The following is a 71,352-nucleotide window of genomic DNA, read 5'->3' on the forward strand; positions in this document are numbered from 1 at the left end:
AAGTTGCCCTATCAAGAACACAACATTATGTATTTAAACATATTTACATGAACAAAGAAAATGCTGAGCATTTATCTAAGTTTAAAGTTACTGCCATACTATCCATTATAGTTCATATTTATAAGCATAATGAAAGACACAAAACACTCACTTTGGATTTAGCTATAGCCTCCATGTTGCTGGAGAGGTCATCAATCTCCATCTTGTACTCGCTCTTCTCCTTCTCAAGCTTCTGTTTGACACGCTGGAGGTTGTCAATCTGCTCTCCCAGCTCTGCAACACTGTCAGCCTGTTTCTTGCGGAGAGCTGCTGCGGTAGCTTCATGCTGCAGGGTTGACTCTTCAAGGTCACGGCGCAGCTTCTGGAACTCAGCCTCACGCTTCTTGTTCATCTCAATCTGAGCAGCTGTTGCTCCACCAGCTTCCTCAAGCCTCTCACTGATCTCCTCAAGTTCCCTGGAGAGGTCAGCCCTCTGCTTCTCCACCTTAGCCCGAGCAGCCCGCTCAGCCTCAATTTCTTCTTCCAGCTCCTCAATACGAGCCTAAGTTTGATGATAGTAATATCAAGAAGGCTTATTAAGTGGAACATACTGTAACAAGTGGTTTTTCAGTACAACATCAGAGTATAACATTCATGTCAAATACTAACCTGGAGTTCCTTGATCTTCTTCTGAAGTTGAGCACCAAGAGACTGTTCATCTTCAATCTTGCTGAGCAGCTGGCTGGTCTCAAACTCCTTCCTAGAAGAGGAACAAACAGTTATTGCTGTCATAGTTTTAGTTTTGACTCAGGATCATTGTGTTGCATTATGGCAGTAGTTCAATGTAAGGGTTAAAGATGAAAAACAAAACTCGCTTCTTGATTTTCTCCTCAGATTGCTGCTTGTCATTCTCCAGATCCATTATGGATTCCTGGGCCAGTTTCAGATCTCCCTCAAGCTTCCTCTTGGCTCTCTCAAGGTCCATACGGAGCTTCTTCTCTTGCTCCAGTGATCCCTCAAGCTTTTGAGATAATATTATAATGTTGACATAAAATAATATTTTGTATTTTTTATCATGGAATGTGAATTCTAACACACAAGCTAACAATACAAACATGTTATCAAAAGAAATGTTTTCTCACATCATCCACTTGCTGTTCCAGCTTTGTCTTGGCCTTGGTCAGAGTGTTGACTTTGTCTTCCTCTGCCTGGAGATCGTCCAGCGTTTGCTGGTGAGCCTCTTGGAGGGCTTTCTTCTCCTTGGTTAACTTGGCAATAGACTCATCTTGAGATGCCATCTCCTCTGTCAGGTTTTTCACCTGGAAGTGTCAGGCAAGGTGCATTATTTCCATCACTTTATACGTTTGAAAGGTAATTTCATATACTTTGTCATTTTTTATAAATGTAGGTTTAAATTTATTCCAACCTTGTTTTCAGTTGCATGTTTCTCCTTCTCCACTTTAGCCAAGGTGAGCTCCAAGTCATCAATATCTTTCTTCAGCTCAGAGCATTCATCCTCCAGCTTCCTCTTCTTGCCAGTCAGCTCAGCATTGATTTCCTCTTCATCTTCCAGTCTCTCAGTTGTCTCTTTGAGTTTGGCCTCGAGTTGGATCTTGCTCTTAATCAGACCTTCACACCTTTCCTCAGCATCTGAGAGATTCTCAACTTCCTACAGTACATTTTGAATAAAGTGTAAATCAATAAGTCAGTTATTCTCTGAATATATATATTTTCAGGATTACTACAAAAAAATAAATATACATTTTTAATATATTCATTAACATTTGTCAATCTAAATGCTTGGTAAGGCACATAGAACATGAGATGACCAGAAGATTATGTGGCGTCTTTAAATTTCACCTAGATATTTGAAAATGTTAGTGACAATGTTCAATTAGTATAGTGTGGATGTATCCTACTTACAGAAGCCACTTGCAGTTGCAGGTCATTCTTTTCCTGCAGCAGGGAAACCATCTTCTCCTCCAGCTCCTTCTTCTTGGCCAGGGCAGTGGCCAGGTCTGTTTTCATCTTCTCATAGTTCTCCTTCATGTTCATCAGCTCCTTCTCAGTCTCAGCGCTCTTTAGAAGAGGCTTGATCTTGAAGTACAGATTCATCCATGGCCAGTTTTTCACATTCATGAATGAACGGATATTGTACTGAATACTGAAGACAGCCTCTCTGGAAAATTGATATAAATAAAGTGTCATTTTTACTGCAACGTGACTTAACAAAAACAGCTGTATCTATTTCATTGGACAGAACAGTTCAGTGTACTGTATGACAATCATACCTCCTCTCCATCATCTTAACAAACTCAGTCCTCATGAGGAATCCTCTGCAGAGAGCCTGAGTCATGGTCACCAGATTAGCCAGTTTCTCATCTCTCATCTCCTCCAGTGTACCCAGCAGACCAGCTTTGAAGAACACCTGTGTGGTTGTTTGAAGGAACTCAGTCATCAGCACAAATTGATGCAAAAGGACATATGTACATGGCATATGTATTGAAATTGTTGATAGAAATTAACCTTAGTGTGCCCAAACTTGTACTGAGTGTGATCCACATCAATGGAGCCTAGCAGCTTCTCTGCAGCTTTCTTGTTGTCAATGAACTGTCCCTCAGGGATGACGCTGGCATTTAATACTTTGTATCTACAAGACAACATTATGTTGTTACTTACAATGAATCCACATCTTGGCCGGCTGTTTTAACTCAGCTGAAATCAACTTGACTTGCTTATATTAAAAATTGCATCACCTCTGCTTGAAGTCACCATAGAGGATTCTGCTGGGGAAGCCCTTTCTGCAGATTCTGATGCCTTCCAGCACACCATTACACCTCAGCTGATGGATGACCAAGAAGTTCTCCATAAGACCTGAAAGTTGCAAACTCATACTGTTTCAAATATTTCTTTTAATCACTATGTCACATTTAGTGTGCAAAGCTGGGCTATGTGCTTCTAACCTGGGGTCTTTGATTCATTAGGAATAAGGCAACGGACAAAATGAGGGTGAGTGCTCCTCAAGTTGGTCATCAGCTTGCCCAAGTTCTCCTGTGGATCAACAACACAAGATAAGCGGTCAACAATATTTCGAGATGAGGTTTTTAATTAGTATCAAAAAATATGAAACAATTCATACCCTGAAAAGAGCAGACACAGTCTGGAAGGAACCACCCTTCTTCTTTCCTTTTTTGCCGCCGCCACCACCAGCAGCCTCTGTTTACAAAAATATTAAATTTAATTAATGGCACTAAACTGGAAGTTTTCTTCTCTGTGGAAATGGTATTTTTTAATTAAGTCAAATGCATGAATATATTACCACAGAGTACTCATCAGCTTTATACTATGCCTGAACCAAGTGTAACAGACACACAGTTTCTAATTTCTTACCATCACCTCCACCGTGTTTTGCATACAGGAAGGCCAGAAGTTTGTTTGAGGCCTTCTGATAGAGCTGGACAACTGAGTCATTCAGGGGGTCCTTGTTCTTGTCCAACCAGCCAGTGATATTGTAGTCCACTGTACCAGCATAGTGAACCAGGGAGAAGTGAGCCTCAGGCTTGCCCTTTGCAGGTTTTGGCTTCTCAAAGGCCTTGGTCTTTCCAAGATGCTGATCATGCAGCTTGTTCTTGAAAGTTGTGTCAGAGGCCTTGGGGAACATGCACTCCTCTTCAAGGATGGAGAAGATGCCCATTGGCTGAGGAAAAAAAAAATTCACACCATGGAAGCAATCATTTGCACATGAATCAAGAAGTCACTTCAACCCGATTGACTACTTACCTTCTCAATAAGCTCAATGCAGGCAGCCAAGTCCATACCGAAGTCAATGAACTCCCAGACAATGCCCTCTTTCTTGTACTCCTCTTGCTCCAGGACAAACATGTGGTGGTTGAAGAACTGTTGCAGTTTCTCATTGGTGAAGTTGATGCAGAGTTGCTCCAAGCTGTTGAACTGCAATTACATGAATGTATTCAATTGCATGTCAAAATATTGTTGGTCTTTGAATTGCTCAGATACTTTCCAGCTACTCACATCAAAGATCTCAAATCCAGCGATATCCAACACTCCAATGAAGAACTGTCTTGGCTGCTTTGTGTCCAGCATCTCATTGATACGGATGACCATCCACAAGAACATTTTCTCATAGATAGACTTGCACAGAGCCATGACAGAATTGTGGACCTAGAAATAAACATTTTAGAGTGAGATTTTGTCAGAATCATATTTTCATGTCAAAATGCAAATATTGCCCTTTTATATATTATTTTCAAACAATACATTTTCTTTATCTTACCTGTGGGACAGTCTGACCTTTGGTCACCATCTCATTTCCGACCTTGACTCTAGGGTAACACAGAGCTTTCAGCATATCAGCTGAGTTCAGGCCCAGGAGGTAGGCGATTTTATCAGCCACTGATGGAAAAACAAACCTTTAGCTATCTGTGAACTGGGACATGTTTACAAATATGTTACATACTAACCCTTGGTAGATTTCCTAAAAGACATCTATCAGAATTACCCTCAGTGCCATCAGGTTCAGCCTGCTCCTCACGCTGCTTTTGCTTGAATTGCATGTTGCCATGGTGCATCACAGCACCAGTCAGCTTGTAGATGCCCATCTTCTCCTCAGCATTGAAGCCCAAGATGTCAATAGCAGTCTACATTGTACATGAAGCAAAGTTTGAAACATTTTCCACAGTTGTCTCAAGCATGCAAGATCTATTTAACTAAAATGTTGTTTTTTTGTTTGTTTTTTTACATCTGTTGCAATGAACTCCTCCACATCATCGATGCTTTTGACAGTGATTTCACCCTGACTGACCATTGGGTAGTCATAGGGGTTGGTGGTGATCAGAAGACCCTCTAGAGGAGCACAGTAACGATACCTATTATTGTTTAGTGTTGTCTTTGGTATTATTTCAATGTCATTTTCAAATTTGCATAGTAACATACCCAGGAGCTCAGGCTGGTGGCCAGTCATCAGCTGATAGAAGATGTGGTAGCTCCTCTCAGCAGACAACTGGAAGGTTACACGAGACTTCTCCAGCAGATCTAAGAAAAACGAATTTAAGGAGAGACTGTGAGATTACTCTATTACATTGTAATACTATTACTTTATCAAAGACCAGATTATAGCCCAGATGAGGCTTGAGTCATACCATGGTTGAAACTTACATGTTTCAATATCAGCTGAAGCCAGCTTTCCAGAAGAGCCAAAATGGATTCTGATGAATTTACCCTAGAGAGCCAGATCATTGATAACATCAGTTTTTGCAATTTAGTAAGAAAATACCTTGACATGTTTCCTGGATTACTTACAAAACGAGAGGAGTTGTCATTCCTCACAGTCTTGGCATTACCATAGGACTCCAGCAGAGGGTTGGCTGCAACAATTTGGTCCTCAAGGGAGCCCTGCAAGAGAGGATTTGAGTTACACAAGCTAAACATTCAAATTAACTATCCTCTGACGAACAGTTTTACCTTAAACAACCAATTTACCTGCATCTTGCCAGGTGTTGGCTCAGCCTTCTTGGCTCCAATAGCTGCAATTGTTGCAAAGTATTGGATGACACGCTTGGTGTTGACAGTCTTTCCTGCACCGGATTCTCCACTGGGGTATAAGAGACACATGTCAAGAATCTGCTTTATCGTCATTATATGATTTAGCATTACAGTTTCTGTTATACTTACGTAATCAGGATAGACTGGTTCTCACGATCTGAAATGCAAACAAACATTTCACATGAATTCCAGTTTTGTAATTCCTTCAATACACTCATGTTCAAGTTTAATTCCTACACAATTTAACACTGCTAACTTTGACCTTACCTGTGTGCATGAACTGATAGGCATTATCAGAGATGGAGAAGATGTGAGGTGGTGCCTCAATCCTCTTCTTGCCTCTGTATCCTCCCACAACTACAGCATCATACACTGGAAGCCACTTGTAGGGATTCACCACAACGCAAAACAGCCCAGAGTAGGTCTGTAATAGCACAAATAGAAAATAAACATAGTGTTAACATTTAGATATGCAGATATAAATGCACATCACATTAGTAAAGTGGAAACTCACGTAGATCATCCAGGATGCAAAACGCTCTTTGAGGTTATACAACACACAGGGCTCGTTGAGGTGGGTCATCATGGCCATGTCCTCAATTTTATCAAACTTTGGAGGGTTCCTGGGAAAGATTTCATCTTCTTTCACAGTGAGTGTCTGAAGAGATAGTAGTAGTAAAAATACAGTAAAAATGTGTAGAGTTAATCAGATGGATGTTCTTGTTAACAACTGTGTCAGTGTGAATTTAAAACCACTAAATGTTTTACTAAGTTATAGTTTTAAATAAATGTTAATGGAAAGAATGGCATCCTCCTTCAATGGAAATAGATGGGAAAATGTTGTTAAAAAAGTAAAATAATGAATTGCCTACCTTACCACAGTCTGTTTCAACTGTGGCTTTGCCACCCTCTCTCTTCACAAGTTTACCCTTGAGATACATCTCCTCCTTTTCAGTCACAAAGAAGGCGGTTTTGGCATCAAAAGGAGCGGTTTGTGCTTCAATCCTCTCCTTCTCTGGCTTCCGGAGGTAGATGGCCGCTGGGCCATAGCACTCCATCTCCGCGTCTGTGCTCATGGTGGCACTTTAGTGGAGACTGAAAAAATAGAGTTAAAATATCAGCATGATGTCGTAATGGTGTTGTATCCATCTGATGTTGGAGATTTTGACATCTTTTACCTCAGCTGGTTCCAAAAAATGATGAGTGGTAGAGTATCTGGTGGAGTCAAGATGCTATAAAAAAGATGATTAAACGTGAGTACAATAACTTTTTTCAGTTTGGTTTTCTCACTTTAAATCTTCCTGGCAGAATGTCAGTTTGAGAGCAGTCCAGCATGAAGGTGGCAAAACTTATTCAGATTTAACTGATAAGTGCTAGCTGAATTCAGTTGAATCATTAAAGTTCAATTCTCTCCCATCCCCTCAACTGCCCCCCACACCCAGAGAAATAGTACTGCTCTTAATGATCACTTAGTATAGAGTATGTGTTGAGACAGGATGTGTACTGCACATCAACACAAATGAATTAATTGTGCGATTTCTGGAAGAAAAAAAGAAAGAAACCACTTAAATGTTTTAAGAGTATTTCAAGTAAATTGTTTTGGAAAACAGTTGCCAACTCATTTCAGGTATTGCTCAAAATAAGTTTCACATGCCAAATGAACATCAGCCAGTTGCTACATTTGATACTAAAGAAGTTATTAAAGAAGCATGATACAAGAGTCCTGGCAGATCTTGAAGGCTTATGCCCATTATGGCATGTTTGATTTGAATTTGGCTCACCAAAGAAAATATAATATATAATATATAAAAATATAGCAACATTTAACCCATATCATGAAGAGAAATAGTACTGCTCTTAATGATCACTTAGTATAGAGTATTTGTTGAGACAGGATGTGTACTGCACATCAACACAAATGAATTAATTGTGCGATTTTTGGAAGAAAAAAAAAAGAAAGAAACTACTTAAATGTTTTAAGAGTATTTCAAGTAAATTGTTTTGGAATAATATCTGCTCAAGAATACTTAAATATGACATGAAATTTCACCTGTATATCACTTAAAACAAAGATAACTCTGACAAAGAATCATTGACAATATGCATTAGTAATTAGCAACACATAAACTTTACCCACTGATCAATAGGAATTCAAACCAAGATCATAGTCGATACACTCACCTGTGTTGGGTGCCTACCAGTTCATGCAGAAGTCCAGGGCTGCCTCTTTTATAGAGGGTGGGAGTGCTTGATCAGCTGTAGTCTCACTCAGTTTGGTCATGGCCTCATCCTGTTGCTTATTTTGTGGCAGTGATGTTTATGCAGCTTGTAAGCATTTTAATTTGTAACTAGAATTTGAAAACTACATAATGCAGCATGATGTTGTACCAATTGATTTTATGTCATCACAAATGTGAATGTGACACCCAATATGGGTGTTAAAATACTGAATAAAATGTAAAATTTGACCATTGTTTTGTAGGATAATGGAAATGTATAGTAGAATGGACTACTTTGCTAAGAAGTTCAATTTAAATTATATTGAAGTCAAATACCTTCCTCACAGTTAAAGTAATTCTAATTTATTTTCAACATGCTTGCTTTCATAGGAAATGTTGACTATGAACACATTCTCTTAAAAGACAAAAAAGACAAATTGTAGAGTAGGAGAAGGACAGTTAGACATGCACACATAATTAAGTAAGACTTCAGTAAACCAAATAGGACCCAAGGGTCTGCTTAAGTAAGCATGAATATAAATTTATTTAGAGTGAAAGAAGGAGGTGCTCATTAATTTCTCACCTAGATTAACTCAGTGAGTTAAAAAACTTGCTATTATAAATGTTGCTGTGTATATATGGTTTGTGTACATTCCCAATAAATGTAGCTCTTGATTTAAAGGTCATGAAAGTTGAAACATGTAGTTAACATCAAAAATATTTTTTTCAATGCATGGACAGCTTTGGGGGTTGGTTTTGGAAACTCATCCAAATTCCATTGGTATTCAGTTGCAGGACACTTGCGTATTCGAGATCTTTGAAACTTCACCCCCAAATGACACTAATAAAAGACAGCTTTCAACACACTTAATTAAATGCTTATATTCACCTTTAATAGAAACTATATACTAAGTCTGGGGGGAAATTATGTATAAAGCTTAATAATAAGCTTAATAATACTGACCATGGTAATGCTATATTCACCAAGACTTTCATTGTGCTCATGAAAACTTCTGTGTTCCTGTGTGTGCCAGTAATACAGAAAGAATAATCTAAAATTATACCATAATATATAGCTGTATTTGTGCACTATTTGATCTTTTAAATCTTATAAATGTAAACTTGCCAATTTCAAAATCGAAATACTTCATTAATTGCGGTTACATTACATTAATATTTTTAAAGGTCTATTTATACATGGAGTTTAGTTTTGTGAATGTGCCAAAATGTTTGTTGTCTACAATTACTGGATTCTGGCACATCTTGTACTCCTGTAATAAAATTAAAGATGAAGTACTATCATTAAAAGTTCAATCACCTTTTATATATCTCCCTAAATGGACATGAAAACAGTTGCCAACAAATTTCAGGTATTGCTCAAAATAAGTTTCACATGCCAAATGAACATCAGCCAGTTGCTACATTTGATACTAAAGAAGTTATTAGTGAAGCATGATACAAGTGTCCTGGCAGATCTTGAAGGCTTATGCCCGTTATGGCATGTTTGATTTGAATTTGGCTCACCAAAGAAAATATAATATATAATATATAAAAATATAGCAACATTTAACCCATATCATGAAGTGAGTTAACAGTTGTAACTTCCTTCTTAACTGATTTGACTCATTTCAAAGTGGCTCTTGGGACATATACTGATTAATTTCAGCAAATAGTGGGAGAACTTAAAATGACTAACATATGAGTCACTATCACTTTTCATAGTTTCTTTGCTGCTGATACTGACTCTATTCGCCCAAATCATCCCTTCAGAATGTATATTTTTATACATCTAAGAATGGATATATGCGGTGCTTTAAGTGCATGTAGAGCGATAACACCTGCTTACCAGTGCAACTTTGCCTTTGTCTCTTGTCACCTCACACAGGCTGTGAACAATGAACCATGATTAGATAATGGGATTTACTTGCAGAAATAAGTGGCCCATGAGTTGTACCTTTTGTTCTAATGATGTATGGGATTTGGGATTCTGCTATGAAAAAGAAATCCACTTTGATGTATTGGTGTTGTTATTTTGTTTTGTTTTTTTCTTTTTGCTGCTTATGTGACATTGATGTGTTTATCCTGTCACCATATATTCCCTTTAGGAGGATACTCAAGCAACGCAAAAGTGATGTAAGAGCCAGGCAACTTTCACCGAAAAGGCCACAGGGCTAGCAGATGAAGGGTTGCCAAATGTCTGAATAGAGATGACTCATTCTGCTCCAGTATGCCAAGTCAAGCTTTGATGTCTTCCAGAGAATTTAGACATGGAATAACTTGGCAACCTATTTTTCGTCTGTGACATCCCAATTAGAATGTTGCATGAATGCAGGGAAGGCCTGAGCTTAAGAAGAATTTGATTTGATCACTTTATTAATATGAAAAATAAATATTCTTCATTCCAATTAGAAAATATTTTCTCATAATTTTTTTTTATCACAATCTTGATTAATCTGGATTATGAAAGTCAAAAAATGCATTCATTCATAAGATGTTTGGAACTCAAAATATATTAATAATGTAACCAGGTGCATACAGTATGATGGAAGAAAAATGTAATACAAAATTCTATGCAATAATCTACCAACAGTGGAAGAAAATTAATCAATAATTCATCTCTGCATGTGTGTCTGAACTCTGTCAATCTGATAGCTCCATGTCATTTCAGCTATACTGGAGGATGAGTGAGGAGGCTCAGGCAAGGTTTATTTCAGTTCTTGTGTGGGCATTTCTTCGTCACCCCATACATTCACATTACAAAACTGCAGCAGCATTAACAGCCCAACCACCCTTCCCAGCACCTTACACAGCCATCCCTTATATACTTTTCACTAACTGAGACCACACCGAGAACATTAGATTTCAATAGTTTAATTTGAGATAATGAAAGAGAGCTGATATGTTGATGGATGGGTTGGAGAACCTGATGAAGGATTAGGGATGGAGGGATGAATAGATGGGGAGAGGAAAGGGGTGAGGTGTGAGAGTTGAGGAACATAGAACGGAGGGTTGAGGGACGATGATGGATGTATGGTATGTCGACTGGACGACGACTGCCGAAGGTAGGGAGGTAGGAGGGAACAGGGGGGAGAGGTTGAGACTCTGAGTAGGGGAACTGTCTCTCCAGTCCATCGCCTGGATACAGCCCCAAAAAAGAACTTCATGCGGAGATGTGTTCAAGAATGTGGCTGGAGTATGGTTCTGGAGGAATCGCCGACTTGTGCAAAACTTGCAGGTTTGCAACCAGGAACATGTGGCAACTCGCCTGGTTTGGCGGTGGAGAGCAGGTCTTGTGGATATGCGTGGTGGGCTAGCCTCTGGTTTATGTAGGTTTGAATTGTTCTGAAGGCTCGAATAAGAATTTACATGAAGAGAAAAGTGGGGCAAGAGAAGCCAAGCTGGTTGGTTTGCTTGCTTAAGGTTAAATATGAGGGTGTCTGGGAGTGGCGTCCTTGTCTCCGAAGAATGAATGGGAATATCAGACGTCGTTGCATGCTGTAGAACGTCTGTAGATACATGGATTCTACAACTTTGTCAGGGTAGGGAGGCAGGTGGCCTGTACGGGGAATTCTGACATAGCAGGCCAGGATGATGATGATGATGATGAAGTCGGGGGCAAGCGCTTCGGCTTAAGGCTGGGTTCGGCCTTACTGACCTTTGGATAACATGCCGAAGTGTGGAGTGAGGCTGGATATGATGTCCTTGAGGATTTCTTGTTTATAATGGTGAGCAACGATATAGCGTGGGAACGAGGATGACTAAGACCTCTCTTGACCCCAAAGAAGGGCTTCGATGATGACTTGACATGGTTCATCGAGCAGGGTGGGGGGGTGGGGGCAGTTGAAGTGGCCGACTGGAGGTGAACCACCTAAAACTGCTGTAACCCCGGAAACAGAGAGAGACACTGAGTCAGTGCAGCTGTATGTTGCGAGAACAGGCAATGTGGTTGTCTCCGGAAGAGTCGAGTGTCAGGACTTGGTAGAAACTATGGGACAATCACGTACGAAAAATGGATGGTCTGGCGGTTGAGATGGTTCTTTGGAGTTAATGGCAATTAGTGCTTTAGGATATAGTGGTGTCATGGGCCGTGCTTGGTGGGGTTCTGAGGGCTACTGCACCTAACATAGGCACCACTGAAGGAGGGATACTATACGTGGGTATCGGCAGGCGTGATGCACCTGGATGGGTACGATGGCTGTCGGAAGCGAGAAGAGAAGTGCGTGGCCTGCGATGAGCTTTAGCTGTCAAGACTTTAGTAGCCTGTGATGGGGCTTGAGACTGTCAGGACCTGCAAAGCCTGCTGCATGAAGGGAGTCGAAGAAAGGGGGAAAAAGGGGGAGATGGTTGGGTGTGGGGGCTGAGTGCGAACTGTGGGATAACCGTTTACGGGAAAACTGATGGTCTGGATGGCTCTTTGGAGTTAACCGAATGGAGTGGGTCGGAAGAAGGAAGCTCTGTGGCCTGCTGATGTCATGAACTAGTGGTGAGGGAATAGAAGCTGACTGGAGCACTGAATTGATGATGAATGGTTGTATTGAAGATGATTCGTTGTGTTGAAGCATTTTATATAGTCGGTTGACGGCAATGAAAGAGTGAGGGCGCACCCTCCATGATGCCTTGAGATTCAGATGAAGGTAGAATGGATGAAAAGAAAATGGACGGATTTGAGTGAGCCATGTCGGCTGTGGCGAGAAAGCGAAGAACGAAAAGATGCTGTTTTATGGATAATATGGGAGGAATGAAGCCGAAGTGATATAGGAGGAAAAGATAGAAAGTCTGGAGGGAGGCACGGGGGATGAAGGGGTGAGGGTTGGAGGGATGAAGGGTGGGGAACTCAATTCAATTCTATAATATAGCACCGAATGACGACGAGGTCGTCACGTGGCACTTTAACGTAAAGCAGGTCTAGACCATTCTCTTTAATTAACGGAGACCCAACAATTCCCCCGTGAGCAAGCACTTGGCGACGGCGGTGAGGAAAAACTCCCCTTTAAAGGGAAGAAACCTCAAGCAGAACCTGGCTCTAGGTGGGCGGCCATCTGCTTTGACCGCTTGGGTTAGAAAAAAACAAACAAACAAACAAAAAAAACAAGGGGAGGGGGTGAAGGAGGTAAGGATGAAAATGAAAGGGTGAGGGTAAAAGTAGGGTGGAAAAGGAGGAAGGATAGAGTTAGAGGGATGAGGGGAGGGGGAAGGGATGGAGGGGGAAAGGAGAGGGTCGGGGGGTGTGAGGATGAGGGGGTAAGGGTCGAGTTCGTGGGATGCGGGATGAAGGGATGAGGGTCGCAGGATGAAGGGATGAGGGATGAAGGGAATACTTACCACGCATGAGGAATGGGGGGGGGTGAGGGATGTTTATTGGGTGAGTGGTGGAAGAGCAGGTGTGGAAAAGGAGGAAGGATAGACTTAGAGGGATGAGGGGAGGGGGAAGGGATAGGGTCGGGGGTGTGAGGATGAGGGGGTGAGGGTCGAGGTCGCTCAACCTGGCCCTCGGCAAATGTGGGAGCCGTCCGCTGCTCCGCTGTAGTGGGCGGTGTGGTGCCGTGGGTGTGCCCTGTATAAGAGACGTTGGGCAGGGAACCCGGAGGTGAGCAGCTGGATACATCGGTGATGAGCTGGAGGCTGTGTGGAGCGGGAAAAGCACGGCTTTTGAGACGAGGAGGTGGCGTCTGAGTCGGGTAGAATGCGTGTATGATACGCTGGGGATGATCGATGGTCCGTTGTTTGGAGAGAAGAGGATGAGAGTTCCTGAAGAGAAGTAGAAGCGAAACAGAAAAGTGAGTTAGTATGAACCATGGAGTTACACGAGCACTTAATAAATAAGCAGGAAAATGGGATGAAGGGTTAATTCGGAAAATAAAATTTAAAAAAAGGGGGGGGGGGGGAGAAAGTGGAGTGTGCCCTGGCCAGGGCTGGAGAGTCAGGGCTCCGTTGCACCGGGCAGCGTGGTGACGTCATCGGTGTGCGGCGTGCGTCGGGTTAGCATTAGGCGGTGAACCCGGAAGAGCGGGACGATTTGAGCTGCCGGCAGGAGAGGTGAGGAAAAAGTTTCCGTAGAGTTGGAAAAGTTTGGCAACGCTATTGTTTCGCTGGAACAGTGTGTTTGTCCATCTGAGAGCACTCTGTAGGTGAGTGAGCGTCCGGTTGAAGATGTTGCTTGAAGGAAAACGAGCCGCGTCGGAATCGGCTATAGCGTGGGTGTGTGTGGGTCCCAGGTGATCAGCAGTGTGGCATCTGAGGGAGTAGCTTTTCCTCCGAGGAGCAGCGGTGTAAACAGCCTCTTCGTGGATGTGGTGGTGAAGGAGGTATCTTGTTGGTACTGCTGGATCGAGTCGTGGATGGTATTGCTGGGGAACGTGGTCCAAGGAACACGGGCGAGGGGTAGGCGTTTGCGATGCAACCCTGTCACGGGTCACTTGCAACTGAGACGAGGGGAGAAGAACGGATGGGGTGTGCCTAAATACTTTGTAGTGCGGAAGTGGGATGTGTACTCGGCGTGGTCTCTGTTCCCGAACCTTGTTTCTAAATCTATAAACTTCATTCACAGGTAGTTGACATAGGTAATTCGCACTAATTGTGTGGACTTATCCACTAGGGGTGTGCCCGAATACAAATACGTTATTTGGCAAAGCACAAATAATGAGTTTTTTACGAACATTTATTTCATACAAATATTTTAAAATGTAGGCTATTTGTTTTCGGGAAGAAAAAAAAAACATGTGAAATACCATCACACAGGTCGGTTACCTCGCTGTCTCAGTCTCTCTCCTGTGCTTCACTGTTAGGCCTATCAGCAGGTCTCAAAGAGGGGAGTCACATCCACCTGCTGCATGATGCACATTTCCTTATTTGGACGTCACTCCTGGAGTTGGGGGGGGGGGTTCCTCAGAGATAAAGCTGAGTCACTGACACAAACGAAGGGACTCTCCATAACCTGTTGTCCCCCTTCTCCTTTCCACAAAGTTAGGATGTAAAAAATAAGCAATAAATGAAAAGTGCATAGCAAGAATCGCCTTTGAAGTTCTTCTCTACATGTTACACACTGTGCTGTCGCTGTGTTATGGAATTATAAATAAGTAGAGGTCTGTCTGTATGATAGCAATGCAATTGGCTTAGCTCAGTAGTCAGTGCAGTCATCTATGAAGTGGGAGACCCGAGTTTGAGATCCCGTGTGGGACTTCCTTTATAAGATAGTTTATTCATAAATACCTATTTTAACACTTTAATATACTAAAATTAAAAGCGTAATAAAAACAAAAACTGGATTTTTACACCTATTTCCACTTTTATTTGAATACAAATACATATTACAAATACATATATCTTTGCCGCCTCAACAAACATAGATACAAATACAAATACTGAGCTCTCTGCACATCCCTACTTTACACAATTAGGCCAAATATACTGTATATATTCACAATTTATAAATTTTAAATTGTATTTATTATCAACCTGAACCACAGCTGACCTGATCATGGAGCTGAATGATCATAACAGGGTGTCTCAAGGACTGCAGCAATACCAGTGTCTGCTTCACCCTTTCATTTTTACTTGGCGGTCTTAGCTTCACACTATCTTTTCTTGACACTTTCTCAAACCTAAATGTCTGTTACAGGGAGATAAGTTTTCAAAAGCAATACCGATTTAACAAAAGCTAGATTCATTCTAAACTTAACTCTATAAAAACCTCTCAAGGTTTTTGTTCTCGCACTATAATACAAGTCTCAAGTTTACACTTGTATGCTCAGTACACCCCCTCTCATGTCTGTCTCCATCTTGCTAGTTGGCCAATACACCTGGGAAATACTGAGCTTACAAACAATTTTGAGATTCTGGTACTTCTGGTATTTCGATTTTTTGCAGCTTTATATGTTTACTTTACATCAGTTCAGACTACAGCTTTTTAGCTCGACTGGAAGTAGTGAATGTTTTTTTTTTGTGAAATTTTAAATGTTGCAACACACTGACCATTTAGATGTGCAGTGGATTTGAGTGGTTTGAGCAGTCTCTGTGGATATTTTTATACTTTACTGTGCCACAAAAACTTGAAATCACTGGTATCCAATCTATGAATTCAAACTGACCATAGCTACTGTCTCTTGTGAGGGAACAAAACACATTACAGCTACCTCTCAATCCCACTGGGAGTGAGTTTACTCAAAAGATATATTTGGTGATATTTGGTGGAGTATGCCTTTAAGTAAAATCTTGAATGCAAGACAAAATGTATTTTTTACAGTATACTGCTTAGTTAATTTAAGCATCTGAATACTTCCTCAGTCACTGTTGACAAGGAGTTCTGTTCAGTCATATAGTATCTCACATCGAATAACTTGATTCCACATAGTCAAAGGGTGACCAGTGAATGATTCTGATACTGTACTACAAGACCTTACAACATGGCTAACTGCTCTACTTAGTTGCATCACTGTCTAGGAGTAACTGTTTCAAACAAAAAAAAGACAGAATTCAGGATAGTAATGACAATTATCATCTTTATTGAAATGTTAAAAAGCCCTCAACCAAATATTCATATTTTATGAACTTTGTTAAAAGGCCTAAAGTTGATGATGAGTCTTACTCAGCAAAATCAGCCAAAGTGAATGTTGGCTGCTCCTCCTGTGAAGGGTGAAGGGAGTAATATTCAGTTACAAAACAAATTATATCATTATTGATTAAACTGTAGATTATTGGTCACAACAATTTATTTGACACGCAGCCTCCTCAGCCTGTCTCTTGTAAGCCTTGACTTTGAGCCACCAGATCCTGAAGTCTGTGCATATTCTTCTTGCCCTCCTCAGTCTACACAGATAAAGGCTTATAAGTGATGAAGAACAGAGAATTAAGAGATATTAAGGTTGTTTTTATTAAAATAGGACATACCCGGTAGGTCAGCTCCTTCACTTTTCATTCATATTCGCATCTGCTTGGCCTCAACTTCAGCTTCTAGCTCACGCACGTGAAAAGTGATGATAAATGATACATCAGTATTATATACACAGTCAGTTAGACAGATCACAGTCAATCGAAATAAACATAGAATTAATTTCACACATTAAAAGTGCGATGCACATCCAGACAATAATCTTTTGTGAGCATTCATACAGTGCATACCCTTGACTCCAGTTTCTGGAGCTGCTTCTTGCCACCCTTCATGGCGAGGTTCTTAGCCTCATCCAGACGGTGCTGCAGGTTCTTCTTCATCCTCTCCAGGTGAGCACTGGTGTCCTGCTCCGTTTTCAGCTCCTCGGCCATCATGATGAGAGAATGATGAGAAGTTTTCTAATGCAACTTCAAGTTATAACGAGCTTATTATATTATCAGTCTATGGCTGTATACAAAATTTAATTATTCATAAAATTGAAGAGTTAGAGGTGTAAACTCACATCAGTGATAGCCTTTTTGGCTTTCTCCTCAGCATTTCTTGCTTCCTGAATAGCATCGTCCACTTCACCCTGAACAAGGTCAGACTCCAGCTTCTTCTTGTTGTTCAGCAGACTGGTGTTCTGAATATCAAAAAAGTCACTTTTAATTTGATATTTGTTATGTATAACAAAGCTGGTATGTATACTCTATTCATTCTGTATAAAGACCATAGATGACTGTGCTGACTACTAAGCTAAACCGAGTGCATTTCCAACATGCAGACAGACCTCTACTTATTTATACACCTGTGAGAGAAAGAAAGGCTTATTTGTGAAGGAGAGATGTTCAAAATTCAATTTATGGAAATGTTCTACTCATAAGCTATGTCTTTTCATAAGAATGTGCTAATCAAAGCCTTGATGTGATGATTTAATCAACAGAGCCTCACTCTGGCCTGCAAGGTCTTTTACAAGGGAAGTTTTATGTTCACGGCACCAGGCTGGGAGGTAAGGTGGTAACCTTGGATGGGTAACGACAGCTGTCCACATTATTTTCCAATTAGAGTTCATTCTGACACCAAGTGTCCTTGTGTCTCCCCTCCCTGGTGGTGTGACCTGAGCAACTCTATAAGAAGTGATTGTTTTCCTGTTTGTGCTAAGTTTTTGGTGTGATTGTATCCATGTATACACTGTGCCAAAGGCTTCTCTGATATCACATATTTGTTTTCAATAAACTTCATATATTCAAGTAAGCATCAACTGCAGCCTGTGGAGTCTCTTCAAAGTATTATTCGACAATTACAAGATTTTCCACATAAACACCCATAAAACGGAGACAGCATAGCATGTAGAGGAGAACTTCAAAGGTGATTCTTGCTTTGGACTTTTCATTTGGACTTTGTGGAAAGGAGAAGTGGAACAACAGGTTATTGAGAGTCCCTTGTAAGCACTATGTTTGTGTCAGTAGCTCAGCTTTACCTCAGGGGAACACCCCCAACTCCATGAGTGATGTCCAATGGTGAGGTTGACAATGACACCTGGTTAACCTCCTTCTTGGTGATCCTTCCTTGAATGATGTTCACAAGGTGAGAAGAATACTGAAAGGTTACTGAGTCCAGCTGCTAATGTTGTTAAACCTCTTGGAATCTCCTCACCAAGTGCTTATGTCACTCAGCTTGATTCTGCTTTTAGTGTCATGGAAGATGGAGAGGAGTTATTTGCTTGTATTTCTCAGCTTCATCCAAAGCAATGGAGAGAAACCCTGAGCATACTTGAACAGGTGTTACAGCCTCCTCACAAGGGCAATTTCCAGAGGGGGGGGCCTCAGCTGAAAATTCCAACAACCAGTTACTCAGACAGTTCTGTAGGGGTGCATTTACAAAATGAGCAATCTACCATCATTTCCTGAATTCCTCTACATGTTGAGAACTGAGGAAAATTGCCGCTCATCAAAGCTAGACAGAATGAAAAAGCGTTTACAAAAGCTACAAAAGCTACTGCACATGCCCATTACATTTTTGATATGCCCACCTATAGTTGTGAGCCTTTCCCATCACCCAACACAAAGCAAAATGAAGCATCAAACCTTGAAAAGAAAGTGAATGAGCTAACTAAACAAGTTGGAGAGTTAAGCCAAAAATCACAGAACCCCACTCATGATAGTAAGCCTCCCCCAGTGCCGAAACCAAAACAAGATGAAACCTTTAAGATTGAAAATAAGATAGCTGAGCTATCAAAACAAGTTGAAAAGCTAGCCCAGAATCAAAAAGAGAGTGAGAGTATCTAAATGAAAGACTGCCTTGGTATTAACAACAATAGCAAGAAGAGTCCTCTCAGGGTCCCTAGAATGCCAAGGTTGTGGTTCTGCTTCAAGTTCGGAGAAGTAACTCATATCACAGCTTATTTTCCAAAAAAAAAAACCCCACACTAGTTAGCAGTAAAAATGCAGAGCAGGGCCATCTCCATGTCTATCCTCGTGGTGGCACTTTAATGGAGACTGTAAAAATGAGAGTGTCAAATATATGGGTGGAGGGACATAGAGCCAGACTGGGACAGAACCATGACCATGAGATATATTATTAACACAAAGTTGTATTACAATACGAATATCTACCTATATTACATAGGTAACAAACACAGTATAAACCCATCTAACTATTTATAGATATTGGATTTAATTGAATAGATAGTCTAATGATGTATACTAAAATACACCAAGTACAGTGTCAAATTAATTCTGCTTAAAATATGTAGAATGTTATTACATTAAACTTATTAGATATTATTTATATTACATTTACATCCATGTTGTCCATATGTAACTTAAATCCTTCATTCTGATACAACTTACCCTATAACTTTTAACTCAGTCTTCAAAATATAATAATAATATAATTATACACCAGGTTGAAAATTACTGCCAGTAACAGATATTATTAGGTTGACATAATTTGGATCTTGATTGTGCTCATAAATACTGAGTAAACCAGTTATGTTCACAGTGTACCCAGGAGTAAATTGCAAAAGTGCACTGTGTTGTTTGTAGGTTTTCTATTCCAATAAATTTAGAGGTTGAAATCATTTCAAATTGACACAGTTTATGATACGCATGATAGGCACTTGTGTCCTGTTCATCTTGACATCACAGCCAGTAATCAGTTTCAAACTTGGAGAAGCACTGAAATGTCACTGGTGTATAGTTGCAGCAGGACATAAATCTCAGATATCTGAAATAAAACTCAGGCGGATGGTCTTTCCATGAATGCTGAACAGATATTATATGTCTCCTGAGAATAGACTTTAAAAAGGATTGCCAACTCAGATAATTTAACACCAGAAATAAGTTCCTCACAAACGTCATTGATGTTTTGCTGTGAGGAATAAAAAAGATGCAGTTTTTAAGTGAAAGGGGTTGATATTTTGACAGTTCAAGTTCAAATGATGCCTTAAAGAAAAAGTTTGGGATCATCTTCAGAATCAACTTTTATTTCCAAGTTTTGCACAGATGTAACTTATTATTTGCCATCTTATGAGCAGATCACGAGGTATTACCACGGTCAAAGATAAGTTCAGCTAAGGGAGGGAGCAGTGATTCACATTTGGCATAGAGAGATGGATATATTTTTAGACACGTTTAGATATGCTGTTAACACTATTTCTCAAGTGAAAAGATATTTATCTTATATCTCTTATTTCTCAAATGTATTTTAAATTAATAATATAATGTCAGTAAAGGTAAGGTAAGACCATTGTCAGGGATTAATCAATTTATTACCTGATCTCAATGTATTATCACATCTAGACTATTTTGGTTGAATTAGGGATAAAAAGGAAAGCCGACATGACAGAGGTTTCAGTATGATTGAAACAAACTATTTTGTGTAACGCGTTGTCCGACCACATCTGAAGGCAAAAGTGTTGATAGTTCTTCTTGAAGGCAGGCTGAAAGAGCCTAAAAGCAAGTTCATTAGATTCATAATAAGCAAAGATGGTGATGTTGTTTTCTGTGAAAAATGAAAAGAGAAGTTATGTGCAACCGCACAAGAAAAAAGACAATCTTATTATTTTAAGAGAAATCTTACTCAAACCTGAAAAGGTTTTTATATTATTCGTTTTGATTAAAAAAAAAAAAAGCATATGACTACATTTCCAGAGATTATCTCTGTGCTGTGATGAAAGCATACGGCTTTCCCGGTGACTTTATACACTTGGTAAGATGTTTGTATTGGTTTTTAACTGAGTCTTTTGAAATGGAGAGGTGTGAAGCAGGGCTGTCCATTGAGCACAGCTCTTTATATTTTAGCCATCAGCCCTCTAATTATACAATGAACAACAACAGTCGTTTTGCTGGAACGTGTAGACCATGCACACAAAGTCACAGCTATTGCTTACGCTGATGATATTACCATCATTATAAAAAACAGTCAAAGATGAAAATGCTTCTGGAGCAAAACTAAATCACAACAAAACAGAAGGAATTTGGATTGGAGCGAAATGAAGACTGTGATAATTAGTCATGTGACTCAGATGTATTCATCACACCTGTGAGTTCTCAGCAGTTGTACTGAGCAAACCTGAAGAAGTACAGTAAAGTCATTACAGTGTGTGGTAGTTAATTTTGATTTTCATCAAGAAATTTAAATACTCGGTCTGAACATTTTTAACAGTGAATGTAGTGAAAGAAACAGGGAGAAAAAAAATGTGTGAAATTAAAGAAGTGGTACAGAAATGAGAAAACAAAGATACTAATTATGAAACAAGAGTAAATATTGTAGAAACCTTCATCCTATCCAAGCTCCTTTTTCCAGTGACTATTTTTCCTCCACCCAACAAAATAATCCAACTAAAAGAAAAACAATGTGCCAACCTAATCTGCAGAACAACCAGGGAAGTCACCAAGAGAGAATTAAAGTATAAAAGCAAAGAATATGGTGGTTTGGGTGCTGTAGAGCTTGGTAACAGATTAAAAATTGCCTTTGTAAAAAACATATCTACTGCCATCACCAGAAATGCTCTCTCTTAAGAAAAGAAGAGGCAGGGCAAGGCATGGCCCTTATTATAAATTATTATAAAGCGATATTATCACACAATTTCAACATTTACATTTTTCTGGTTTACCCAGCAAAATGATTTATAATAAAAAAAGTGATTTTAAATATGGGGGATTAATTAATTATAAAAATTTGACTTGAAAGCACAAAGGTGATAAAAAATCTAAAAAAAAATGAATCTGTCAGAGAGCAATAGGGATGTCCGGTGGCTGACATCTGTGGGAAGACTTCCTGTTAGAGCTGTTGTGTCTTGGAGTTGTTATGTCACATCAAAAGAATGATTTACTGCAATGATGATGAGACACAACAGTATCTTCTAATGGACTGTTAATTCAAAGTGCTTGGTGTACATTTTGATGTATGTTATAAATCTCTCATGTATTGTATTATGGAAGATAAACTGCCATCCAAACATACAGAACTGATGAAGATAATTATATGCATTGTATGTTTAAAACTGTGGAAAACAAGATGTTCCATGATAATTAAACAGAATGTAATCAACAGCGACACCATAATTAAACAGATACTTGCTGACCTCCGGAGGAGGAGAAGTCAAATCTCAGTACCTCCCCTGGAACATACTGGACTTATGAATTGACAGCACTTTATACAAGATCACTGAACTCTATGCACTTTATAAATGTTTGCACTCTGGCACTGGCTGCATTTTATTGCTTGATGTACTGTATTTGTAATTTTGTAATATGAAATTCAATAAAGATCTTTTCAGAAATGCAAAACTCCATAGGAGGGTGTTAATGCACCTGCAACTGTTTGGTAATGGCCAAAAGAGTTTGACAGTTTAGCTAGCTAGGTAATAACCATCACTTAACTAACACAAACAGATGGATGACTCACATAGATTACCTATATAGAGACAAAAGTTTTGCTTGTCTTCATGATCTTGCTCGCCTGTCACTTTCTCATCAATACAGATCAAAACTGCATGACAGTACAATTTTGAAATCATCCCTTTAATTATGCTTTTCATGACAACTTTACAATGTTTTAATTTTGAAAGTTTAATATTGTGTATAATATCAAACATAGATTTTGCAAAGCATTCAAATATCACAGGGAAAGGGACAGCTCAGAACGCCTGTGGAGCTCAGCTATCGGTGATGACATACAATCAATTTATGAGACTTTCTGAGACAGCTTTCCTGTCATGGTGTTGTTTGTTTTGGTGTTTGTTTTTGTGTTTGGGGTTGTTCTGTGTTTCCTTTTCCCCCCTCCCTCTTTCTGTTTCTCTCCCTGGCAGTGTGTGTGCAGCTGAGGGTGTGGCTGGCTGAGCGGGGCCTTCACTATGAGGTACACCTGGTGCTCATCAGTAATCACTCCTGCCATAAAAGCCTGGTCAATACACCACTCCTGTGCCAGATTATCCCGTTGCAGTTGGTAACTATGAGTCCCTGATGATTCCTTTGTTCTCCAGAGCTTCTTGTGACTTACTCGAGCTTCTTTGAGTTTTCATTTCTTGTTATTTAGAGTATGGACTGACCTTCCTGTGTATAGTTTTCTAGTGTGCCTCGCCTGCAGTCTCCAGTACTGCTGTTTTTCTGGTGCTCAGCCTCAGTGGATATGCTGGTCAATTTGCCACCTCACCTGAGACACCAGCCAGCCCTCAGCCACCACCTCCAGCCTCTTGCCTTTTTTCATTGAGACATTATTCTTTCAATAAACACCCCAAGAACTCTCCTTGCCTCTGTCTCTGCATTTTGGGATCCAAACTCCAAAACTTAAAACATAACATTTCCAGGATGTAAAACTGTATAAGTAAGATCACATATTTAATAGGAAATGTTTACACTGTTTAGGACCCCTTGAATTGACAACATAGTTTTTGTTGTACAAAATTGTTATATGTCCATGTTTGCCTTTTTGTTGTTAACATTGTAGATCATGTGTAGCAAATCATGACCACTGGACACACTGAACCCATTAAAACGCATCACAAATACTGTCATTGTAAAGAGTCTTTCTTAACTCAAGATTTGTAATTTGGAGACACACCATGAAATCTGCAGGACATCAAATATACATTTATGTATGGATTTTTATTTGAGCTATTTACATTCTATTTATGAGCAAGCATGAGAGTAACTTCAAAATATATATTGTGTAATTTATCAAATACCAAAGCTCTCCATTGTAATATATATTATAGTGTATATGATGGACTTAGGAGCAGTTGTCAATCCAGTTTGGAAGAGAATCAGAAGAAGTCACATTTTCTGAATCACTGGAGTTTGGGTTGGTGAAACGAAAATGTTGTGGGGACTTGAGGCGTGAGGCTGAAATTGAAATAGTGCAAATGTTAGGCCACATTCATGGTTAAGCAGAGGGTGTGTGGGTGTGTTTGTGCTCTAGAAAGTTACCACTGTGAAACAATCAGAAAATAACGTTTTATTGATGTAAATCACCGGCTTTCTCCTACCAGCACTCCCTCTCTTCATTCACTGTCTAGCTCGCTCAACCATAGCTGCTCTCTCTGTCTGTCTGTCTGTCTGTCTGTCTGTCTCTCTCTCTCTCTTTCTCTCTCTCTCTCTCTCTCTCTCTCTCTCAGATTAGAAACCTATATTGCCAAAGCAGAACAGAAAATTATAAATATTGACAGATGATTGATTAATAATTACACAATAATATGCAAATATCACCAATAATATTAAATACAATAAAAGGCAAAAGGGCTTTTTTTACCGATCTAATCACACAGAAACATGTACTACAGAGCTTGTTTCTCTCAGAGAATGACAAGATTTAACATATTTTGCAGCTATTATTACTATTATTCTCACGTCTTTGCTCTGATCAGTCTGATCGCCGGCTGACGTGACGCCGGGTTGCGGTTATCCAAAAGTTGACTCTGGATCAACTGCCCGGCCGCAGGGCGCTGTGGCACTGCGGCCAAAACGCCCGCAGTCTTAACACACTACCCCTAAATGGGAGGACTGACGTTTGCGCCGCACCACCTGATTTGGTCTTAATACGCCTTATAAAAACTAAAATTAATGATAATTTGGGATGGGAAGGTTTGGATTGTCTTTAACTTGTATTAGCTAGTTGTGTATGAGTGTAAATTGTTTTATTTGATAATACAAGCATTTGTGCATTAACGTAAGCCTGTTAAGTATACATGAAACACATTATTTGTGTTTAATACTTTCCAACATTAGGATTTATGTCACTATTAGAATTTTATTCCAATTCCAGTAAGCTCTATTTTATAATCCCTCTATCACTCTGTAAAATATTTGATTGCAGTACAGTAGGCTATATTATACAAACTATCGAAATACAACGTTCTGCTTTGTATTTTTTTTCATTTGAATTACTTGGTATATGTATTTTTAATTGAAATGAATGATATTTTAATTCCGTGTAGGGTAAAAATACTTAATCTGTGTATTAGATGTGCTGTGAGTGATATATCAGATTTTATTAGTGGCATGTGCAATTTATTTGATGACTGCACACATTTTCCGTTAGGGTAAGGTTATACAGCATGATCAAAAATAGAAAGGCATTTGAAAATCTGGCCATATGTGTCGCTAAGCAAACTGATGTAGAGACTACTGGAGTACATACAAGGTGGTACATAAGGTGTTATATGCCTGCGTAGTTGTGTGATTTCATCAGTAATGTATGACTTCTATTTCATCTACAACTACACGTCCTGCTTTCCTACATGCAGATACCACGATGTGTATAGCCAATGAATTTAGCATGTGTTGCTCATACAGTAAGTGTTTGAAGAGAACTTTCTGCAATTTATGCACAGATGTTTTGGCTTTGTTTTGCTGTGATAACTGCGAAATGGTGTTTCAAATAATTTCAGTTGATAAGAGAGTTTGTAGGTTTTTCTGTGCAGTTCATGATTGCTGACAGCTTTGAAATTGCTTTGGTTCAAAGGAGATGTACTATGGCCTGCTTAGCTTACTGTAAGATAATAGAGGTGGAATGTCATTACTGCCAAGGTTTCAGAGCTCATTTATTGCTCCTAAATTTTGCAATCGATTGCACAATTGGTATTTTAGCTGTGAAACGCAAAAAGCACAACTGCATTGAGGAGTCTGTTTTCATAGAGATTTTTAGAGCGTCCTCGCATGAATGTTTCAGTTTTTAATTTTTTTTATTTTTTACGGTAATTATATAAGCTCTTTGTCACTTGTGCATACATTCATAATTAAAGACTTCACCAAAATACGATTCACTGTTTTTCATTTGTTAGGTCCTTACATGGACTACCCTGATTAGCAACTTTAAAAACGTATGCTGGATTTTGTCAGTTTGCCTATTTTAGCATTAACTGGATACCAGCTCTGAGTAAGAATTTAGGGAAGACTGTCGTCACTCCCTACCCCCTCACCCCCACTATTGAAGCACTTGTTGCTGGATGGACTCATTTAAATATGTGTAATAAAATTCAGTCATTTTTTACATTGAACATGTTTATTGCTTTTGTAATGCTAAATTGATGCAGAGTAAGTGGTCAACGTCTGCTTTGAGTAAGTGATCAACGTACTTTTTGAAATATGACATCTCTGGGCACAGACTTCAAAATGCATACAGACATAATCCTATATGCTGTTCCATCTCGAGCAGTGGTTCTCAAATTGGGCACCGGCTAGCAAAAAAGAGATTCATTTCATGAGATGACTTTTGTTGTGATTTGGGGCTATATAAATAAAACTGAATTGAATTGAATTTATTTTCAGTATAATTCCATCAATAATAGTGACAAAATGTATGACTATTTTTGGTTTCTGTAATAAAACATCTAAAAGTAAAATCCTTATCAGATGGGGGTCCTTGACGTTAAAACGTTTGAGAACCATTGATCTAGAGAATTCTTGAAATAACTTTCAATGAAAATGTGTACACATAAATTTCAGGTGCTAAAACGTGATGATGAAAATTTCCTATACATTGAATAGATTATAGTCAGTTGAGAACATACATTTTTAAAGTTTTTTTTTTGCACCTTCAAGAAATTAAACTAATCTCAGTGCAATCCAATAGCTACATCAATTGTAAATTTAATACATGGATTGAATTAGGTCAGATTAAACCTAAATGATGTTCAGTAGGAAACTGGTGTTGTACATTACAGTTAAAGATCATATTATCCCTATACTGCTTTTTGACCTTCACGCCCTCCCATTTATAGATATTTTGATTTTTAATCTTTCTGATGAATCAAATGAGGACGTGAAATGAGTATAATGTTGCATTTTGGGGTGGGAAGTCCCTTTCTTGCATTATGCCACACAAGAATAGGCTACAATAAATTTGACTATTTTAAATCATTAGGGCCTGAGCCCCAAAGGGGCAAAGACCCTCTTGTATTTGTTAGGGCCCAAGCCCTGTTTGTTTCTTTCTTCTTTCTTTCTTTATTATCTCGCCACTTCAGACCTAAATTTGACCCCCTAAACATGCTCAAAAAGTCACCAAATTTGGCATGCACATCAGATCTGGTGAAATATTTGATAAAATGTAAAAATTAACCCCCAAAGTGCCAAAATGTGCTCTCTAGCGCCACCTATGTAACTAAAATGGCCGCCACGGCCTGTAGGAATGTCGTAGAGAGATCATATCAAAACAGACTTATTTGTCTCATCAAGACCTACAAATCATACACTGACACCCCTGACCAAAATCCAACAGGAAGTTTGCAATTAGCCTTTCAAAATAAGACTTTGCCTCAATTTTGGCCTCTGAACAAACGCTATGTCCTCCGAGGGTGTTAATGGTATCGACTTCAAACTTTGATACATGACTTATGACACTGTGCTGAAAAAAAGTTGTTCAAAACTTTGAAATAACTCGAACAGTTTGGATTTTATAAGCCCCGAGACCTTTACAATGTAAAGCAATGGGGAGGCATGACCTTTCTGTCAAACAGAGGTTTCTGACATCTAAACTATAAGTCTGACCACTTTAAACCTGGATCAATGGATTCGCAACGGAATTTCCTACAAAAAAACATTATTTTTAATGTAAGATTTGGCCAAAGTAATGGGATTTATTAGGAGATTTCACAAGAAGAGTACTTTAACATTTCCCTCTCCAACTGAGAGGGAGAGAGAGAGGAGGGAAGGGGTGGGGTCTCCATATTTAAGACCATGAGCAAAAGTTCATTGCTTTTTCTTGCTGTAAGTGTGTTACAGAATAAATGGAAAACAAAGTTTTATTTGTCTCCCCCTTTTTTTGCTGATCCTAAAAATGATCCGATCCGTGACTCAAATCCGTGATACGATCCGAACCGTGAGTTTTGTGATGATGTATGTCGTGCACATAGATAAGAGTGTGTAATCATGTATTTGATACATGCATTAATACTTTCCGATGTGAACCTACACTTTTAGATCATCTCATACAAGAGAAGTTTTATGTTCACAGCACCAGGCTGGGTGGTAAGGTGGTAACCTTGGATGGGTAACAACAGCTGTCCACATTATTTTCCAATTAGAGTTCATTCTGACACCAAGTGTCCTTGTGTCTCCCCTCCCTGGTGGTGTGACCTGAGCAACTCTTTAAGAAGTGACTGTTTTCCTGTTTGTGCTAAGTTTTTGGTGCGATTGTATCCATATATACAATGTGCCAAAGGCTTCTCTGATATCACATATTTGTTTTCAATAAACTTCATATATTCAAGTAAGCATCAACTGCAGCCTGTGGAGTCTCTTCAAAGTATTATTCGACAATTATTCAACAAGTACAAGATTTTCCACATAAACACCCATAACACGGAGACAGCATAGCATGTAGAGGAGAACTTCAAAGGTGATTCTTGCTTTGGACTTTTCATTTGGACTTTGTGGAAAGGAGAAGTGGAACAACAGGTTATTGAGAGTCCCTTGTAAGCACTATGTTTGTGTCAGTAGCTCAGCTTTACCTCAGGGGAACACCCCCAACTCCATGAGTGATGTCCAATGGTGAGGTTGACAATGACACCTGGTTAACCTCCTTCTTGGTGATCCTTCCTTGAATGATGTTCACAAGGTGAGAAGAATACTGAAAGGTTACTGAGTCCAGCTGCTGATGTTGTTAAACCTCTTGGAATCTCCTCACCAAGTGCTTATGTCACTCAGCTTGATTCTGCTTTTAGTGTCATGGAAGATGGAGAGGAGTTATTTGCTTGTATTTCTCAGCTTCATCCAAAGCAATGGAGAGAAACCCTGAGCATACTTGAACAGGTGTCACAGCCTCCTCACAAGGGCAATTTCCAGAGGGGGGGGCCTCAGCTGAAAATTCCAACAACCAGTTACTCAGACAGCTCTGTAGGGGCTTTTGGGATCAGAGCATCATCATAGGTCTGCATTTACAAAATGAGCAAACTACCATTATTTCCTGAATTCCTCTACATGTTGAGAACCGAGGAAAATCGCTTCTCAGCAAAGCTAGACAGAATGAAAAAGCGTTTACAAAAGCTACTGCACATGCCCATTACATTTTTGATACGCCCTCCTATAGTTGTGAGCCTCTCCCATCACCCAACACAAAGCAAAATGAGGCATCAAACCTTGAAAAGAAAGTGAATGAGCTAACTAAACAAGTTGGAAAGCTCAGCCAAAAATCACAGAACCCCACTCATAATAGTAAGCCTCCCCCAGTGCCGAAACCAAAACAAGATGAAACCTTTAAGACTAGCTAGCCCATCAAAAGGAGAGTGAGAGTATCTAAATGAAAGACTGCCTTGTGATTAGCAACAATAGCAAGAAGAGTCCTCTCAGGGTCCCTAGAATGCCAAGGTTGTGGTTCTGCTTTAAGTTCGGAGAAGTAACTCATATTACAGCTAATTTTTCAAACAAAAAACCCCCACACTAGTTAGCAGTAAAAATGCAGAGCAGGGCCATCTCCATGTCTATCCTCATGGTGGCACTTTAATGGAGACTGTAAAAATGAGAGTGTCAAAAATATGGGTGGAGGGACATAGAGCCAGACTGGGACAGAACCATGACCATGAGATATATTATTAACACAAAGTTGTATTACAATACAAATATCTACCTATATTACATAGGTAACAAACACAGTATAAACCCATCTAACTATATATAGATATTGGATTTAATTGAATAGACAGTCTAATGATGTATACCAAAATACACCAAGTACAGTGTCAAATTAAAATATGTAAAATGTTATTACATTACACTTATTAGATATTATTTATATTACATTTACATCCACGTTGTCCATATGTAACTTAAATCCTTCATTAAAAAATTATTTTTAATGTAAGATTTGGCCAAAGTAATGGGATTTATTAGGAGATTTCACAAGAAGAGTACTTTAACATTTCCCTCTCCAACTGAGAGGGAGAGAGAGAGGAGGGAAGGGGTGGGGTCTCCATATTTAAGACCATGAGCAAAAGTTCATTGCTTTTTCTTGCTGTGTGTTACAGAATAAATGGAAAACAAAGTTTTATTTGTCTCCCCCTTTTTTTGCTGATCCAAAAAATGATCCGATCCGTGACTCAAATCCGTGATACGATCCGAACTGTGAGTTTTGTGATGATGTATGTCGTGCACATAGATAAGAGTGTGTAAATCATGTATTTGATACATGCATTAATACTTTCCGATGTGAACCTACACTTTTAGATCAGTGAATGTTTTTAGTGTTCAGTCTTTCTAGTATTGAGCACTGACCTGAACCTGTATCACATTATAAGCTTTGTGGTACTTCATGTATTTCTGTATACTAAGAAATACATAGGAAACACGTGTAAATCATGTGATATCTTGTCTGTTTTTGACGAGAACATAAATCTGTTGTCACAGTAGAACAATACTATAAATTTGAATTTCACTTTGATGGTAAAATAAGACATCCGAACCACTGCATGACTAAAATGAGCTCTTCTTTGTTTAGAAACAATATGTATATGCTAAATGTCTTTAAAGAAGCAGCCTTTACACCACTCAGGGGTTTTTGTTTTTGAAAGCCCCCCACCCCTCCGATTTCATCAGGTGGGGGACAGTGATATAGTTTGATGCCGTTTGTTGTAAGATTCCATGTTGGTTTTCCTCCTGTCCTCCCCAATTTTTTGAGTCACCAGCCACCACTGGTGTGATGGTTGAATGCAGCTCATTTTTGTAGGATACAGCACAAAGGGCTATATACTTACAGTACATTATATACAAACTTTGTATGAAGTTTGGTGTTATTATTATTTATTTTACAATAATTATAAGTCTTATATTTATAATTCAGTAGTGGGGATGACCTATGAGGGGAAGGGAAAAAATGGAGTGAGGGTGACAGTTTAGCGTTAAAGTGCTGTAGAAAAATACCATCAAAACTAAAATTTGTAGCTCTGTACTGCAGTTCTTCCTTTATTAGGGCCTGAGCACCTAGCGGTTCGCTCACACTCTCCATTCAAATATATGAGTATTTTTCTGTGTCCAGCTGCAGTTACTTATCATCTCTACACACCTGACAGTACACGTTTCAATCAAACTTTGACCAGGTCATGTGAGTTAAAGGTCTTTACTTTTCTAAAAATAGACTTGATGAAAATTAGGTAATTAATTTGTTTTACACACAAACTCATCAAGAGTTTTCAATTTACTAATTGAAATGCAAGTGAATGGGCCCAAAACTTGGGCCCAAACACACACAGGTGTGAGCAAGGTAGATATGTCTCACCCTTCAGAAAATTCTCATCCTCACATCGTTGACATTTGATGTTTCGACATGACAGAGGAAGTTGCTATAACTTTATTGTAAATGCTCCAGTTTGCACCAAATTTCTCTCGGCCTGAACACGTCTACATGACAATATTCCATCTGTGATGCAAACTGGCTGAATGGCACCCCCTACGACATTTCAGCGAAGCAGCCCCAGAAGCGGGCAAAACAGTGGACAAAGGAAGTGATATTTATCTCCTTCTTGCACTGTCTGAAAACAGCCCGGGTCTGAAGACATCTACATGCCTGTAGGAGTATTAAATCTTTATTAATGAATTACTCGTCATTAGGGCACCACCTCCTTTTTGGTTAGGATTTGTTAGTGTCAGGAGGGAGCACTAACCCTTGTTCAGTTTAATCAATGAATCAGTCTCATAATCGTAAGTTCTTGTCCCAAACAGTGACCTCTGTTTACTCTCTCTCTGTAGCTCAAAGAAACAACCAAACACTTTTAGGATAAATGACAACATTTATTAATAGCTAAACGTCTTGAGGATACATGATAAAGCATAGATAATATAATATATACAGATAATATACAGAAAATAATAAATAAAAAAGAAAGTAAAATAAATGAATAAATAAGGCCTAAGAATGATGAAAATTAATAAAGAAAATAATTCAGCAAGAGTGACTCGAGGCTTAACGTGTTGTACCGGGAAATGCTAAGGAAAAAGCTAATTCAACTTCTCTAAATAAATTCTTTAATTTTAACATTATCAACCCTTGATCACAAAGCCATGTCATGCCTTACTGTTGGGGTGTGTCGTCGTGGTAGAGGCGTCATCTTGGCAGGTCTAGCGTTGTTTGACGCAGTCACTGTTGCCTATTATTTCACATTAAAGCTGTAAACATATTCTTTTCATAATGTCCAAACATTCATGATATTTCTGATTAATAATGGCCCTGTCAGCTTGTATCATATTTGTAAAACCATTCAAAAACAGTTAAGCAATTTACATGATTCATGATAAATCAGTTCTTCTAATAACAAACATTATGCCTCTAGTCTGTCTCAACAACATCACTGAACTTCGAAAATCCACCTCCAACTTCAGTTCACTAATGTAGGACACTACATGTCTGCTTAGTGTCAACACTGTCTCCCATTGTTCCCGCCACTATCCTTCATGGAACCGGCATACTAGGTTTATCTCTCGGGTTAACCACCAGTGGCATTATCTCCTCCTTAATAAGGAGTAATTGTCATATGGCAGAAGTATTGGTTTTATTTGATTTTTTATATTTGATTTTTTTTTGTTTGCTGTGCTTTTATTATGCATGATTTTAGATTGTATTTAGAATTGTTATTATTGTGCTTGCTTTTATGTTTGTTTGCATGCTTTTAGTTTGAAATCTGCCATGTTGTGTTGAGAGTGTTTACTCCCTGCCACTGATTGCTAAACCCCTACACCTGTTTGAGCCCTTGTATTTGATAGACTTTGAAATTACCCAATGGGAAAGGAGACTGCAGCCTAACAAGCCAATGACGCACCAGGAGGAGGGACTAAAACAGTTGGGACACAAATAAAGTCCAGGGAAAAACAACATGGCGCAGCGCAGGAAAAAAGAGAAAACGGACAAAGGAATCAAGAGTGGAAGAACAGAAGAGCACGAGTCTGGAGGGAGGACGACAGCGGATGGGGAGCAGTAGTTAGCCCTGCCTGCAGTCGAGGTATGATCCAGGTGTGGGCAGCTTGGCCATGGAGCCTCCCTTTGCATACCTAGGGGTGGAATCACGGGGGAAGGGGGAAAGAGGGAGAAGGGCCGTAAGCTGCCTCGCCATGGCAACCCGAGACTGCAGCCCTCCATCCATTCCCCTCCAGACAGCCAGAGGATGTGCCAGAGAGAGCCGGAGCAGAGCCAGAGCAGAGCCGACGTCACACAGCGTACTACGGCGCAACACACAACGGGCAGAGTATAAACTCTGCCCAAAAGTGTGAGTACAAGGAAAGGAGTACGCTTGGTCTTAGTGCAGGGCAAGTGTTGTGAGGGCAAATTACTGCTGATTGCATCTTGTGTCTTTAGTGAGCAGCAGTGGCTGCGGCCCGTGTGGGGTGGCGGTGGCTTTGAAAAGACAGACTGGACTGCTGACGAACCTCCACCACGAGGAAAGGGCTGGTGTCTTCCCCACCTCCTTTTGTTTCAATATTTTATAGCTTAATCTACATTTTAGTAATTAGTAGTTTTATTAGTGTATTGTATTTCAGTATTTATTAGTTTTAGTAGTGCATTTATAGTTTTACTGTTTTTAGCCTAGTTTTAATTTATTGTATGATCCTGGCAATAAATCAATCCTTGACTGATACAGTTCTGTTGTCTTCCTTGGTTGCCACGTGTTGCTCTCTACCTGATTTTTATTTTAAACGAAACCCCTTCCCTTTATTACATAATGCCCCAGGCCTTCACATGAAACAAGGAGAGGAGAGTTCATGTCTGTTTCCCTCCCCTCTGTTTTTTTTTCACGTGGGAAATACAGAGGAGAAATAACACATTGACAAAACATCAAATGCTGTGATGAGGCAACAGATGGTGATGCATTCATGGATCACACCATCAGTTCGGCCCTTTCGATATCGACTCCCATGGGCCAATCTTCCATTTATGTAAGGTTTGGAGGGACAAATACCACAACTTCCTGGCTGCCGCCCCCCCAGCTGGACACCCACCTTGTGACACAGTTTTATTAGGAATGGCGTCACAGCTTCGCATTAATGGAGTAGATGGACATAACACTGAGATTGGGTTATTCACTCCAGTTCTGCCGTATTCTTCCTCCATTCTTGGGCATCAAGGAGATGGCAGTGGGCCATCCAGTGGTTCCAGTGATTCAATGCGCTGCCTGCAAAGGAGGTTCGGCAGTCTGCACTTTGATCCCAAGAGGCACGCCGCATGGTGAACATCCCCCCCATTGGCAGAGGAGTACCTGGGTTACTGGGGGTCCCCACAGCATCTGTTGAAAGGGACACCGCTGGGCTGAGTGACCTCCTACATAGCGGCGTTCACAGATGTGTCCCTGAAGGAAGGGGGGAGGCACCTGTCTGGGGAGAGCGATAGGTGATGTGTGGCCTTCAGGGGAAAACCAACACATCAACCTCCTCGAACTTCAAGCAGTGCTCCTGGTTCTCCAGCACTTCCTGACTCTGGTTCAGGAGTTACAGGTGTTGGTGAGAACAGACAACCACACCATGGTTAACTACATCAACAGGCAGGGTGAGACCAATTCACAGCCCTGTTGAAGATGGTGGAGGACCTGTTGTGTGGGCATCAGAACATGTCCTGTCTCTGAGAGCCCTACACATTTCAGGTCCGGAAAAGAGGGGCGCTGACCTCATGTCAAGAGGTGGCCCTCTAGCAGACCAGTGGAGGCTGCACCCCGAGGTGGTGCAGCAGATTTGAAACCGGTTCAGGGAAGCAGAAGTGGATCTGCCCACCAGTCAGAACAACACTCACTGCTGGTACTCCCTGATGCCGCAAGACAATCCACCCCTGGGAGTGAAGGCTGCTATACGCTGTTGGGACGGGCAGTAGTGCGTTTGGTTATTAGCAATAATTCATAATTATCATAGATAATTATGAATTATAAAAATAAGATATTGTTAACCTTAATCAATAATTCGGGCACCAACTGTTGGATCTGTGAGGAACACAGTTGATTATTTGCAATAATTATAAATTATCAAGGATAATTAACTAATTATGACAATTAATAGAATTATTAATATGAATTAACAAATACGGGGCCCCACCCGGAAACCGGGACCAATAACCAAACAAGGTAGTCTCATAAAAGGAGTTCACCTAGAATGTTAATATCTGAGAGATATCAACATTCCAGGGTGAACAAAGAAGGGTTGAATTCGAGCTCTGACTCCTTCAATCAGCCACTTTTCACAATATGTTACACAATAATGACAAAAGAACTTCTCTTTAAAGATATAACAGTGTTTATTAAACTTAGCAAAATTAACAAAGTTAACAAATGCTTCATTCAATAAACAACTATCCTAAAATCTAATCCTACCAAACAAAACACAAACAGCTATGTACAGGGTTGGACACATGCAAGGGAATGCATGTATGTGTGTGTGTGTGCGTGTGCGGCAAGATGGCGACGGGGCCTGACGTGATGACGTCGTCGGTCTGCGACGCAGACGTGACTATGAAAGGAAGTCACGTCGCACGAGAACGGATGGCAGAAATATGGCAGTGTCTTGGTTAGACAGGAGCAAGATGGCGCCGTCTAGTGGTCGGCATCTTGCACTCACGCAATTCTGTGAAAAGCACACGTGTCTGATGGCGGATAAGGAAAGACAAAGCAAAGTTTTGTCCGACGTTATCTGACCATCAGATGCGCAAAAAGATGTCGGTGCGTGTATGTGTGTGTGTGCGCGTGCGTGTATGTGTTAGTCAGAAGAGAGAGGGAAGAAGGAGAGAAAGCGAGCGTGAGAGGAAGAGAAGCGGTTCCTTTGTCCACAGACAGTGCGCGTACGGACGGCAGTCTGTGACGCACGTAGTCTGGTTTCTGATCGACAAAGCAACTTACTTTCTCACTCATGATGGCACAAACACAGCGGTAGTCCCGAGCGGGACAAACACAAAACAGTCTAGCGTGGTGAACACAACTAAACAGGCAGCAAACTTAAAATACTCCCAAGAGTAAAGCAGGAAAAATGGACTCGGTGGTCCGTCAACAACACAACAAACAATAGCAAAAGCTAAATGCTAAACAACAGCAACTGATGCTGATAGGAACACACAAACAGTCCATACAGTTCACAAAGTTCAGAGTTCAGAGGCTTGTCTGGGCAGCTACTGAGGCAAAGTCTGAGGCAAAGTCTGAGGCAAGGTCCGAGGCAAAGTCCGAGGCAAAGTCAGGCTAGTGACAGAGGTAGAGTCTGGCTAGTGACAGAGGCAGAGTCTGGGCTGTGTTCTGACAAAAAAAGAAGCGTTTCTTCCTTCTCGAGGGAATTTGAGGACGCTGGTTGCAGCAGCGGTCTCTCTCGGATCCGGGAATGTGTTCGGGTGAACACGGGCGAAGTCTCGTCTCGTCCGGCGAGGGGAGTCTTCGATGAGGGGAAAACACGTGCCTGGGGTACCCCCTTTAGTCAAGCTGACTCACAGAGGAACAGAAGTTACCCCTAGCTCAGTGACATGGGAAAGGCGTGTGCTTCAGGGCACGTTCAGTTTTAAAGGGGCGGTGATGTCATGGCTGCGTCATCAGGACGCTCCGCTGTGCAGGAGTGTCTCCGCCAATGAGAGACTGTATGTTGACTGTTCCCTGCTGAGGTGTGAAAATCGCAAAGCATCCTTGGAAATGGAGTTTGCAATGGACTCCCATTGTCTGTAAGCAGCATTTTGGTGCTATTCCTTTGTCTCGGGGGAAACAAAGGAAAAAGCACCTCGTGGTCAGGCCTCACAGGTTACATGTAGGCCCTCTCCGTGTGACCTCATGGTTTGAGGCCCAACAACGCCTTTCCCCCTCTTCGTCTCATTCCCCCTCTACTGAAGAGAGTGAGACAATAGCAGCTATTCGTGGTGACCACAGCAGTGCTACTCTCAGATCAAACCCCTCCTTTGTCCCCAAGAACATAAGGAGTTCATTTAGGTCGAGAACTATTTAGCTAGAGGCATTTTTCCCTCCACCCTCAATGTCATGTCAGGGAGGCAAAATTACATCTATTATGCCCAGTACGTGCATTGTCATGTTATGTTGAATGCACAGCCCCCATTCGGCGCACTGAACAGCTGTTGTGTGTGCTATGGAGAATGAGTGGCTCGTAAAGGCCTATTCAAGAAGCACCTAACTAGTTGGCTTTGTGAGTGCATCTCCAAAGCCTACTGGCAGGCGGGTGAGGACCCCCCCACCATGGCCGAGTGCATTGCACATGTGGTGTAGCAGCGTCAATGGCCTTATTCAGTGGGTTGAGTTTCAAGGACATGCATGGCAGTGTCCTGGTCTTGGTTAGCGTCTTCAAGATGGCGACTCAAGACTTGTGAAAAGGGTGGTGTGAGTGTCAGCTGTGGTACACCTGATCCATAATGACTCAGGGAATGAGGTGTGCAGGGTGTCTGTTGTATGGTTTTTGACCTCTGCCATGGTCCACCCAGTTTTATGTTCATGTTAACTGGGCTGGGTTGGGCCCCCTACTGCTCTGCTGCAGCAGCTCGGATTATAAAGTGGTAGGAGGGCCGCGGCAACTAACCTATAGCCACTTGAGCTCATTGAGGCTGTCTGATAGGTTCCTCTTCCATAGAGTCCAGTAGAGGGCTCCGCCTGTGCTTATAGATCTAGGGTTACAATATCGTAACCTTTGTTATATAGAATGGTGAACATATTTTTGTTAATGGTATGGTGAAAAGTGTAACCAAGTTCATTATACATCGGTTTGGATAACTGCCAATGTAATGTAATGCAATGTAATAGGAATTAATTGTGGCTTTGAAGGTTATATTTTGCCAATGATGATGTATTTATGTTTAAGTTATGCATTCTGCCTCTGTAAATTGTGAAGGTGTCTTTTAAACTTGGAGCTGACACTGCCATCACTCTTCCAAAAAGTGATGCTAAGCAGAAGACAGTTTCATTTTACCGGACATTACCATGTGGGTATGAATCATGACTATTCCTAGTGAAGGAAAATGTTAATGTTGAGCTTAAAGACCTCCCCATCCAGACAACTAGATTCTAGCACAAGTTCTAGCCAAGTTAACTGTAGTTCCACCTAGTTACTGTGTTAAATACTGTGTGCTCAAGCGTGACTTAAAGAGAAACCAGAGTAAATAATACAGACTGAATATTATTAAATTATGAGGAAAAAGTTTATTGAATGAATACATTGTAAGAAGATAATTCAACAGCTAGTTCATATTTTATGAACTCTGTAGAAAGGCGCCAAAAGGATGTCTCTTATTCAGCAGCATCAGACTAGAAATAAAACAAGAAAAAAAGATTCACTATGTATTCTTACAATAAAAAATAAATTAAAAATGGTATAAAAATATTTAGCTTATAAATAGACTTAAATAACCCCATTAAATTAAGATGCCTGCAGAATAATTTTTGTAAAATATCACGTGGTTACCTTTCCATGATCACGGCTCTTGGCTCTCAGCTTGTTGACCTGGGACTCAGCGATGTCAGCGCGCTCCTGAGCTTCCTCCAGCTCATGCTGGACCTTCCTGAACCTAGACAAGTGAGTGTTGGCCTGCTCCTCCTGTTAAGGGTTGGGAATTGAAGTATGATGATGATGTATTTTTTTGAATATGACATCATATTAGTATGCTTTCTTTCTGTTATTGATTTGTGCTACATTCCTATATGAAAAATTACAAAACATTTGACTCACAGCCTCCTCAGCTTGTCTCTTGTAAGCCTTTACTTTGAGCTGCAGCTTATCAACCAGATCCTGAAGTCTATGCACATTCTTCTTGTCTTCCTCAGTCTATACAAAAAAAGGAGTGTTATGAATGGAGTACAGAAAGAAAATTATGAAATTAGAAAAAATCAGAATAGTTTTTAGTTAAATGAAAAATTACCTGGTAAGTCAGCTCCTTCACTCTCCGCTCATATTTGCGGACTCCCTTAACAGCATCAGCTCCACGTCTCTGCTCGGCATCAACTTCGGTTTCCAGTTCACGGACCTGTAATGTGATGTTATACAGTTTGTCAAAACCTTGTTAAGGGATTTTAGTAGTGAGAAAGATTTAATTTATTTCATACATTGAAAGTTTGATTAACATCCTAAAGTGAATATATTATGAGCATACCCTTGACTCCAGTTTCTGGAGCTGCTTCTTGCCACCCTTCATGGCGAGGTTCTCAGCCTCATCCAGACGGTGCTGCAGGTCCTTGACTGTGACCTCCAGGTTCTTCTTCATCCTCTCCAAGTGAGCACTGGTGTCCTGCTCCTTCTTCAGCTCCTCAGCCATCATGGCAGCCTGAAATGATATGCATCAAGTATGAACAAGTATTCGGTGAGGTGAATTTGAATTTTATAAAAGGAAGACTCATAAATATAAACTCACATCAGTGATAGCTTTTTTGGCTTTCTCCTCAGCATTTCTTGCTTCCTGAACAGTGTCGTCCACTTCACTCTGAACCTGCACAAGGTCAGACTCCAGCTTCTTCTTGGTGTTCAGAAGACTGGTGTTCTGGATATTAAAAAAAGACACAGTTAATTTAATATTTGTTATGTATAACAAAGCTGGTATGTATACTCTATTCATTCTATATAAAGAAATTTTCTTTTGAATCATTGAATGTAAACCTGAGAGTGAAGCAATCCGACACGCTCACTAGCATCAACCAACTCCTGCTCAGCCACTTTGCGTCCTCTCTCTGTCTGCTCCAGAGCAGCTCTCAGCTCCTCGATCTCCGCCACCATCAGGCCATTTCTGCGATCCACCATGGCAGCCTGCTCCTTCATGTCTTCCTGTCCTCTGACAGCATCATCAAGGTGCAGTTGGGCATCCTGACAACATGTGGAAAAAAGAGTTAACTTTCTTTGCTCTTCAACATTTATTTATGCATTGATTAGACAAAGCTCACCTTGAGCTGTCCCTGGACATTCCTCAGTTGTTTCTGGGACTCAGCAGCCTGCCTGTTGGCATGGCTCAGCTGAATCTCCATCTCATTCAGGTCTCCTTCCATTTTCTTCTTGACTCTCAGGGCATCATTCCTGCTCCTGACCTCAGAATCGAGAGTGCTCTGCATGGAGTCAATCACCCTCTGGCTGTTCCTCTTGATCTGCTCCATCTCCTCGTCCTTTTCTGCAAGCTTCCTGTCAACCTCACCTTTGATCTGGTTAAGCTCAAGCTGAACACGGAGAATCTTGGCTTCTTCATGCTCCAGTGTGCCCTGAAGGAAAAAGTTTAACATGTACCTAAAGGTTACCAGTCTTTCTCAGAAAAATTAAAGAAAAAATCAAATGAATACTTGCCATTACATAAATGCTTTTGTATTTTATCACATAAGTTGTCTAATATTGTAATTTAGTTTTTTACCTCTGCTTCCTCCAGTGCTGACTGAATTTCAGTCTTCTCAGTCTCCACAGTCTTCTTGGCTTTCTCCAGCTCATGGATGCTCTTTCCGGTTTCACCAATCTGTTCAGTCAGGTCTGAGATCTCCTCTGTAAAACACCAAAAGCCAAAATCCAGTTTAGAGAAACATAGACTATGCTGTATACATTATATCTAGAAAATTAGGTTCTAACACCACAAAACCTCATGGCCCACACCTAAAGAAGTCAAGGAAGAACGCTCACAATCAATAAAATAGTTATATGAAATATCATGGGATTAACATACGCTGCAGGTTCTTGTTCTCTCTCTTCATGGTCTCCAGCTGATCCAGAGCCTCCTCATAAGAGTTCTTCATCTTGAACAGTTCAGTGCTGAGAGAGCGAGCCTCCTTCTGGGCTCCTTCAAGCTCTGCCTGGCCCTCCTCATATTTCTGTTTCCATTCTGCAAGGACCTAGAATGATATAGATGAATAACAATGATTAATTTAGTAAGAGAGATTTGTGTTTCACTTGAATCAGTGTGGTTTTGATTTCCTCTTACCTTATCAAAGTTCCTTTGCTTTTTGTCAAGGTTGGCAGCCAGAGCATTAGCTCTCTCTACATCAATCATGAGGTCCTCCACCTCACCCTGTAGCCTCTGCTTGGTCTTCTCCAAAGAGGCGCACTTTGAGTTCACAGCCTCAATGGACTCCTCAGCATCCTGCAGACGCTGGGCAAGCTTTTTCCTGTAGTGAAGAAGTTTGTTTTTTTTTTACATTAACTTGCATATTGATAGCAAAATATGTGGGATGTTATCTGGAAAAGCAAGCAATTGAAAACTAATTTAAATTGTAAAAAGGTAGTGACTTACTTGGCCTCCTCCAGCTCCTCAGTGCGCTGGATAGCATCAGTCTCATATTTGGTTCTCCACTGAGCCACTTCGCTGTTAGCCTTGGACATTCCACGCTGCAGCTCAGCTTTAGCTTCTTGCTCCTCCTCAAACTGCTCTCTGAGCAGGTCACAGTCATGGCGGGCTGACTGAACACCATGGGCCAGGGCATTCTTTGCCTGATGAACATGGCAAGAGGTATTTTAATTGATCTATTAAATATAGAAATATCATCTATTTCTATCAATCTTGTTTAAATACAATTTGTCATGGTGGCACATGTTGATTGAGTCATTTAGTTTTTGATAATTTACTTTTACATCAGATTTGCTATTTCGTGTAGTGTGTGGGACTTTGTGGGATGTTAGGAACTCAGGTGGAAGGTGCTTGGTGAGGAAGGAGAAGCTGGTGTGTTAGTGGGATGTGCTTAAGTCATAAAAGACAAGGCTGAGGAGTAGCAGCAACACCCCATGAAGAGGATTACATCCAATTCCCACAAATCCCCTGGTCAGTTAAATGGTAATATGGTGATAACATTCCTAAACAGGCAACCCAACATTCACAGCCACTAAGCCACTAAGGTGTAACACTGCATTAAGAGAAATATGTCCTATTCCCACAAATCCCCTGGTCAGTTAAATGGTAATACGGTAATAACACAACCCAACATTCACAGCTGCTTCAGACAGTGACTGGCCAGATATGGTGGTAGGAAATGAAGCATAAGTTTGAATTTCTCTCTCAAGCTCTTTTTTCTGCTTTCTAACATGATCAGATGACATGTTGCAAGACCTTTTTTTCTTTTTTTTATGCTTAACAGCTAGGAGATCTGGTGGGTTAGTAGTAGGTGAAGAGTAACAGGTGATTGACTACATTTAAAAAGGAGGACTCATTTCATCCCTTGTTTAAAGCTAATAATAGCACATAGTATAGTAACATGTAAACTTGTTATACCTTCACTTCTTCCTCAATGTGTCTCTTCAACTCCTCAATTTGCTGAGTATAAGCCTGCTTGCCCCTGGTCAGCTGGGAAACAAGAGCGTCTTTCTCCTCAATCTGGCGGGAATACTCACCTGAATGATAAATTGTAAATGTGTTATTTATCAAAATGATCATTACCTTTATTTTTTTTACTATTTTTTATCACAAGTGACTCACCATTCTCTGTCTGCAGTCTTGCCCTCTGTGCACTTATGTCATTCAGCTGGCGCACATTCTCATCGTTTTTGGCCTTCAGCTCACTCAGCTGGTCCTCAAGAGTTCTGCACATTTTTTCCAAGTTGCCCTATCAAGAACACAACATTATGTATTTAAACATATTTACATGAACAAAGAAAATGCTGAGCATTTATCTAAGTTGAAAGTTACTGCCATACTATCCATTATAGTTCATATTTATAAGCATAATGAAAGACACAAAACACTCACTTTGGATTTAGCTATAGCCTCCATGTTGCTGGAGAGGTCATCAATCTCCATCTTGTACTCGCTCTTCTCCTTCTCAAGCTTCTGTTTGACACGCTGGAGGTTGTCAATCTGCTCTCCCAGCTCTGCAACACTGTCAGCCTGTTTCTTGCGGAGAGCTGCTGCGGTAGCTTCATGCTGCAGGGTTGACTCTTCAAGGTCACGGCGCAGCTTCTGGAACTCAGCCTCACGCTTCTTGTTCATCTCAATCTGAGCGGCTGTTGCTCCACCAGCTTCCTCAAGCCTCTCACTGATCTCCTCAAGTTCCCTGGAGAGGTCAGCCCTCTGCTTCTCCACCTTAGCCCGAGCAGCCCGCTCAGCCTCAATTTCTTCTTCCAGCTCCTCAATACGAGCCTAAGTTTGATGATAGTAATATCAAGAAGGCTTGTTAACTGGAGCATATTGTAACAAGTGGTTTTTCAGTACAACATTAGAGTATAACATTCATGTCAAATACTAACCTGGAGTTCCTTGATCTTCTTCTGAAGTTGAGCACCAAGAGACTGTTCATCTTCAATCTTGCTGAGCAGCTGGCTGGTCTCAAACTCCTTCCTAGAAGAGGAACAAACAGTTATTGCTGTCATAGTTTTAGTTTTGACTCAGGATCATTGTGTTGCATTATGGCAGTAGTTCAATGTAAGGGTTAAAGATGAAAAACAAAACTCGCTTCTTGATTTTCTCCTCAGATTGCTGCTTGTCATTCTCCAGATCCATTATGGATTCCTGGGCCAGTTTCAGATCTCCCTCAAGCTTCCTCTTGGCTCTCTCAAGGTCCATACGGAGCTTCTTCTCTTGCTCCAGTGATCCCTCAAGCTTTTGAGATAATATTATAATGTTGACATAAAATAATATTTTGTATTTTTTATCATGGAATGTGAATTCTAACACACAAGCTAACAATACAAACATGTTATCAAAAGAAATGTTTTCTCACATCATCCACTTGCTGTTCCAGCTTTGTCTTGGCCTTGGTCAGAGTGTTGACTTTGTCTTCCTCTGCCTGGAGATCGTCCAGCGTTTGCTGGTGAGCCTCTTGGAGGGCTTTCTTCTCCTTGGTTAACTTGGCAATAGACTCATCTTGAGATGCCATCTCCTCTGTCAGGTTTTTCACCTGGAAGTGCCAGGCAAGGTGCATTATTTCCATCACTTTATACGTTTGAAAGGTAATTTCATATACTTTGTCATTTTTTATAAATGTAGGTTTAAATTTATTCCAACCTTGTTTTCAGTTGCATGTTTCTCCTTCTCCACTTTAGCCAAGGTGAGCTCCAAGTCATCAATATCTTTCTTCAGCTCAGAGCATTCATCCTCCAGCTTCCTCTTCTTGCCAGTCAGCTCAGCATTGATTTCCTCTTCATCTTCCAGTCTCTCAGTTGTCTCTTTGAGTTTGGCCTCGAGTTGGATCTTGCTCTTAATCAGACCTTCACACCTTTCCTCAGCATCTGAGAGATTCTCAACTTCCTACAGTACATTTTGAATAAAGTGTAAATCAATAAGTCAGTTATTCTCTGAATATATATATTTTCAGGATTAATACAAAAAAATAAATATACATTTTTAATATATTCATTAACATTTGTCAATCTAAATGCTTGGTAAGGCACATAGAACATGAGATGACCAGAAGATTATGTGGCGTCTTTAAATTTCACCTAGATATTTGAAAATGTTAGTGACAATGTTCAATTAGTATAGTGTGGATGTATCCTACTTACAGAAGCCACTTGCAGTTGCAGGTCATTCTTTTCCTGCAGCAGGGAAACCATCTTCTCCTCCAGCTCCTTCTTCTTGGCCAGGGCAGTGGCCAGGTCTGTTTTCATCTTCTCATAGTTCTCCTTCATGTTCATCAGCTCCTTCTCAGTCTCAGCGCTCTTTAGAAGAGGCTTGATCTTGAAGTACAGATTCATCCATGGCCAGTTTTTCACATTCATGAATGAACGGATATTGTACTGAATACTGAAGACAGCCTCTCTGGAAAATTGATATAAATAAAGTGTCATTTTTACTGCAACGTGACTTAACAAAAACAGCTGTATCTATTTCATTGGACAGAACAGTTCAGTGTACTGTATGACAATCATACCTCCTCTCCATCATCTTAACAAACTCAGTCCTCATGAGGAATCCTCTGCAGAGAGCCTGAGTCATGGTCACCAGATTAGCCAGTTTCTCATCTCTCATCTCCTCCAGTGTACCCAGCAGACCAGCTTTGAAGAACACCTGTGTGGTTGTTTGAAGGAACTCAGTCATCAGCACAAATTGATGCAAAAGGACATATGTACATGGCATATGTATTGAAATTGTTGATAGAAATTAACCTTAGTGTGCCCAAACTTGTACTGAGTGTGATCCACATCAATGGAGCCTAGCAGCTTCTCTGCAGCTTTCTTGTTGTCAATGAACTGTCCCTCAGGGATGACGCTGGCATTTAATACTTTGTATCTACAAGACAACATTATGTTGTTACTTACAATGAATCCACATCTTGGCCGGCTGTTTTAACTCAGCTGAAATCAACTTGACTTGCTTATATTAAAAATTGCATCACCTCTGCTTGAAGTCACCATAGAGGATTCTGCTGGGGAAGCCCTTTCTGCAGATTCTGATGCCTTCCAGCACACCATTACACCTCAGCTGATGGATGACCAAGAAGTTCTCCATAAGACCTGAAAGTTGCAAACTCATACTGTTTCAAATATTTCTTTTAATCACTATGTCACATTTAGTGTGCAAAGTTGGGCTATGTGCTTCTAACCTGGGGTCTTTGATTCATTAGGAATAAGGCAACGGACAAAATGAGGGTGAGTGCTCCTCAAGTTGGTCATCAGCTTGCCCAAGTTCTCCTGTGGATCAACAACACAAGATAAGCGGTCAACAATATTTCGAGATGAGGTTTTTAATTAGTATCAAAAAATATGAAACAATTCATACCCTGAAAAGAGCAGACACAGTCTGGAAGGAACCACCCTTCTTCTTTCCTTTTTTGCCGCCGCCACCACCAGCAGCCTCTGTTTACAAAAATATTAAATTTAATTAATGGCACTAAACTGGAAGTTTTCTTCTCTGTGGAAATGGTATTTTTTAATTAAGTCAAATGCATGAATATATTACCACAGAGTACTCATCAGCTTTATACTATGCCTGAACCAAGTGTAACAGACACACAGTTTCTAATTTCTTACCATCACCTCCACCGTGTTTTGCATACAGGAAGGCCAGAAGTTTGTTTGAGGCCTTCTGATAGAGCTGGACAACTGAGTCATTCAGGGGGTCCTTGTTCTTGTCCAACCAGCCAGTGATATTGTAGTCCACTGTACCAGCATAGTGAACCAGGGAGAAGTGAGCCTCAGGCTTGCCCTTTGCAGGTTTTGGCTTCTCAAAGGCCTTGGTCTTTCCAAGATGCTGATCATGCAGCTTGTTCTTGAAAGTTGTGTCAGAGGCCTTGGGGAACATGCACTCCTCTTCAAGGATGGAGAAGATGCCCATTGGCTGAGGAAAAAAAAAATTCACACCATGGAAGCAATCATTTGCACATGAATCAAGAAGTCACTTCGACCCGATTGACTACTTACCTTCTCAATAAGCTCAATGCAGGCAGCCAAGTCCATACCGAAGTCAATGAACTCCCAGACAATGCCCTCTTTCTTGTACTCCTCTTGCTCCAGGACAAACATGTGGTGGTTGAAGAACTGTTGCAGTTTCTCATTGGTGAAGTTGATGCAGAGTTGCTCCAAGCTGTTGAACTGCAATTACATGAATGTATTAAATTGCATGTCAAAAAATTGTTGATCTTTGAATTGCTCAGACACTTTTCAGCCACTCACATCAAAGATCTCAAATCCAGCGATATCCAACACTCCAATGAAGTATTGTCTTGGCTGCTTTGTGTCCAGCATCTCATTGATACGGACGACCATCCACAAGAACATTTTCTCATAGATAGACTTGCACAGAGCCATGACAGAATTGTGGACCTAGAAATAAACATTTTAGAGTGAGATTTTGTCAGAATCATATTTTCATGTCAAAATGCAAATATTGGCCTTTTATATATTATTTTCAAACAATACATTTTCTTTATCTTACCTGTGGGACAGTCTGACCTTTGGTCACCATCTCATTTCCGACCTTGACTCTAGGGTAACACAGAGCTTTCAGCATATCAGCTGAGTTCAGGCCCAGGAGGTAGGCGATTTTATCAGCCACTGATGGAAAAACAAACCTTTAGCTATCTGTGAACTGGGACATGTTTACAAATATGTTACATACTAGCCCTTGGTAGATTTCCTAAAAGACATCTATCAGAATTACCCTCAGTGCCATCAGGTTCAGCCTGCTCCTCACGCTGCTTTTGCTTGAATTGCATGTTGCCATGGTGCATCACAGCACCAGTCAGCTTGTAGATGCCCATCTTCTCCTCAGCATTGAAGCCCAAGATGTCAATAGCAGTCTACATTGTACATGAAGCAAAGTTTGAAACATTTTCCACAGTTGTCTCAAGCATGCAAGATCTATTTAACTAAAATGTTGTTTTTTTGTTTGTTTTTTTACATCTGTTGCAATGAACTCCTCCACATCATCGATGCTTTTGACAGAGATTTCACCCTGACTGACCATTGGGTAGTCATAGGGGTTGGTGGTGATCAGAAGACCCTCTAGAGGAGCACAGTAACGATACCTATTATTGTTTAGTGTTGTCTTTGGTATTATTTCAATGTCATTTTCAAATTTGCATAGTAACATACCCAGGAGCTCAGGCTGGTGGCCAGTCATCAGCTGATAGAAGATGTGGTAGCTCCTCTCAGCAGACAACTGGAAGGTTACACGAGACTTCTCCAGCAGATCTAAGAAAAACGAATTTAAGGAGAGACTGTGAGATTACTCTATTACATTGTGATACTATTACTTTATCAAAGACCAGATTATAGCCCAGATGAGGCTTGAGTCATACCATGGTTGAAACTTACATGTTTCAATATCAGCTGAAGCCAGCTTTCCAGAAGAGCCAAAATGGATTCTGATGAATTTACCCTAGAGAGCCAGATCATTGATAACATCAGTTTTTGCAATTTAGTAAGAAAATACCTTGACATGTTTCCTGGATTACTTACAAAACGAGAGGAGTTGTCATTCCTCACAGTCTTGGCATTACCATAGGACTCCAGCAGAGGGTTGGCTGCAACAATTTGGTCCTCAAGGGAGCCCTGCAAGAGAGGATTTGAGTTACACAAGCTAAACATTCAAATTAACTATCCTCTGACGAACAGTTTTACCTTAAACAACCAATTTACCTGCATCTTGCCAGGTGTTGGCTCAGCCTTCTTGGCTCCAATAGCTGCAATTGTTGCAAAGTATTGGATGACACGCTTGGTGTTGACAGTCTTTCCTGCACCGGATTCTCCACTGGGGTATAAGAGACACATGTCAAGAATCTGCTTTATCGTCATTATATGATTTAGCATTACAGTTTCTGTTATACTTACGTAATCAGGATAGACTGGTTCTCACGATCTGAAATGCAAACAAACATTTCACATGAATTCCAGTTTTGTAATTCCTTCAATACACTCATGTTCAAGTTTAATTCCTACACAATTTAACACTGCTAACTTTGACCTTACCTGTGTGCATGAACTGATAGGCATTATCAGAGATGGAGAAGATGTGAGGTGGTGCCTCAATCCTCTTCTTGCCTCTGTATCCTCCCACAACTACAGCATCATACACTGGAAGCCACTTGTAGGGATTCACAACAACGCAAAACAGCCCAGAGTAGGTCTGTAATAGCACAAATAGAAAATAAACATAGTGTTAACATTTAGATATGCAGATATAAATGCACATCACATTAGTAAAGTGGAAACTCACGTAGATCATCCAGGATGCAAAACGCTCTTTGAGGTTATACAACACACAGGGCTCGTTGAGGTGGGTCATCATGGCCATGTCCTCAATTTTATCAAACTTTGGAGGGTTCCTGGGAAAGATTTCATCTTCTTTCACAGTGAGTGTCTGAAGAGATAGTAGTAGTAAAAATACAGTAAAAATGTGTAGAGTTAATCAGATGGATGTTCTTGTTAACAACTGTGTCAGTGTGAATTTAAAACCACTAAATGTTTTACTAAGTTATAGTTTTAAATAAATGTTAATGGAAAGAATGGCATCCTCCTTCAATGGAAATAGATGGGAAAATGTTGTTAAAAAAGTAAAATAATGAATTGCCTACCTTACCACAGTCTGTTTCAACTGTGGCTTTGCCACCCTCTCTCTTCACAAGTTTACCCTTGAGATACATCTCCTCCTTTTCAGTCACAAAGAAGGCGGTTTTGGCATCAAAAGGAGCGGTTTGTGCTTCAATCCTCTCCTTCTCTGGCTTCCGGAGGTAGATGGCCGCCGGGCCATAGCACTCCATCTCCGCGTCTGTGCTCATGGTGGCACTTTAGTGGAGACTGAAAAAATAGAGTTAAAATATCAGCATGATGTCGTAATGGTGTTGTATCCATCTGATGTTGGAGATTTTGACATCTTTTACCTCAGCTGGTTCCAAAAAATGATGAGTGGTAGAGTATCTGGTGGAGTCAAGATGCTATAAAAAAGATGATTAAACGTGAGTACAATAACTTTTTTCAGTTTGGTTTTCTCACTTTAAATCTTCCTGGCAGAATGTCAGTTTGAGAGCAGTCGAGCATGAAGGTGGCAAAACTTATTCAGATTTAACTGATAAGTGCTAGCTGAATTCAGTTGAATCATTAAAGTTCAATTCTCTCCCATCCCCTCAACTGCCCCCCACACCCAGAGAAATAGTACTGCTCTTAATGATCACTTAGTATAGAGTATGTGTTGAGACAGGATGTGTACTGCACATCAACACAAATGAATTAATTGTGCGATTTCTGGAAGAAAAAAAGAAAGAAACCACTTAAATGTTTTAAGAGTATTTCAAGTAAATTGTTTTGGAAAACAGTTGCCAACTCATTTCAGGTATTGCTCAAAATAAGTTTCACATGCCAAATGAACATCAGCCAGTTGCTACATTTGATACTAAAGAAGTTATTAAAGAAGCATGATACAAGAGTCCTGGCAGATCTTGAAGGCTTATGCCCATTATGGCATGTTTGATTTGAATTTGACTCACCAAAGAAAATATAATATATAATATATAAAAATATAGCAACATTTAACCCATATCATGAAGAGAAATAGTACTGCTCTTAATGATCACTTAGTATAGAGTATTTGTTGAGACAGGATGTGTACTGCACATCAACACAAATGAATTAATTGTGCGATTTTTGGAAGAAAAAAAAAAGAAAGAAACTACTTAAATGTTTTAAGAGTATTTCAAGTAAATTGTTTTGGAATAATATCTGCTCAAGAATACTTAAATATGACATGAAATTTCACCTGAATATCACTTAAAACAAAGATAACTCTGACAAAGAATCATTGACAATATGCATTAGTAATTAGCAACACATAAACTTTACCCACTGATCAATAGGAATTCAAACCAAGATCATAGTCGATACACTCACCTGTGTTGGGTGCCTACCAGTTCATGCAGAAGTCCAGGGCTGCCTCTTTTATAGAGGGTGGGAGTGCTTGATCAGCTGTAGTCTCACTCAGTTTGGTCATGGCCTCATCCTGTTGCTTATTTTGTGGCAGTGATGTTTATGCAGCTTGTAAGCATTTTAATTTGTAACTAGAATTTGAAAACTACATAATGCAGCATGATGTTGTACCAATTGATTTGATGTCATCAGAAATGTGAATGTGACACACAATATGGGTGTTAAAATACTGAATAAAATGTAAAATTTGACCATTGTTTTGTAGGATAATGGAAATGTATAGTAGAATGGACTACTTTGCTAAGAAGTTCAATTTAAATTATACTGAAGGCAAATACCTTCCTCACAGTTAAAGTAATTCTAATTTATTTTCAACATGCTTGCTTTCATAGGAAATGTTGACTGTGAACACATTCTCTTAAAAGACAAAAAAGACAAATTGTAGAGTAGGAGAAGGACAGTTAGACATGCACACATACTTAAGTAAGACTTCAGTAAACCAAATAGGACCCAAGGGTCTGCTTAAGTAAGCATGAATATAAATTTATTTAGAGTGAAAGAAGGAGGTGCTCATTAATTTCTCACCTAGATTAACTCAGTGAGTTAAAAAACTTGCTATTATAAATGTTGTTGTGTATATATGGTTTGTGTACATTCCCAATAAATGTAGCTCTTGATTTAAAGGTCATGAAAGTTGAAACATGTAGTTAACATCAAAAATATTTTTTTCAATGCATGGACAGCTTTGGGGGTTGGTTTTGGAAACTCATCCAAATTCCATTGGTATTCAGTTGCAGGACACTTGCGTATTCGAGATCTTTGAAACTTCACCCCCAAATGACACTAATAAAAGACAGCTTTCAACACACTTAATTAAATGCTTATATTCACCTTTAATAGAAACTATATACTAAGTCTGGGGGGAAATTATGTATAAAGCTTAATAATAAGCTTAATAATACTGACCATGGTAATGCTATATTCACCAAGACTTTCATTGTGCTCATGAAAACTTCTGTGTTCCTGTGTGTGCCAGTAATACAGAAAGAATAATCTAAAATTATACCATAATATATAGCTGTATTTGTGCACTATTTGATCTTTTAAATCTTATAAATGTAAACTTGCCAATTTCAAAATCGAAATACTTCATTAATTGCGGTTACATTACATTAATATTTTTAAAGGTCCATTTATACATGGAGTTTAGTTTTGTGAATGTGCCAAAATGTTTGTTGTCTACAATTACTGGATTCTGGCACATCTTGTACTCCTGTAATAAAATTAAAGATGAAGTACTATCATTAAAAGTTCAATCACCTTTTATATATCTCCCTAAATGGACATGAAAACAGTTGCCAACAAATTTCAGGTATTGCTCAAAATAAGTTTCACATGCCAAATGAACATCAGCCAGTTGCTACATTTGATACTAAAGAAGTTATTAAAGAAGCATGATACAAGTGTCCTGGAAGATCTTGAAGGCTTATGCCCATTATGGCATGTTTGATTTGAATTTGGCTCACCAAAGAAAATATAATATATAATATATAAAAATATAGCAACATTTAACCCATATCATGAAGTGAGTTAACAGTTGTAACTTCCTTCTTAACTGATTTGACTCATTTCAAAGTGGCTCTTGGGACATATACTGATTAATTTCAGCAAATAGTGGGAGAACTTAAAATGACTAACATATGAGTATTTTCTATCACTATTCATAGTTTCTTTGCTGCTGATACTGACTCTATTCGCCCAAATCATCCCTTCAGAATGTATATTTTTATACATCTAAGAATGGATATATGCGGTGCTTTAAGTGCATGTAGAGCGATAACACCTGCTTACCAGTGCAACTTTGCCTTTGTCTCTTGTCACCTCACACAGGCTGTGAACAATGAACCATGATTAGATAATGGGATTTACTTGCAGAAATAAGTGGCCCATGAGTTGTACCTTTTGTTCTAATGATGTATGGGATTTGGGATTCTGCTATGAAAAAGAAATCCACTTTGATGTATTGGTGTTGTTATTTTGTTTTGTTTTTTTCTTTTTGCTGCTTATGTGACATTGATGTGTTTATCCTGTCACCATATATTCCCTTTAGGAGGATACTCAAGCAACGCAAAAGTGATGTAAGAGCCAGGCAACTTTCACCAAAAAGTCCTCAGGGCTAGCAGATGAAGGGTTGCCAAATGTCTGAATAGAGATGACTCATTCTGCTCCAGTATGCCAAGTCAAGCTTTGATGTCTTCCAGAGAATTTAGACATGGAATAACTTGGCAACCTATTTTTCGTCTGTGACATCCCAATTAGAATGTTGCATGAATGCAGGGAAGGCCTGAGCCTAAGAAGAATTTGATTTGATCACTTTATTAATATGAAAAATAAATATTCTTCATTCCAATTAGAAAATATTTTCTCATAATTTTTTTTTATCACAATCTTGATTAATCTGGATTATGAAAGTCAAAAAATGCATTCATTCATAAGATGTTTGGAACTCAAAATATATTAATAATGTAACCAGGTGCATACAGTATGATGGAAGAAAAATGTAATACAAAATTCTATGCAATAATCTACCAACAGTGGAAGAAAATTAATCAATAATTAATCTCTGCATGTGTGTCTGAACTCTGTCAATCTGATAGCTCCATGTCATTTCAGCTATACTGGAGGATGAGTGAGGAGGCTCAGGCAAGGTTTATTTCAGTTCTTGTGTGGGCATTTCTTTGTCACCCCATACATTCACATTACAAAACTGCAGCAGCATTAACAGCCCAACCACCCTTCCCAGCACCTTACACAGCCATCCCTTATATACTTTTCACTAACTGAGACCACACCGAGAACATTAGATTTCAATAGTTTAATTTGAGATAATGAAAGAGAGCTGATATGTTGATGGATGGGTTGGAGAACCTGATGAAGGATTAGGGATGGAGGGATGAATAGATGGGGAGAGGAAAGGGGTGAGGTGTGAGAGTTGAGGAACATAGAACGGAGGGTTGAGGGACGATGATGGATGTATGGTATGTCGACTGGACGACGACTGCCGAAGGTAGGGAGGTAGGAGGGAACAGGGGGGAGAGGTTGAGACTCTGAGTAGGGGAACTGTCTCTCCAGTCCATCGCCTGGATACAGCCCCCAAAAAGAACTTCATGCGGAGATGTGTTCAAGAATGTGGCTGGAGTATGGTTCTGGAGAAATCGCCGACTTGTGCAAAACTTGCAGGTTTGCAACCAGGAACATGTGGCAACTCGCCTGGTTTGGCGGTGGAGAGCAGGTCTTGTGGATATGCGTGGTGGGCTAGCCTCTGGTTTATGTAGGTTTGAATTGTTCTGAAGGCTCAAATAAGAATTTACATGAAGAGAAAAGTGGGGCAAGAGAAGCCAAGCTGGTTGGTTTGCTTGCTTAAGGTTAAATATGAGGGTGTCTGGGAGTGGCGTCCTTGTCTCCGAAGAATGAATGGGAATATCAGACGTCGTTGCATGCTGTAGAACGTCTGTAGATACATGGATTCTACAACTTTGTCAAGGTAGGGAGGCAGGTGGCCTGTACGGGAAATTCTGACATAGCAGGCCAGGATGATGATGATGATGATGAAGTCGGGGGAAAGCGCTTCGGCTTAAGGCTGGGTTCGGCCTTACTGACCTTTGGATAACATGCCGAAGTGTGGAGTGAGGCTGGATATGATGTCCTTGAGGATTTCCTGTTTATAATGGTGAGCAACGATATAGCGTGGGAACGAGGATGACTACGACCTCTCTTGCCCCCAAAGAAGGGCTTCGATGATGACTTGACATGGTTCATCGAGCAGGGAGGGGGGGTGGGGGCAGTTGAAGTGGCCGACTGGAGGTGAACCACCTAAAACTGCTGTAACCCCGGAAACAGAGAGAGACACTGAGTCAGTGCAGCTGTATGTTGCGAGAACAGGCAATGTGGTTGTCTCCGGAAGAGTCGAGTGTCAGGACTTGGTAGAAACTATGGGACAATCACGTACGAAAAATGGATGGTCTGGCGGTTGAGATGGTTCTTTGGAGTTAATGGCAATTAGTGCTTTAGGATATAGTGGTGTCATGGGCCGTGCTTGGTGGGGTTCTGAGGGCCACTGCACCTAACATAGGCACCACTGAAGGAGGGATACTATACGTGGGTATCGGCAGGCGTGATGCACCTGGATGGGTACGATGGCTGTCGGAAGCGAGAAGAGAAGTGCGTGGCCTGCGATGAGCTTTAGCTGTCAAGACTTTAGTAGCCTGTGATGGGGCTTGAGACTGTCAGGACCTGCAAAGCCTGCTGCATGAAGGGAGTCGAAGAAAGGGGGAAAAAGGGGGAGATGGTTGGGTGTAGGGGCTGAGTGCGAACTGTGGGATAACCGTTTACGGGAAAACTGATGGTCTGGATGGCTATTTGGAGTTAACCGAATGGAGTGGGTCGGAAGAAGGAAGCTCTGTGGCCCGCTGATGTCATGAACTAGTGGTGAGGGAATAGAAGCTGACTGGAGCACTGAATTGATGATGAATGGTTGTATTGAAGATGATTCGTTGTGTTGAAGCATTTTATATAGTCGGTTGACGGCAATGAAAGAGTGAGGGCGCACCCTCCATGATGCCTTGAGATTCAGATGAAGGTAGAATGGATGAAAAGAAAATGGACGGATTTGAGTGAGCCATGTCGGCTGTGGCGAGAAAGCGAAGAACAAAAAGATGCTGTTTTATGGATAATATGGGAGGAATGAAGCCGAAGTGATATAGGAGGAAAAGATAGAAAGTCTGGAGGGAGGCACGGGGGATGAAGGGGTGAGGGTTGGAGGGATGAAGGGTGGGGAACTCAATTCAATTCTATAATATAGCACCGAATGACGATGAGGTCGTCACGTGGCACTTTAACGTAAAGCAGGTCTAGACCATTCTCTTTAATTAACGGAGACCCAACAATTCCCCCGTGAGCAAGCACTTGGCGACGGCGGTGAGGAAAAACTCCCCTTTAAAGGGAAGAAACCTCAAGCAGAACCTGGCTCTAGGTGGGCGGCCATCTGCTTTGACCGCTTGGGTTAGAAAAAAACAAACAAACAAACAAAAAAAACAAGGGGAGGGGGTGAAGGAGGTAAGGATGAAAGTGAAAGGGTGAGGGTAAAAGTAGGGTGGAAAAGGAGGAAGGATAGAGTTAGAGGGATGAGGGAAGGGGGAAGGGATGGAGGGGGAAAGGAGAGGGTCGGGGGGTGTGAGGATGAGGGGGTAAGGGTCGAGTTCGTGGGATGCGGGATGAAGGGATGAGGGTCGCAGGATGAAGGGATGAGGGATGAAGGGAATACTTACCACGCATGAGGAATGGGGGGGGTGAGGGATGTTTATTGGGTGAGTGGTGGAAGAGCAGGTGTGGAAAAGGAGGAAGGATAGACTTAGAGGGATGAGGGGAGGGGGAAGGGATGGAGGGGGAAGGGAGAGGGTCGGGGGTGTGAGGATGAGGGGGTGAGGGTCGAGGTCGTGGGATGGGGGAAGAAGGAAATATTTAGCATACTGGTTGAGAGAGAAAGGGAGGAAAAGAAGAGAGAGAAAGGGAGGAAAGGAAGGGAAAGGAGAGAGAGATGATAGTGGTGGGGGTTGAAGGATGAAGGGTCGAGGGATGAAGGATGAGGGGATGCATGTATGGCTGTGGGCATGAGGTCGCTCAACCTGGCCCTCGGCAAATGTGGGAGCCGTCCGCTGCTCCGCTGTAGTGGGCGGTGTGGTGCCGTGGGTGTGCCCTGTATAAGAGACGTTGGGCAGGGAACCCGGAGGTGAGCAGCTGGATACATCGGTGATGAGCTGGAGGCTGTGTGGAGCGGGAAAAGCACGGCTTTTGAGACGAGGAGGTGGCGTCTGAGTCGGGTAGAATGCGTGTATGATACGCTGGGGATGATCGATGGTCCGTTGTTTGGAGAGAAGAGGATGAGAGTTCCTGAAGAGAAGTAGAAGCGAAACAGAAAAGTGAGTTAGTATGAACCATGGAGTTACACGAGCACTTAATAAATAAGCAGGAAAATGGGATGAAGGGTTAATTCGGAAAATAAAATTTAAAAAAGGGGGGGGGGGGGGGGGAAGTGGAGTGTGCCCTGGCCAGGGCTGGAGAGTCAGGGCTCCGTTGCACCGGGCAGCGTGGTGACGTCATCGGTGTGCAGCGTGCGTCGGGTTAGCGTTAGGCGGTGAACCCGGAAGAGCGGGACGATTTGAGCTGCCGGCAGGAGAGGTGAGGAAAAAGTTTCCGTAGAGTTGGAAAAGTTTGGCAACGCTATTGTTTCGCTGGAACAGTGTGTTTGTCCATCTGAGAGCACTCTGTAGGTGAGTGAGCGTCCGGTTGAAGATGTTGCTTGAAGGAAAACGAGCCGCGTCGGAATCGGCTATAGCGTGGGTGTGTATGGGTCCCAGGTGATCAGCAGTGTGGCATCTGAGGGAGTAGCTTTTCCTCCGAGGAGCAGCGGTGTAAACAGCCTCTGCGTGGATGTGGTGGTGAAGGAGGTATCTTGTTGGTACTGCTGGATCGAGTCGTGGATGGTATTGCTGGGGAACGTGGTCCAAGGAACACGGGCGAGGGGTAGGCGTTTGCGATGCAACCCTGTCACGGGTCACTTGCAACTGAGACGAGGGGAGAAGAACGGAAGGGGTGTGCCTAAATACTTTGTAGTGCAGAAGTGGGATGTGTACTCGGCGTGGTCTCTGTTCCCGAACCTTGTTTCTAAATCTATAAACTTCATTCACAGGTAGTTGACATAGGTAATTCGCACTAATTGTGTGGACTTATCCACTAGGGGTGTGCCCGAATACAAATACGTTATTTGGCAAAGCACAAATAATGGGTTTTTTACGAACATTTATTTCATACAAATATTTTAAAATGTAGGCTATTTGTTTTCGGGAAGAAAAAAAAAACGTGAAATACCATCACACAGGTCGGTTACCTCGCTGTCTCAGTCTCTCTCCTGTGCTTCACTGTTAGGCCTATCAGCAGGTCTCAAAGAGGGGAGTCACATCCACCTGCTGCATGATGCACATTTCCTTATTTGGACGTCACTCCTGGAGTTGGAGGGGGGGTTCCTCAGAGATAAAGCTGAGTCACTGACACAAACGAAGGGACTCTCCATAACCTGTTGTCCCCCTTCTCCTTTCCACAAAGTTAGGATGTAAAAAATAAGCAATAAATGAAAAGTGCATAGCAAGAATCGCCTTTGAAGTTCTTCTCTACATGTTCCACACTGTGCTGTCGCTGTGTTATGGAATTATAAATAAGTAGAGGTCTGTCTGTATGATAGCAATGCAATTGGCTTAGCTCAGTAGTCAGTGCAGTCATCTATGAAGTGGGAGACCCGAGTTTGAGACCCCGTGTGGGACTTCCTTTATAAGATAGTTTATTCATAAATACCTATTTTAACACTTTAATATACTAAAATTAAAAGCGTAACAAAAACAAAAACTGGATTTTTACACCTATTTCCACTTTTATTTGAATACAAATACATATTACAAATACATATATCTGATATCACATATTTGTTTTCAATAAACTTCATATATTCAAGTAAGCATCAACTGCAGCCTGTGGAGTCTCTTCAAAGTATTATTCGACAATTACAAGATTTTCCACATAAACACCCATAACACGGAGACAGCATAGCATGTAGAGGAGAACTTCAAAGGTGATTCTTGCTTTGGACTTTTCATTTGGACTTTGTGGAAAGGAGAAGTGGAACAACAGGTTATTGAGAGTCCCTTGTAAGCACTATGTTTGTGTCAGTAGCTCAGCTTTACCTCAGGGGAACACCCCCAACTCCATGAGTGATGTCCAATGGTGAGGTTGACAATGACACCTGGTTAACCTCCTTCTTGGTGATCCTTCCTTGAATGATGTTCACAAGGTGAGAAGAATACTGAAAGGTTACTGAGTCCAGCTGCTAATGTTGTTAAACCTCTTGGAATCTCCTCACCAAGTGCTTATGTCACTCAGCTTGATTCTGCTTTTAGTGTCATGGAAGATGGAGAGGAGTTATTTGCTTGTATTTCTCAGCTTCATCCAAAGCAATGGAGAGAAACCCTGAGCATACTTGAACAGGTGTTACAGCCTCCTCACAAGGGCAATTTCCAGAGGGGGGGGCCTCAGCTGAAAATTCCAACAACCAGTTACTCAGACAGTTCTGTAGGGGTGCATTTACAAAATGAGCAATCTACCATCATTTCCTGAATTCCTCTACATGTTGAGAACTGAGGAAAATTGCCGCTCATCAAAGCTAGACAGAATGAAAAAGCGTTTACAAAAGCTACAAAAGCTACTGCACATGCCCATTACATTTTTGATATGCCCACCTATAGTTGTGAGCCTTTCCCATCACCCAACACAAAGCAAAATGAAGCATCAAACCTTGAAAAGAAAGTGAATGAGCTAACTAAACAAGTTGGAGAGTTAAGCCAAAAATCACAGAACCCCACTCATGATAGTAAGCCTCCCCCAGTGCCGAAACCAAAACAAGATGAAACCTTTAAGATTGAAAATAAGATAGCTGAGCTATCAAAACAAGTTGAAAAGCTAGCCCAGAATCAAAAAGAGAGTGAGAGTATCTAAATGAAAGACTGCCTTGGTATTAACAACAATAGCAAGAAGAGTCCTCTCAGGGTCCCTAGAATGCCAAGGTTGTGGTTCTGCTTCAAGTTCGGAGAAGTAACTCATATCACAGCTTATTTTCCAAAAAAAAAAACCCCACACTAGTTAGCAGTAAAAATGCAGAGCAGGGCCATCTCCATGTCTATCCTCGTGGTGGCACTTTAATGGAGACTGTAAAAATGAGAGTGTCAAATATATGGGTGGAGGGACATAGAGCCAGACTGGGACAGAACCATGACCATGAGATATATTATTAACACAAAGTTGTATTACAATACGAATATCTACCTATATTACATAGGTAACAAACACAGTATAAACCCATCTAACTATTTATAGATATTGGATTTAATTGAATAGATAGTCTAATGATGTATACTAAAATACACCAAGTACAGTGTCAAATTAATTCTGCTTAAAATATGTAGAATGTTATTACATTAAACTTATTAGATATTATTTATATTACATTTACATCCATGTTGTCCATATGTAACTTAAATCCTTCATTCTGATACAACTTACCCTATAACTTTTAACTCAGTCTTCAAAATATAATAATAATATAATTATACACCAGGTTGAAAATTACTGCCAGTAACAGATATTATTAGGTTGACATAATTTGGATCTTGATTGTGCTCATAAATACTGAGTAAACCAGTTATGTTCACAGTGTACCCAGGAGTAAATTGCAAAAGTGCACTGTGTTGTTTGTAGGTTTTCTATTCCAATAAATTTAGAGGTTGAAATCATTTCAAATTGACACAGTTTATGATACGCATGATAGGCACTTGTGTCCTGTTCATCTTGACATCACAGCCAGTAATCAGTTTCAAACTTGGAGAAGCACTGAAATGTCACTGGTGTATAGTTGCAGCAGGACATAAATCTCAGATATCTGAAATAAAACTCAGGCGGATGGTCTTTCCATGAATGCTGAACAGATATTATATGTCTCCTGAGAATAGACTTTAAAAAGGATTGCCAACTCAGATAATTTAACACCAGAAATAAGTTCCTCACAAACGTCATTGATGTTTTGCTGTGAGGAATAAAAAAGATGCAGTTTTTAAGTGAAAGGGGTTGATATTTTGACAGTTCAAGTTCAAATGATGCCTTAAAGAAAAAGTTTGGGATCATCTTCAGAATCAACTTTTATTTCCAAGTTTTGCACAGATGTAACTTATTATTTGCCATCTTATGAGCAGATCACGAGGTATTACCACGGTCAAAGATAAGTTCAGCTAAGGGAGGGAGCAGTGATTCACATTTGGCATAGAGAGATGGATATATTTTTAGACACGTTTAGATATGCTGTTAACACTATTTCTCAAGTGAAAAGATATTTATCTTATATCTCTTATTTCTCAAATGTATTTTAAATTAATAATATAATGTCAGTAAAGGTAAGGTAAGACCATTGTCAGGGATTAATCAATTTATTACCTGATCTCAATGTATTATCACATCTAGACTATTTTGGTTGAATTAGGGATAAAAAGGAAAGCCGACATGACAGAGGTTTCAGTATGATTGAAACAAACTATTTTGTGTAACGCGTTGTCCGACCACATCTGAAGGCAAAAGTGTTGATAGTTCTTCTTGAAGGCAGGCTGAAAGAGCCTAAAAGCAAGTTCATTAGATTCATAATAAGCAAAGATGGTGATGTTGTTTTCTGTGAAAAATGAAAAGAGAAGTTATGTGCAACCGCACAAGAAAAAAGACAATCTTATTATTTTAAGAGAAATCTTACTCAAACCTGAAAAGGTTTTTATATTATTCGTTTTGATTAAAAAAAAAAAAAGCATATGACTACATTTCCAGAGATTATCTCTGTGCTGTGATGAAAGCATACGGCTTTCCCGGTGACTTTATACACTTGGTAAGATGTTTGTATTGGTTTTTAACTGAGTCTTTTGAAATGGAGAGGTGTGAAGCAGGGCTGTCCATTGAGCACAGCTCTTTATATTTTAGCCATCAGCCCTCTAATTATACAATGAACAACAACAGTCGTTTTGCTGGAACGTGTAGACCATGCACACAAAGTCACAGCTATTGCTTACGCTGATGATATTACCATCATTATAAAAAACAGTCAAAGATGAAAATGCTTCTGGAGCAAAACTAAATCACAACAAAACAGAAGGAATTTGGATTGGAGCGAAATGAAGACTGTGATAATTAGTCATGTGACTCAGATGTATTCATCACACCTGTGAGTTCTCAGCAGTTGTACTGAGCAAACCTGAAGAAGTACAGTAAAGTCATTACAGTGTGTGGTAGTTAATTTTGATTTTCATCAAGAAATTTAAATACTCGGTCTGAACATTTTTAACAGTGAATGTAGTGAAAGAAACAGGGAGAAAAAAAATGTGTGAAATTAAAGAAGTGGTACAGAAATGAGAAAACAAAGATACTAATTATGAAACAAGAGTAAATATTGTAGAAACCTTCATCCTATCCAAGCTCCTTTTTCCAGTGACTATTTTTCCTCCACCCAACAAAATAATCCAACTAAAAGAAAAACAATGTGCCAACCTAATCTGCAGAACAACCAGGGAAGTCACCAAGAGAGAATTAAAGTATAAAAGCAAAGAATATGGTGGTTTGGGTGCTGTAGAGCTTGGTAACAGATTAAAAATTGCCTTTGTAAAAAACATATCTACTGCCATCACCAGAAATGCTCTCTCTTAAGAAAAGAAGAGGCAGGGCAAGGCATGGCCCTTATTATAAATTATTATAAAGCGATATTATCACACAATTTCAACATTTACATTTTTCTGGTTTACCCAGCAAAATGATTTATAATAAAAAAAGTGATTTTAAATATGGGGGATTAATTAATTATAAAAATTTGACTTGAAAGCACAAAGGTGATAAAAAATCTAAAAAAAAATGAATCTGTCAGAGAGCAATAGGGATGTCCGGTGGCTGACATCTGTGGGAAGACTTCCTGTTAGAGCTGTTGTGTCTTGGAGTTGTTATGTCACATCAAAAGAATGATTTACTGCAATGATGATGAGACACAACAGTATCTTCTAATGGACTGTTAATTCAAAGTGCTTGGTGTACATTTTGATGTATGTTATAAATCTCTCATGTATTGTATTATGGAAGATAAACTGCCATCCAAACATACAGAACTGATGAAGATAATTATATGCATTGTATGTTTAAAACTGTGGAAAACAAGATGTTCCATGATAATTAAACAGAATGTAATCAACAGCGACACCATAATTAAACAGATACTTGCTGACCTCCGGAGGAGGAGAAGTCAAATCTCAGTACCTCCCCTGGAACATACTGGACTTATGAATTGACAGCACTTTATACAAGATCACTGAACTCTATGCACTTTATAAATGTTTGCACTCTGGCACTGGCTGCATTTTATTGCTTGATGTACTGTATTTGTAATTTTGTAATATGAAATTCAATAAAGATCTTTTCAGAAATGCAAAACTCCATAGGAGGGTGTTAATGCACCTGCAACTGTTTGGTAATGGCCAAAAGAGTTTGACAGTTTAGCTAGCTAGGTAATAACCATCACTTAACTAACACAAACAGATGGATGACTCACATAGATTACCTATATAGAGACAAAAGTTTTGCTTGTCTTCATGATCTTGCTCGCCTGTCACTTTCTCATCAATACAGATCAAAACTGCATGACAGTACAATTTTGAAATCATCCCTTTAATTATGCTTTTCATGACAACTTTACAATGTTTTAATTTTGAAAGTTTAATATTGTGTATAATATCAAACATAGATTTTGCAAAGCATTCAAATATCACAGGGAAAGGGACAGCTCAGAACGCCTGTGGAGCTCAGCTATCGGTGATGACATACAATCAATTTATGAGACTTTCTGAGACAGCTTTCCTGTCATGGTGTTGTTTGTTTTGGTGTTTGTTTTTGTGTTTGGGGTTGTTCTGTTTCCTTTTCCCCCCTCCCTCTTTCTGTTTCTCTCCCTGGCAGTGTGTGTGCAGCTGAGGGTGTGGCTGGCTGAGCGGGGCCTTCACTATGAGGTACACCTGGTGCTCATCAGTAATCACTCCTGCCATAAAAGCCTGGTCAATACACCACTCCTGTGCCAGATTATCCCGTTGCAGTTGGTAACTATGAGTCCCTGATGATTCCTTTGTTCTCCAGAGCTTCTTGTGACTTACTCGAGCTTCTTTGAGTTTTCATTTCTTGTTATTTAGAGTATGGACTGACCTTCCTGTGTATAGTTTTCTAGTGTGCCTCGCCTGCAGTCTCCAGTACTGCTGTTTTTCTGGTGCTCAGCCTCAGTGGATATGCTGGTCAATTTGCCACCTCACCTGAGACACCAGCCAGCCCTCAGCCACCACCTCCAGCCTCTTGCCTTTTTTCATTGAGACATTATTCTTTCAATAAACACCCCAAGAACTCTCCTTGCCTCTGTCTCTGCATTTTGGGATCCAAACTCCAAAACTTAAAACATAACATTTCCAGGATGTAAAACTGTATAAGTAAGATCACATATTTAATAGGAAATGTTTACACTGTTTAGGACCCCTTGAATTGACAACATAGTTTTTGTTGTACAAAATTGTTATATGTCCATGTTTGCCTTTTTGTTGTTAACATTGTAGATCATGTGTAGCAAATCATGACCACTGGACACACTGAACCCATTAAAACGCATCACAAATACTGTCATTGTAAAGAGTCTTTCTTAACTCAAGATTTGTAATTTGGAGACACACCATGAAATCTGCAGGACATCAAATATACATTTATGTATGGATTTTTATTTGAGCTATTTACATTCTATTTATGAGCAAGCATGAGAGTAACTTCAAAATATATATTGTGTAATTTATCAAATACCAAAGCTCTCCATTGTAATATATATGATAGTGTATATGATGGACTTAGGAGCAGTTGTCAATCCAGTTTGGAAGAGAATCAGAATAAGTCACATTTTCTGAATCACTGGAGTTTGGGTTGGTGAAACGAAAATGTTGTGGGGACTTGAGGCGTGAGGCTGAAATTGAAATAGTGCAAATGTTAGGCCACATTCATGGTTAAGCAGAGGGTGTGTGTGTGTGTGTGTGTGTTTGTGCTCTAGAAAGTTACCACTGTGAAACAATCAGAAAATAACGTTTTATTGATGTAAATCACCGGCTTTCTCCTACCAGCACTCCCTCTCTTCATTCACTGTCTAGCTCGCTCAACCATAGCTGCTCTCTCTGTCTGTCTGTCTGTCTGTCTGTCTGTCTCTCTCTCTCTCTTTCTCTCTCTCTCTCTCTCTCTCTCTCTCTCAGATTAGAAACCTATATTGCCAAAGCAGAACAGAAAATTATAAATATTGACAGATGATTGATTAATAATTACACAATAATATGCAAATATCACCAATAATATTAAATACAATAAAAGGCAAAAGGGCTTTTTTACCGATCTAATCACACAGAAACATGTACTACAGAGCTTGTTTCTCTCAGAGAATGACAAGATTTAACATATTTTGCAGCTATTATTACTATTATTCTCACGTCTTTGCTCTGATCAGTCTGATCGCCGGCTGACGTGACGCCGGGTTGCGGTTATCCAAAAGTTGACTCTGGATCAACTGCCCGGCCGCAGGGCGCTGTGGCACTGCGGCCAAAACGCCCGCAGTCTTAACACACTACCCCTAAATGGGAGGACTGACGTTTGCGCCGCACCACCTGATTTGGTCTTAATACGCCTTATAAAAACTAAAATTAATGATAATTTGGGATGGGAAGGTTTGGATTGTCTTTAACTTGTATTAGCTAGTTGTGTATGAGTGTAAATTGTTTTATTTGATAATACAAGCATTTGTGCATTAACGTAAGCCTGTTAAGTATACATGAAACACATTATTTGTGTTTAATACTTTCCAACATTAGGATTTATGTCACTATTAGAATTTTATTCCAATTCCAGTAAGCTCTATTTTATAATCCCTCTATCACTCTGTAAAATATTTGATTGCAGTACAGTAGGCTATATTATACAAACTATCGAAATACAACGTTCTGCTTTGTATTTTTTTTCATTTGAATTACTTGGTATATGTATTTTTAATTGAAATGAATGATATTTTAATTCCGTGTAGGGTAAAAATACTTAATCTGTGTATTAGATGTGCTGTGAGTGATATATCAGATTTTATTAGTGGCATGTGCAATTTATTTGATGACTGCACACATTTTCCGTTAGGGTAAGGTTATACAGCATGATCAAAAATAGAAAGGCATTTGAAAATCTGGCCATATGTGTCGCTAAGCAAACTGATGTAGAGACTACTGGAGTACATACAAGGTGGTACATAAGGTGTTATATGCCTGCGTAGTTGTGTGATTTCATCAGTAATGTATGACTTCTATTTCATCTACAACTACACGTCCTGCTTTCCTACATGCAGATACCACGATGTGTATAGCCAATGAATTTAGCATGTGTTGCTCATACAGTAAGTGTTTGAAGAGAACTTTCTGCAATTTATGCACAGATGTTTTGGCTTTGTTTTGCTGTGATAACTGCGAAATGGTGTTTCAAATAATTTCAGTTGATAAGAGAGTTTGTAGGTTTTTCTGTGCAGTTCATGATTGCTGACAGCTTTGAAATTGCTTTGGTTCAAAGGAGACGTAGTATGGCATGCTTAGCTTACTGTAAGATAATAGAGGTGGAATGTCATTACTGCCAAGGTTTCAGAGCTCATTTATTGCTCCTAAATTTTGCAATCGATTGCACAATTGGTATTTTAGCTGTGAAACGCAAAAAGCACAACTGCATTGAGGAGTCTGTTTTCATAGAGATTTTTAGAGCGTCCTCGCATGAATGTTTCAGTTTTTAATTTTTTTTTATTTTTTACGGTAATTATATAAGCTCTTTGTCACTTGTGCATACATTCATAATTAAAGACTTCACCAAAATACGATTCACTGTTTTTCATTTGTTAGGTCCTTACATGGACTACCCTGATTAGCAACTTTAAAAACGTATGCTGGATTTTGTCAGTTTGCCTATTTTAGCATTAACTGGATACCAGCTCTGAGTAAGAATTTAGGGAAGACTGTCGTCACTCCCTACCCCCTCACCCCCACTATTGAAGCACTTGTTGCTGGATGGACTCATTTAAATATGTGTAATAAAATTCAGTCATTTTTTACATTGAACATGTTTATTGCTTTTGTAATGCTAAATTGATGCAGAGTAAGTGGTCAACGTCTGCTTTGAGTAAGTGATCAACGTACTTTTTGAAATATGACATCTCTGGGCACAGACTTCAAAATCCATACAGAGACATAATCCTATATGCTGTTTCATCTCGAGCAGTGGTTCTCAAATTGGGCACCGGCAAGCAAAAAAGAGATTCATTTCATGAGATGACTTTTGTTGTGATTTGGGGCTATATAAATAAAACTGAATTGAATTGAATTTATTTTCAGTATAATTCCATCAATAATAGTGACAAAATGTATGACTATTTTTGGTTTCTGTAATAAAACATCTAAAAGTAAAATCCTTATCAGATGGGGGTCCTTGACGTTAAAACGTTTGAGAACCATTGATCTAGAGAATTCTTGAAATAACTTTCAATGAAAATGTGTACACATAAATTTCAGGTGCTAAAACGTGATGATGAAAATTTCCTATACATTGAATAGATTATAGTCAGTTGAGAACATACATTTTTAAAGTTTTTTTTTTGCACCTTCAAGAAATTAAACTAATCTCAGTGCAATCCAGTAGCTACATCAATTGTAAATTTAATACATGGATTGAATTAGGTCAGATTAAACCTAAATGATGTTCAGTAGGAAACTGGTGTTGTACATTACAGTTAAAGATCATATTATCCCTATACTGCTTTTTGACCTTCACGCCCTCCCATTTATAGATATTTTGATTTTTAATCTTTCTGATGAATCAAATGAGGACGTGAAATGAGTATAATGTTGCATTTTGGGGTGGGAAGTCCCTTTCTTGCATTATGCCACACAAGAATAGGCTACAATAAATTTGACTATTTTAAATCATTAGGGCCTGAGCCCCAAAGGGGCGAAGACCCTCTTGTATTTGTTAGGGCCCAAGCCCTGTTTGTTTCTTTCTTCTTTCTTTCTTTATTATCTCGCCACTTCAGACCTAAATTTGACCCCCTAAACATGCTCAAAAAGTCACCAAATTTGGCATGCACATCAGATCTGGTGAAATATTTGATAAAATGTAAAAATTAACCCCCAAAGTGCCAAAATGTGCTCTCTAGCGCCACCTATGTAACTAAAATGGCCACCACGGCCTGTAGGAATGTCGTAGAGAGATCATATCAAAACAGACTTATTTGTCTCATCAAGACCTACAAATCATACACTGACACCCCTGACCAAAATCCAACAGGAAGTTTGCAATTAGCCTTTCAAAATAAGACTTTGCCTCAATTTTGGCCTCTGAACAAACGCTATGTCCTCCGAGGGTGTTAATGGTATCGACTTCAAACTTTGATACATGACTTATGACACTGTGCTGAAAAAAAGTTGTTCAAAACTTTGAAATAACTCGAACAGTTTGGATTTTATAAGCCCCGAGACCTTTACAATGTAAAGCAATGGGGAGGCATGACCTTTCTGTCAAACAGAGGTTTCTGACATCTAAACTATAAGTCTGACCACTTTAAACCTGGATCAATGGATTCGCAACGGAATTTCCTACAAAAAAACATTATTTTTAATGTAAGATTTGGCCAAAGTAATGGGATTTATTAGGAGATTTCACAAGAAGAGTACTTTAACATTTCCCTCTCCAACTGAGAGGGAGAGAGAGAGGAGGGAAGGGGTGGGGTCTCCATATTTAAGACCATGAGCAAAAGTTCATTGCTTTTTCTTGCTGTAAGTGTGTTACAGAATAAATGGAAAACAAAATTTTATTTGTCTCCCCCTTTTTTTGCTGATCCTAAAAATGATCCGATCCGTGACTCAAATCCGTGATACGATCCGAACCGTGAGTTTTGTGATGATGTATGTCGTGCACATAGATAAGAGTGTGTAATCATGTATTTGATACATGCATTAATACTTTCCGATGTGAACCTACACTTTTAGATCATCTCATACAAGAGAAGTTTTATGTTCACAGCACCAGGCTGGGTGGTAAGGTGGTAACCTTGGATGGGTAACAACAGCTGTCCACATTATTTTCCAATTAGAGTTCATTCTGACACCAAGTGTCCTTGTGTCTCCCCTCCCTGGTGGTGTGACCTGAGCAACTCTTTAAGAAGTGACTGTTTTCCTGTTTGTGCTAAGTTTTTGGTGCGATTGTATCCATATATACAATGTGCCAAAGGCTTCTCTGATATCACATCTTTGTTTTCAATAAACTTCATATATTCAAGTAAGCATCAACTGCAGCCTGTGGAGTCTCTTCAAAGTATGATTCGACAATTATTCAACAAGTACAAGATTTTCCACATAAACACCCATAACACGGAGACAGCATAGCATGTAGAGGAGAACTTCAAAGGTGATTCTTGCTTTGGACTTTTCATTTGGACTTTGTGGAAAGGAGAAGTGGAACAACAGGTTATTGAGAGTCCCTTGTAAGCACTATGTTTGTGTCAGTAGCTCAGCTTTACCTCAGGGGAACACCCCCAACTCCATGAGTGATGTCCAATGGTGAGGTTGACAATGACACCTGGTTAACCTCCTTCTTGGTGATCCTTCCTTGAATGATGTTCACAAGGTGAGAAGAATACTGAAAGGTTACTGAGTCCAGCTGCTGATGTTGTTAAACCTCTTGGAATCTCCTCACCAAGTGCTTATGTCACTCAGCTTGATTCTGCTTTTAGTGTCATGGAAGATGGAGAGGAGTTATTTGCTTGTATTTCTCAGCTTCATCCAAAGCAATGGAGAGAAACCCTGAGCATACTTGAACAGGTGTCACAGCCTCCTCACAAGGGCAATTTCCAGAAGGGGGGCCTCAGCTGAAAATTCCAACAACCAGTTACTCAGACAGCTCTGTAGGGGCTTTTGGGATCAGAGCATCATCATAGGTCTGCATTTACAAAATGAGCAATCTACCATTATTTCCTGAATTCCTCTACATGTTGAGAACCGAGGAAAATCGCTTCTCAGCAAAGCTAGACAGAATGAAAAAGCGTTTACAAAAGCTACTGCACATGCCCATTACATTTTTGATACGCCCTCCTATAGTTGTGAGCCTCTCCCATCACCCAACACAAAGCAAAATGAGGCATCAAACCTTGAAAAGAAAGTGAATGAGCTAACTAAACAAGTTGGAAAGCTCAGCCAAAAATCACAGAACCCCACTCATAATAGTAAGCCTCCCCCAGTGCCGAAACCAAAACAAGATGAAACCTTTAAGACTAGCTAGCCCATCAAAAGGAGAGTGAGAGTATCTAAATGAAAGACTGCCTTGTGATTAGCAACAATAGCAAGAAGAGTCCTCTCAGGGTCCCTAGAATGCCAAGGTTGTGGTTCTGCTTTAAGTTCGGAGAAGTAACTCATATTACAGCTAATTTTTCAAACAAAAAACCCCCACACTAGTTAGCAGTAAAAATGCAGAGCAGGGCCATCTCCATGTCTATCCTCATGGTGGCACTTTAATGGAGACTGTAAAAATGAGAGTGTCAAAAATATGGGTGGAGGGACATAGAGCCAGACTGGGACAGAACCATGACCATGAGATATATTATTAACACAAAGTTGTATTACAATACAAATATCTACCTATATTACATGGGTAACAAACACAGTATAAACCCATCTAACTATATATAGATATTGGATTTAATTGAATAGACAGTCTAATGATGTATACCAAAATACACCAAGTACAGTGTCAAATTAAAATATGTAAAATGTTATTACATTACACTTATTAGATATTATTTATATTACATTTACATCCACGTTGTCCATATGTAACTTAAATCCTTCATTAAAACATTATTTTTAATGTAAGATTTGGCCAAAGTAATGGGATTTATTAGGAGATTTCACAAGAAGAGTACTTTAACATTTCCCTCTCCAACTGAGAGGGAGAGAGAGAGGAGGGAAGGGGTGGGGTCTCCATATTTAAGACCATGAGCAAAAGTTCATTGCTTTTTCTTGCTGTGTGTTACAGAATAAATGGAAAACAAAGTTTTATTTGTCTCCCCCTTTTTTTGCTGATCCAAAAAATGATCCGATCCGTGACTCAAATCCGTGATACGATCCGAACTGTGAGTTTTGTGATGATGTATGTCGTGCACATAGATAAGAGTGTGTAAATCATGTATTTGATACATGCATTAATACTTTCCGATGTGAACCTACACTTTTAGATCAGTGAATGTTTTTAGTGTTCAGTCTTTCTAGTATTGAGCACTGACCTGAACCTGTATCACATTATAAGCTTTGTGGTACTTCATGTATTTCTGTATACTAAGAAATACATAGGAAACACGTGTAAATCATGTGATATCTTGTCTGTTTTTGACGAGAACATAAATCTGTTGTCACAGTAGAACAATACTATAAATTTGAATTTCACTTTGGTGGTAAAATAAGACATCTGAACCACTCCATGACTAAAATGAGCTCTTCTTTGTTTAGAAACAATATGTATATGCTAAATGTCTTTAAAGAAGCAGCCTTTACACCACTCAGGGGTTTTTGTTTTTGAAAGCCCCCCACCCCTCCGATTTCATCAGGTGGGGGACAGTGATATAGTTTGATGCCGTTTGTTGTAAGATTCCATGTTGGTTTTCCTCCTGTCCTCCCCAATTTTTTGAGTCACCAGCCACCACTGTTGTGATGGTTGAATGCAGCTCATTTTTGTAGGATACAGCACAAAGGGCTATATACATACAGTACATTATATACAAACTTTGTATGAAGTTTGGTGTTATTATTATTTATTTTAAAATAATTATAGGTCTTATATTTATAATTCAGTAGTGGGGATGACCTATGAGGGGAAGGGAAAAAATGGAGTGAGGGTGACAGTTTAGCGTTAAAGTGCTGTAGAAAAATACCATCAAAACTAAAATTTGTAGCTCTGTACTGCAGTTCTTCCTTTATTAGGGCCTGAGCACCTAGCGGTTCGCTCACACTCTCCATTCAAATATATGAGTATTTTTCTGTGTCCAGCTGCAGTTACTTATCATCTCTACACACCTGACAGTACACGTTTCAATCAAACTTTGACCAGGTCATGTGAGTTAAAGGTCTTTACTTTTCTAAAAATAGACTTGATGAAAATTAGGTAATTAATTTGTTTTACACACAAACTCATCAAGAGTTTTCAATTTACTAATTGAAATGCAAGTGAATGGGCCCAAAACTTGGGCCCAAACACACACAGGTGTGAGCAAGGTAGACATGTCTCACCCTTCAGAAAATTC

The 71,352-nt window shown here is 40.0% G+C and overlaps 2 protein-coding genes and 2 long non-coding RNA genes across 4 annotated transcripts in view; 2 read left to right on the forward strand and 2 right to left on the reverse strand.

Annotated features, from left to right (window-relative positions):
* The window catches only part of LOC121883526 (myosin heavy chain, fast skeletal muscle-like), an 11,109-nt gene extending 4,336 nt beyond the window's left edge, over positions 1-6,773 (reverse strand). The window contains exons 1-27 of the mRNA XM_042391824.1: positions 6,720-6,773; positions 6,414-6,636; positions 6,056-6,199; positions 5,809-5,965; positions 5,671-5,698; positions 5,479-5,590; positions 5,299-5,391; positions 5,155-5,218; positions 4,933-5,031; positions 4,739-4,842; positions 4,499-4,637; positions 4,274-4,392; positions 4,012-4,161; positions 3,760-3,930; positions 3,370-3,676; positions 3,119-3,195; positions 2,943-3,030; positions 2,736-2,853; positions 2,506-2,629; positions 2,271-2,407; positions 1,903-2,158; positions 1,406-1,648; positions 1,122-1,298; positions 855-1,000; positions 649-739; positions 152-541; positions 1-8 (exon numbers count right to left, since the gene is read on the reverse strand). The exon at positions 1-8 is cut by the window's left edge and continues 119 nt beyond it. Coding sequence (XP_042247758.1) covers positions 1-8; positions 152-541; positions 649-739; positions 855-1,000; positions 1,122-1,298; positions 1,406-1,648; positions 1,903-2,158; positions 2,271-2,407; positions 2,506-2,629; positions 2,736-2,853; positions 2,943-3,030; positions 3,119-3,195; positions 3,370-3,676; positions 3,760-3,930; positions 4,012-4,161; positions 4,274-4,392; positions 4,499-4,637; positions 4,739-4,842; positions 4,933-5,031; positions 5,155-5,218; positions 5,299-5,391; positions 5,479-5,590; positions 5,671-5,698; positions 5,809-5,965; positions 6,056-6,199; positions 6,414-6,617 — 3,746 coding nt within the window. The 5' untranslated portion in view covers positions 6,618-6,636; positions 6,720-6,773. The remainder of the gene's footprint in view (positions 9-151; positions 542-648; positions 740-854; positions 1,001-1,121; positions 1,299-1,405; positions 1,649-1,902; positions 2,159-2,270; positions 2,408-2,505; positions 2,630-2,735; positions 2,854-2,942; positions 3,031-3,118; positions 3,196-3,369; positions 3,677-3,759; positions 3,931-4,011; positions 4,162-4,273; positions 4,393-4,498; positions 4,638-4,738; positions 4,843-4,932; positions 5,032-5,154; positions 5,219-5,298; positions 5,392-5,478; positions 5,591-5,670; positions 5,699-5,808; positions 5,966-6,055; positions 6,200-6,413; positions 6,637-6,719) is intronic.
* Positions 6,774-21,772: 14,999 nt separating this feature from the next.
* On the forward strand, positions 21,773-23,379 carry LOC121883534. Its single transcript, XR_006092232.1, has 2 exons — positions 21,773-23,079; positions 23,197-23,379. It is a non-coding gene; the product is annotated as an uncharacterized LOC121883534 (long non-coding RNA).
* A 14,888-nt stretch (positions 23,380-38,267) lies between these two features.
* On the reverse strand, positions 38,268-49,321 carry LOC121883511 (myosin heavy chain, fast skeletal muscle-like). The gene is made up of 40 exons (XM_042391809.1): positions 49,268-49,321; positions 48,962-49,184; positions 48,604-48,747; positions 48,357-48,513; positions 48,219-48,246; positions 48,027-48,138; positions 47,847-47,939; positions 47,703-47,766; positions 47,481-47,579; positions 47,287-47,390; positions 47,047-47,185; positions 46,822-46,940; positions 46,560-46,709; positions 46,308-46,478; positions 45,918-46,224; positions 45,667-45,743; positions 45,491-45,578; positions 45,284-45,401; positions 45,054-45,177; positions 44,819-44,955; positions 44,451-44,706; positions 43,954-44,196; positions 43,670-43,846; positions 43,403-43,548; positions 43,197-43,287; positions 42,700-43,089; positions 42,430-42,556; positions 42,226-42,344; positions 41,254-41,450; positions 40,945-41,128; positions 40,690-40,855; positions 40,387-40,511; positions 39,932-40,240; positions 39,651-39,854; positions 39,409-39,534; positions 39,151-39,321; positions 38,920-39,024; positions 38,730-38,825; positions 38,466-38,597; positions 38,268-38,308 (listed from the first exon to the last, which is right to left on the reverse strand). Exons 2-40 carry the CDS (start codon positions 49,163-49,165, stop codon positions 38,291-38,293), a joined length of 5,817 nt encoding a protein of 1,938 aa, XP_042247743.1. The 5' UTR covers positions 49,166-49,184; positions 49,268-49,321; the 3' UTR covers positions 38,268-38,290.
* A 13,591-nt stretch (positions 49,322-62,912) lies between these two features.
* Positions 62,913-63,370, forward strand: LOC121883535. Its single transcript, XR_006092233.1, has 2 exons — positions 62,913-63,070; positions 63,188-63,370. It is a non-coding gene; the product is annotated as an uncharacterized LOC121883535 (long non-coding RNA).
* Positions 63,371-71,352: the final 7,982 nt, after the last annotated feature.

This window comes from Thunnus maccoyii, chromosome 18 (genome assembly GCF_910596095.1).
Source record: "Thunnus maccoyii chromosome 18, fThuMac1.1, whole genome shotgun sequence".
NCBI lineage: Eukaryota > Metazoa > Chordata > Actinopteri > Scombriformes > Scombridae > Thunnus > Thunnus maccoyii.

Coding starts and splice junctions, on each gene's coding strand:
- LOC121883511 (XM_042391809.1), bottom strand. CDS start 49,165: ATGAGCACAGACGCGGAGATGGAGTGCTATGGCCCGGCGGCCATCTAC. Junction 45,178..45,283: donor TATGGTGACTTCAAGCAGAG/GTGATGCAATTT, acceptor GTTGTCTTGTAG/ATACAAAGTATTAAATGCCA. Junction 43,847..43,953: donor AACATGCAACTGAAAACAAG/GTTGGAATAAAT, acceptor TGGCACTTCCAG/GTGAAAAACCTGACAGAGGA.